Here is a 62,798-nt window from a genome sequence, read left to right as displayed (position 1 = left end):
TGAAAGAATCAGGTATGCTGGTTCTCCTACTTATGTCACAAATGTATGGAAATCCATTTGCCCTCCAAAAACAGAAATGACTTTATGGCTAGCCTTAAATGAAGGCCTTTGCACAAGAGCGTTCCTGGTGAAGAGGCATGTTCTAAGCCCTCAGGAGGACAAGTGTCCTTTTTGTGAGCAACATTCAGAATCTGTATCCCACATCCTCTTGCATTGCCAAGTGGTTTGGAAACTATGGAACAAAATTGTAGATTGGAGAGGTTTGAGTTGGGTAATGCCTTATGGCCTTGACGACCTTCAATGTCAATGGCTGGGTCTTTTGCAGGGCAATCACTGTAAGTTTGAAAGAACTGTTTGGGGGGGCTTTATGTTTAACATTGTCTGGACTATATGGAATGCTAGGAACAACTTGATATTTGAGGATCAAAAGCCAATATGGGAAGATATCCTATGGCTTTTGTTTTACTTTGCTGCAGGATGGATCAGGAATCTCAACTCTTTGTTTTGGTATACTGGTGCCGATCTATACAGGAATCATGAATGCATTTCGGCATGGTCTGCTTAATTTCTGATTTAGTGTGGGTTTGTTTTTGCTTGGACTAATAGTAGGGTTATAGGTTTTCTTGTATTCATTTATTGTATGTAGGTGGATGCCTAGGCTACAATCTATGTAGCTAAAGCTATAGCCCTGCTCGCACTGTTTATTCTTTCTTTTTTATATTATATCTATTCTCGATTTCAACAAAAAAAAGATAAGAAATACATATATAATTTGGCATCAGATACTGTTTTACAATTATGAAAATACTAACATAATGTACATTACAAACTGGTATACCAACATAATGTTTTTGTCAGTATATTTTAGTGACGATGGAAAATGTTTCCCTTCTCCCTGTCACTATTCATAGTGTACATTACACATGGGTATACTGACAAAATGTGTCTGTCATTATATTCTAGTGACGATAAGAACTCTAATATGCTGATAATTACTGCTCCTGGTAATTGTTGACTCTTTTACTCTTTTTCCAACGGAATTACTAACGGACTGAAAAAGTCATTGGAAATATTTTAGAAAGGTTTCTACGAATTTTCGTACAAGTTGGAAATTTTAATTTGACATTACAAACAGAATCATTGTTGGAAATATTAAAAATATTAATATTTAATAATTTGCTGATAATTTCGTTGGTAAATCTAAATTAAAAAGACCAAAATCAGAACAAATAGGACATCATCTTTTTCTCTCTTCTTCCCAGCTAACAATTCTCTTCTCTCTCTCGTTCTTAACTGAAATCAAGCATAATCTTCTCTTCTCATCCTCATGTATGTTGTCTTTCTTTATTTTTCTTATTTTTTTTGGGTTTATTAACAATTTATTTTATTTTCTTTTGTTTTTGTTTTTTAATTCTTAGCTGGAATTAATTATGCCATTAAGGGAAGAATTTTTTCATTTATTTTTCTTCTTTTGTGTGTGTGTGTGATTTTTTGTTTTTTTGCATTATTTTAGTTTTTTCGCCATTATTCTTGTTCAATTTTGTGTTCTTAATAATGTTTTGAATTAATACCTTTGTTGAATTAATTTAGTTGTTATTGAAATAATTTTTGCATTATTTTGTTGAATTTTAATAATTTTATGAATTAATACCTAGGTTACATAACTTCCCAGCAAGGCAGAGAAAATTGCAACAAAAAGTGAAAAGAAACGAAATATGATTGTAATAAAGCATATCTTACTTCAAAATAATGTATCCCAGAAGACTAATATCACAATGGTTTCCTCTCCATTTTTTTTTTTATTTCCATCTGTACTCGTCTATTATTTCCTAAGCATGTAATTTAACTTCTTAAGAAATCATCTATTATTTGAAAATATTAAACAACTATTTCAACTTAAAAATTTAAATTTATTTTTATACTTTGTTTTATATTTTTTGAACATATAAAAATTTAAATTATTAGGTGAAACTTCTAGATCATTTTTATTCTATTCTCTCACAAAACTCAGACAGCGTCCTCTGCTTTATTTATTTATTTTTCCATATTGATGAATTAGTATAAATAGGCTTACAAGCCTAGCTAGTAAATGGAACTAGCCAAAATAGTTACTTCTATCAACAACCATTTTCAATAAACAACAGTCATACAAGATGAATTCCTCTGATCAACAAATGAATAGCATCACTTACATGGAACCAAAATTGTACAAAGCTGCAGCAAAAGGCAACATCAACCCATTTAATGATCGTCTTACAACTTCTCTCAATGAGCTATTGACTCCAAAAAAGAACACAATTCTTCATGTGTACTTAGAAAACCAACGTAGAGGATCGAAATCCACTGATTTTGTTGGCCAAATTATTGATAAGTGTCCACAACTGCTATTGCAAGCCAATACTAAAGGCGAAACTCCACTACATTTTGCGGCAAGATATGGGCATTCCAATGCAGTGAAAGTCCTGATTGACCGCGCAAAAAAGCTAGCTATAGATCCTGAGAACGGGCCAGCAGAAGAAAAGAATATGTTGAGGATGACGAATGAAGAGCAAGATACAGCGTTGCATGTGGCAGCTCGAAATATCCAAGCCCAAGTGGTGGAAATATTGACAAAAGAGGACCCTGAGTTTTCATATTCCGCCAATGTTCATGGAGAAACTCCACTTTATATTGCTGCCAATATGAGGTTTGTGAACATTTTGTTTAGTCTCAAATATTTTTTTTTTGTAGTCTCAAACAGATTAATCAGTTTTTTACTAATCGAATTCATTAATCTAGAATACTATCATTTTAAGATTATATAAATGTAATTGTTGATTAATTTTAATTTGTTCAGCTTTATAATGTTTAAGTAAATCTGTTTTTAAAATTATAAAAAAAGATATTAGAAAAGCAATGCTTCTATAATAATAGGATTTTACCTGCTTATTTTTTTTATGCTATACATGTTCTTGAATCGAGACATATTAATTCAATATGAATAAGTTCACTTATCTCCCTAATTGTTTTTTAAGAACAATAAAAAAAAGCAAAATTTAATTGTTTTTAATTCTCTTTTATAAAGCAAACTTCCCAGCAAGGCAAGAGAGATTTGAAGAAAAAAAAAAGATGAAAAGGAAAAGAAATTTGATAATGTTAGCATTTTTTTTTATCTCTTATAAAAGAGAATATTGATACTTTAATAAAAAAATCTTGAGTATTTATTGGACTTAAAATGTCAATAAAAATCACATATATCTAATTATGATTATATTGCTGCCAATGTAAGGTTTAATTGGAGGTTTAAAAGACATGAAGAAAATAGAAAAAAAGTGATCGACGAAATCTTGAGTAATTGCAAGTCAGTGGAATATTGTGGTTCTCATGGCAGAACCGCACTACACGCGGCAGCCATGCATGGTGATCATGGTAAGATTTTATTCTGAACTGTAAAGCTTTGAATTCATAAATTATTATCGGAAACCATAACTGTGAGAAGTGAGTTCTTATCTTAAATTATTTAAATTGTTTCTGAATTTTTATTCAATACAAACAAATCCTGATGTAACTTATAATTTTTAAGTAGTCCCTACATAATTTAAGGTGTACAAAAAAAAAAAAAAACTAAATTCGTTTTTAATTCAAGAAAAAACCCTTATCTGTTTAGTACTCAATATATTGTGTTTTTTAGATTTTAGTTTCTTGTTGTTTATTAAAGTCATTTATTTTGAGTTTCTTAAAAAATCTTATTTTAACCTTTAGGATAATGTTCTTTTATTAGAGGTTTCATTGTATGTTTGTTAAATTAAAGGTTAAATTGTATTTATTAAAAAAAATTAAAGGCTCATAATAATATTGAACTTTATTTGACATGTTGTTTATAGTTTTTCTTAAATGAAGTTGGAGTTGTTGACATTTCCATATTATTATTTTAAATATGACCAAATAATAAGAAACAAAAAAAGAAAGTGATGCATAAAAAATATTGAATAGCGACTATAAGAACCAAAGAACGTAGAAAGCAAGAAAGGGCATTTATAATATTATTCACATATTACCTAATATGTACGATATTTTTTTTTATGGTTTATTGCAGAGACAACAAGAAAGATATTAAAAAGAGAAAAGAGCTTGGCGAGAAGAACCGACGATGACGGGTGGTCACCACTTCACTACGCTGCCTTTTCCCCTTTATTGAATGGTTTTCTAACAGTAAGAGTATTACTAAAACATGATGCGTCCGCAGCCTACATTGTTGATTCAGAGAAGAGAACTGCCCTTCACATGGCCGTCGTTCGAGGCAATCTGCTAGCAATGGGAGTGATTATGATCATGTGCCCAGCTTCTTGTGAACTAGTGGATACCAGAGGTTGGAATGCCCTTCACTATGCTGCCACAACTATAGAAGGACTGGTAGCTATCTATTTCTCTCGATGGATTCCTAAATTTGACAAACTTATATACGAGAAGGATAACGATGGAAACACACCATTGCATCTATTTGCTGCTTTCGGCAATTTTCCCCAGAGGTATTTGAGTAGTGATTGGAGACATGCGTACAGGAACATGTGTGGCCTTAACAAGCAAAACCTCAGCGTTGATGACATCTTGGTAGGAAATTTTCCTGAAAAAAAGGTAATTCCCTCGATTTGATTTCTAGCTAGTCGCACTCGTACACGCGAAAGAGTCTTTGCATTTTGTTTTGGCAAGATTAAGTGTAACGCTAACTTGCCAAAACAAAATTAAATTTAAATTGTCATATAGGAATGATTTAATATTTTTTTCATATATATCAAAGGATGCATCAAGAGAATTTATAATATTCATTCAATCTTCTTAAAAAAAAAATACTTCAACTGTAACAATAAATACGTATGCACCATTAATAAAGCACATCAATCAAACATAAATTCACTTGGTTTTTCTCCCTTTTTTTTTAAATAAAATAAAAATAGAATAGAATCCTTTTGGCAATATAACAAAATTATACCTTCAACTTCAACAAAAAAAAAAATTTAATTGATTAACACTATTTGCTTTGTCCCCTAAACTGATGTTGGTTTCTTTGTTTCCTTTTGTTTTAATGTTGGTTGATATACCATGGTATTAGATGTTTTTTTCTTATTTTTTTTTAAATATATTAATTTTTTTTTAACATTAGTACATCTAAAAAAAAATAAAATTAATTTGATGTTTTTTTCAAATCAAAAATACTTTTAAATCATACCTAAAAACAATTTAAAACTTAAAAACAAAACAGCTCTCGTAGCAACAAAAGCAATATATATTGTTGGTAGCTAAAAGCAACAAAATTACTTGATTTCAAAGTCGCTGGTTATGATAGCAAACAAAGGTTGAGAGTCGAAAAGAAAGATTCGTTTAATTTCATAGCCGAAACTTGTTGCAGAAAGAGTTTTTGGAATCATTGAAAGATGTACGGAGTGGACCGCTTCAACGGCCCATAACTATGATGAAAACAGACTACCTCTCTATTACTGAGAGAGGAATAGATGCTCATATAGTTGTAGCGGCACTCGTAGCAACAGTAACATTTGCAGCTGCTTTCACCGTGCCTGGTGGTTACAAGAACGAACAAGGCACTGCAGTTCTTGTTAAAAATGCTGCTTTTGCAGTCTTTGTTATATCAGATGCAATAGCAATGGTTCTCTCAATTTCTGCTCTCTTCATGCACTTTTATTGGGCACTGCTTGGAACAAGAGGTCAAGTGGAAGAGGATATAAAAGAAAACTTCTCTGAATGGACATCTACTTTAACCATATGTGCCATCCCAGCAATGGTCATCGCATTCATCGCAGGAAGTTATGCAGTGCTATCTACATCATCATGGCTTGCAATCACGACTTGTGTCATTGGTGTAGCCTTCATCTTCTTTGCGTTCGAGGCAAAGGTGGTTAATTTACGCTCCCTTTTGAAATACTGAAAATAAACACTTCACAGCAGAATTTAAAAGAGTCTGATATTGAAGAAGATTGATTCTCATTTAGCTCGTGTTATAAACTATCTTCTCGTCATCTTATGGTTAATATACGCTCCCTTTTGAAATACTGAAAATAAACACTTCACAGCAGACTTTTAAAAGAGTCTGATATTGAAGAAGATTGATTCTCATTTAGCTCGTGTTATAAACTATCTTCTCGTCATCTTATGGTTAATTTACGCTCCCTTTTGAAATACTGAAAATAAACACTTCACAGCAGACTTTAAAAGAGTCTGATATTGAAGAAGATTGATTCTCATTTAGCTCGTGTTATAAACTATATTTTCGTCATCTTCTTGATGGCATCAGCTGTAACGATAGTTTTATTTATCCAGATATTTCACCTTGCTTTTCACGAGTACAATGATCGAAAAATTCAATTTTGGCACTTGGAAAATGCTAACACCTTCAATATAGAGATCATAGAATGAAGGCTAACAAGTTCAACATAATAAAAAAAAAGGAGGAAAATGGGTATATAAAACAGCAGAACATAAACATTTTGAGAAATTAATGTACTGCTATTATTTAACTCCGATCCGGTGGGTTATGAAGGAGATGAAGCTGATGACAACAGAGTTGTTCAGACCCTAATCCCGCTGACAAGGAGTAAAGAGTGTAGTTAAGACTCAATTTGAACAACAGAGATAAAAGAAATTCAATTTGTTTATTTTTTCCATGATTAATGAGCTATAGAAAACGCTAAGCTAGTTTCGGTGTAGTCGATAATTTTGATTGTCTTGTTTTATGTTTGGTATGTTTTGGATTAAATAATATGTTTTATTTTATATTTAATTAACACTGAACAAGAGTGGATCAATCCATTTTAAAAAAGATAAAAGAATTGATCCGATTTAATCTAATTAAAAATCTAAGTTGATTTGAAATAAAAGATAGATAAAAAACTTAAGATTTTTTTAAGGTGAAAATAAGATTATTGTGGTTTTTTTATTTATTTAGATTAACTGGTGTTAACCATTTTGACTCATAACTAAACCTTGACCCAAATAAACTTGTGGATCTGATTTTCAAACAATTATTATAAAGAAGAAAGTGACCCAAACCAACCTTCCAGCCACCCTCACCTCGTCAAAGAACCATCTCAACCCAATAGCTTAAGTTTTTAGGTGAGGTCCTAGGATATGATTTATATTATTCTCTAACATACCCCCTCAAGTGAAAGCCATTTGGGCTTGAAACTTGCACAGGCCCACATTACCTTGTGCTTAATTTTTTTTATCAAATAAATGGGGATAGTGAGATTCGAACTCGTGACCGCTTGGTCATCAAGGCTCTGATACCATGTCAAAGAATCATCTCAACCCAATAGCTTAAACTTTTAGGTGAAGTCCTAGGATATAATTTATATTATTCTCTAACAACCTCCATCTTGGACCCAACAGAGCCGCCAGCCACTTGTAAAGGAGAAGAAGAAAGTGAAACCAAAGGAAACGAAAAAGCAGATCAGATCCTCTCGCTGCAGAAGATCTTTCATCGCCCAAGTAAGCCAAAAGTCAACAGTAAGGCAAAAGTGAAGGAAAGTAAGCAGCTCACACAACATCATCGACGATCTTAACAGGAGGACAGAGAATAGGACAGAGAACTGCAGCCAGATCGTCAAGAGCCAGCCGATCTCTCCCCTTTCCTCCACTGGAGCTATTGCTTGGATGAAGAGCGGAGCTCATGAATAGTATCGACCATGAAGAATGAAACCGGGTTGCAGCAAACAAAGCAAATGGTGAAGACCGGTTAGCTCTGGCCGGACGATTTCTTCTCCCTCCTCGTTTCCTCAAGATGCATAAAGGTCTCCGTCAGTGACAAAGCTGGCACAAGAAAGGCAGCAAAGAGAAGATCTATCCGATCCCCTCATTTTTCACATTACCGGCGACAACCAGAAATTCCAGCACTGTTCCGAGTCCATTTTGAAGCTGCTATAGTCACTTCTGTCTATCATCCTCTCCCCTGCAATGATGCTCCCATCCAAAACACTCCATTTTTTGTCTATCATCTCCTCTCCTGCAACCCAGGTCTTAGCAACCTCTTTCAAACCCCCCTCTTACAATCCAACCCCACAAATGCCTGCCAATGTCCCTCTTAAACATACAAAACACCCCCCTCTTCACCCTATCACCATGAACTTTTTGCAACTTATGTGTTACATAAACAACAGCCAAAACAACAAACACTTACCTAACACAACTTCCATTCCCTTTGTTTTTACTAAGTTTTATTTTGAATGTTTCCCGTCTTGGATTGATTACCAAGATCTCAAAAAAGCTTTTTAAAAAATTAGTCTTGTCACTAATCTCTTTATTTATAGGAAAAAAACAAAAATAAGAAGACTAGAAGATACAGAACTTTATGACAGATTGAACCTTATATGGTTCGACTCTTTCAAAATTCATGCAAACTTAGCAAGATTTCAAACACCTACAGATTCTAGGGAAAAGACAACCCTCACCACAAAGCCAGAAACCAAAATCTTGCCCAAACTAGCCCTCAGAGACAACAGGACCTTTGTTGAAGCTCTTTTAATCCAACAACCATCAAAGAAGACTGTGGTGTATGAGTATACACAAGATGACAAGGAATGGCTATTGAGAAGTTTAGTCGGTTTTATAGCCACAGAAGTGGACTATGCACAACTGGAGCATATGGTTTTAAAAACTGTTAAGAAGGCAATTGGATTTCGCTTCCTGGGGGCAAGCCAAACAGTTATCACCTTTACAAACAAAGAGACCATGGAGAAAGAATTAATAAACAGTTGCTCTGCTTTGGCAAACTACTTCTCTAGTATCAAACCATGGAAGAGGGAAGTAAAAGCAGTAGACAGATTTGCTTGGGTGTCTATTCTGGGACTTCCTCTGATTGGATGGAACCGCAAATGTATTGAATTCATGGTAGAAGATGTAGGCAAGATGATTGGTTACGACATTACAAGTGTGAGTCAAGGTTCACTTATGGGAGTCAAGGTGTTTCTGAGCACAACCTCTCTCACGACTTTAAACACGCAGCTTTCACAGATTCTAGACGGAGAGGAATTTGATATATCAGTCATGGAAATGAAGCCAGGTTTTAGCCCCATGCTTACCAAAATTAAATACTCAATGGATACATCAGGCACTGAAGAATCAGATGAAGAGACAAAGCAGTAAATTTATACCTCCAAAAGAGTTTTTGCCGGCCAGTATAAATGAACCAGAAGCTGACTGGACCTCACCAGTGCAACAAGACAAGGACATGCAAAATGACTCCTCTCTCATTCTCTGCACAAGGTACACTAAATTACCCAGCAACCTAGACCAATCTGACACAACATACAAAACCTTCTGTCTTTTTCCTGAAACTAAGGAAACACACAAGCTACAGATAAAAAACCAGCAAATGCACACTGCCTCTTACCAATCTTCCTCTATAGAGTCATGCTATGACACCATTAAAGAAAAAATACAAGTGGCAAAAACCAACTACAACAACCCAGATGACTCGGCAATACCCTTTTCAAGAGTGGGCCTCGATAAAAAACAAGCACGAACTAAAGCCTCCTCAGCCCAGGTTATAAGGCCTACCCTAAAACTAACGAGACACATGATACTAGCCCAAAATCAGAGCTAGAATACACATCAGCAATCTTTCTCTGCATTCATACGTGACTTGGCAAAAGCACAAGAAGTAGTGGAAATGGAGTTGGAAGGAAAAATAAAAGATAAGAAGCTTAGAAGAACCAGAGGGCTTGCACCTAAATCTTCATTCAGCAAAAGGAAGAATGTGATGAAAGTTAGATCGTTTGCAGCTCATATTTCTGATGGAGCACTCAACCTTCTTGCAATGAAGGTAACCAGCACCTAAAATAACACACCTCTACAAGACACCATATCATCCCCTATTATCGAGTCATCCGGTGTTGGAAAGAACCATAACTATGCCTTCATGGATGATGAAACCAATGGCAAGCATCTCCATCTACCACCCCTGTTGAACCCTCAAAGCAGCCCACAAACCTCTGCAGACGCGACCAATGAAAGCGCAAACGGGAATAGCCATAAAATAAGAAAACTGAAGTTGCTGCAAGCCAGTGGTAGTGTTGCTAACACTATGGAGGATTGTGATTCTTCAGAATCCTTAAACTCAGGAATCCAACAAGGAAATATTCGGTTTCAAATCACCTGTATGAAGCATCCAGACAATGGGTTTGACAGTGAAAAGGAGACTCAAGAAATGATACAAGATGTTGTGGCTCTAGGTCTGGGAAACCTGCAAGAACTAAAAGGGTACGAAGAAGGAATAATGAGAAACATTGACAGAGAAGTAGATGAGTGGACTTCAGTTAACCAGTTGTAAGTTTTCTACCCTGCTAAGTCTAGTCTGCCTTGGTTTTTATTCTTGTTATGAATATCTTTGCTTGGAACAGCTGTGGTTTAGGTATGGCACACAAATGAAATTCCATCCGGAATAGGCTTATAAAAAATAATGTTGGTATCTATTTCCTTTTAGAAACCAAGAAAAATAATTGTTGTGACTCCTTCATTAGAAATCTGTGGAATATTGCAACTATCAAATGGACTTTTCTAGAATCTGTAGGGAAATCAGGAGGGATTATAGCAATGTGGGATAACTCTGTCTTTAAAGTTAACTCTATAGAATTTAGGGGGCAGTGGATCAGTATATGTGGCACGCATATTCCCTTTTCTTTTAATTGTATGATAGTTGGTGTCTAGCTGCATCTTCAGTGAAAGAACGTGCTGATCTATGGGAAGAAATCATCACTCTTAAGTTTGCTTTTGAACTACCACTGGTGGTGATAGGCGATTTCAACGAAACTCTACTCCCTAATGAGAGAAGTAGTGGTAACCTCAATCTATCAGGTTCAACTTCATTTCGCAGATTCATATCCGACTGTGAACTGGTTGAATACAATATGCATGGGCACTGGTTCACTTGGTTTAGGGGTGGGTCTATGAGCCGCATTGACAGAGCTTTTGCTTCCCCGGAATTTCAGTTGCAGTTCCCGTCTCTATCTCTTTGCCGCTACCCTAGAAGGATGTCAGATCATTGTTAGCTGCTCCTCCAAAGACCTGAGGTAGACTGGGGGTGGAAGCCGTTCCGTTTCATAAACTGCTAGCTCTTGCACCCTTCTTTCTTAACAGATTTTAAGGCCCTCTGATCTGATAGCTGTAAGGAGTTTCCAGGTGAGTTTAGTCTGATTAAGAAGCTGGGGATCATGGGAAAAAAGCTGAGACAATGGAATAAATCCACTTTCGGGGATCAGAATCTAAAACTTGCAGACATCCAGAACTCCATTACAACACTTGAAAACAAAAGCGAAGTGCGTCCCTTATCTGAGACCGAAAAAACAAAGCTCTAGGGGCTGAACTCTGATTTATGGGAGGTTAACAGAAGGGTTGAAGATATCTGGAGACAAAAATCTAGTCAAAACTGGTGTAAAATGGGGGATAAGAACACTCGTTTTTTTCACATATCAGTAAGTCTAAGGAAAGGCTGCAATTACATTAGTAAGATTGATCATAATGGTAGTCACCTAGTCTCCCCAAATGATATAAAAGAAGGCGCTGTCAACTTCTTCTCATCCTTGTTTCGGAAACCAACGTGTAAAATAATTGAAATGGGAGGCTCGGGGTTCTCCAAAATTTCAGAAGCAAAGTCTATTTGGCTAGAAAGACCACCTTCAATGGAAGAAGTTAAGCAAGTTGTGTGGGATTGTGATGATTCTAAAGCCCCTGGCCCCGATGGTTTCACCTTCTCCTTCTATAAAAAGGTATGAAATATCATCAGCTCAGAGGTTTTTATGTTGGTTAAAAGTGTTTTCAAAATTGGTAAACTTCCAAAGGGTATCAGCTCTTCTTTTGTCACTCTGATTCCAAAATCAAAGGGGCCAAGCAGATTCTCACATTTTCGTCCGATAAGCTTGATTCACGGGTTATATAAAATAGTGGCAAAACTACTGTCCACTAGGCTTAGACGTGTCTTGACAGATGTAATCAGTGTTGTTGTAACCCAATTTTGGATTCACCAAGATTTTCTTAAATGTTATTTTATTTCTAGTATTATTTATAAAAATCCAAAAAAATTAAGAAAAAGTTTAAAATTCAAAAAAAATATTTTGCTCGAGTCAACCGCATCTTTCCATAAGAACCGATTCCACCGGATTAATACAGGTCAAACCATGTCGACCAGGGTAAAAATGATTTTTCGGGCTGTTTCGGGTCAAAACCGTTATTTTCGACCAAAATCGAGTTCACCGGGTCAATACGGGTCAAACCATGTCGACCAGGGTAAAAAATGAGTTTTCGGGCCGTTTCGGGTCAAAACCATCATTTTCGATCAACACCGAGTCCACCGGGTCAATACGGCTCCAACCATGTCGACCGGGATGAAAAATGAGTTTTAGGCTATTTTGGGTCAAAACTGTTATTTTTGGTCAAAACCCGGTCCACCGGGTTGATACCCATTGAAAGTTTTTTTTATGTTTCAACATAATTTTTTGGTAATTAAAATTAATTTTTTGCGGTTGAAACGGGGTTTTTCTAATACTGATTTGAATTTTTAATTTTACCTATATAAATATTTTATGTTTGTTAAATTAAAGGTTAAATTGTATTTATTACTTACATAATTCTTTGGAAGATACAAGGTAAAGAAAATACATATTAAGAAGACAATGAATTTCCTAGTCTATTTAATTAAGGACTTATTTGCATGATTATATATAAGATTTTAGGACCAAAATGTTCTTATATACGTTTGTATGTAAGGAATCTATATGACATGTATGTGTGGGCGAATCATTTCCATATTATTATTGAACATAAAAAAAAAACACAAATGAATTATTAGATTAGTAAGACTACTGGATTCTACGTTAAAATGATAATTTAAAGGCTCATAATAATATTGAACTTTATTCTTGTTGTTTATAGTTTTCTTAAAAACTTTGGTCATCTAGTTTAAATGAGGTTGGAGTTGTGGACATTTCCATATTATTATTTTAAATATGACCAAATAATAATAACCAATAAAAAATATGATGCATAAACAATATTGAATAGCGACTATAAGAACTCAAGAACGTAGAAAGCAAGAAAGGGCATTTATAATACAATTAAAGAGAGAAAAATGCCAAATTAAATATTAACTTATCACTAAATTAGTAGCGTAGATTACGCATTAACCATAATATTATTCATATATTACCTAATATGTACCATATTTTTTTTTATGGTTTATTGCAGAGACAGCAAGAAAGATATTAAAAAGCGACGCGAGTTTGACGAGAAGAACCGACGATGACGGGTGGTCACCACTTCACTACGCTGCCTTTTTCCCTAATTTATTGTCAGGTTCTCTAACAGTAAAAGTATTACTAGAACATGATGTGTCCGCAGCCTACATTGTTGATTCAGAGAAGAGAACAGCCCTTCACTTGGCCGTCGTTCGAGGCAATGTGGCAGCAGTGGGAGCGATTATGAAGACTTGTCCAGCTTGTTGTGAACTAGTGGATAGTGGAGGTCGGAATGTCCTTCACTATGCTGCCATAACTCTAAGAGGAGCACTTTCAGCTATGTCTTTCCCTCGATTGATTCCTAAATTTGACAAGCTTATATACGAGAAGGATAACAATGGAAACACACCATTGCATCTATTTGCTGCTTTCGGCAGTTATCCCCAGAAGTTACTGTTGGAAATTATATTAATAGTGTTTTGATGTAAATAGGAAAGCTATATATTTTGTGATAAGTAGGAAAGATACGTAAGAATATTTTGTATCAATCTACATTTAGTTAGTTGTCATTCCTTATTAGTCTTTGACTCATAAGGAAACTCTAATGTATTCTGTATATATATATATTGAACTTAATCAATACAGAAATCATTCCGCTTGAATACTCTTTACTTATATGGTATCAGAGCTTGCTACGACCTTACCCTAATTTTTTTCCCTTCTTCAACGCATCTGTTTGTTGCGTCTTTGCCTTGCCTCCTTTTTTCTTCTCCCTTAAATCATGGCTGCTAATGACATTGATTTTTTTGAGTTCTGGCGATTCATCCTCTGTTCCCAGCACCCTTGGTTCTCCATTATTCCTCCACCATTCAGATCACCCTGGTTTGCTTCTTGTCTCAAAGCGATTGAATGGCGACAATTATAATTCTTGCACCGTGCCATGAAAATTTCTCTTAGTGCCAAGAATAAGACAGGTTTTTATTACTGGTAAAATAAAAGAACCCATGAGGCTTCAAATCCTGAAGAACATGCTCTTTGGCAGCGCTGCAACGATATGGTGCTTTCTTGGATTCTAAATTCTCTTGAGCCAGAATTAGCTGATTCTGTTCTTTCATGCAACACTCCTTATGCCATCTGGGAAGATCTTCGTGAAAGATTTTCTTTAGGGAATGCTCCCCGTATTTTTCAAGTTCAGCGAGACATCTACAGGATTGAGCAAGGTCAGATGTCAGTTGCAGCATATTACACAAAATTGAAGGGTTTATGGGACGAGCTTGTATCTTTCAAATCAGAAACATGTACCTGTGGTGCGCAGACTGATCAGACCAAACTTATTCAGTTCCTCATGGGACTCAACGAGTCATATTCAGGTGCAAGGGGTCAGATTTTACTGATGAACCCTTTACCATCGGTTCGTCAAGCTTATGCCTCCGTTGTACAGGAAGAAAAACAACGAGAGTTGGGGGCTGCTGTCATCACACCATCAAATACAGCAGCCATGGCTGTACGTGGCAATTACAACATGTCTAAGGGTCGGCAAAACAATCTTGTTCCCGGTTATCAATCAAATAATTCACGTAATAAAGAGCCTTTTCAGTGCACTTACTGTGGTGATATGTATCACAGGAAAGCAACCTGTTACAAATTAATTGGCTACCCTCCTGGTCATCCGAAAAGTAAAGAAAAGGCTTCACATCAGCGCCAAGGCTACAACAGACACTCTGCATCTGGAAACCCCTCTGCAAATCAAGTGGATTTTAATCCCACTTTTCAGGAACTCCAGGCATCTCTGCCCAACTTGACTGAGGATCAATATGATCAGATACTCAGTGCCTTGACCACCAAGCCTGTCACTACACAGGCTAATGTTGCTGCTGCCTCAGCCTTCCAACATACATCAGGTTTATTACCGGTTGCTCACAATCGCTGGATACTTGACAGTGGGGCAACCCATCATATTACTTCTTCTCCTACATCATTAAAGCATGTCGACAAGAATTTGTCTTTGGCACCTGTTTCCTTACCTAGTGGAGACGTGGCAAACATTACTGTGACTGGCTCAATTCAATTCAACAATTCTTTTCAATTGAATAATGTCCTCTGTGTGCCAAGCTTTAAAGTTGATCTTATGTCTGTTGGCAAGACAACCGATGATTTAAATTGCTCAGTGACTTTTTTTCCATCTTGGTGTATTTTGCAGGACTTGGCTACGAGGACAATGATTGGTGTGGGTAAGCGACGTAATGACCTGTATTACCTTGTGGCGTTGGCTTCAACTCCTCCTTCTACCCGTTTTGCTTGCAATTTAATCATCTCATCCGATCTTTGGCATCGCCGATTGGGACACCCTTCTTCTAATCGTTTACAATTTTTAGCCAATAATTCACTCAAATTCAATTTTGATTCCAGTCATAAATGTGACGTTTGTCCATTGGCAAAACAAACTCGTCACCCTTTTCCTTCTAGTTCAATTTCAACTTCGAAGTGTTTTTCTCTTATTCATTGTGATATTTGGGGTCGTTATAAAACCCCTTCTATTTCTGGTGCCTTTTACTTCTTGACCATTGTGGACGATTTTTCTCGTTTTACATGGGTTTTTTTAATGCGTAACAAGAGTGAGACACAAACTCTACTTCGTCAGTTTTTTCATCATGTTCACACTCAATTCAATACAAAGGTTCAAAAACTCCGTTCTGATAATGGGGCTGAATTTCTTTCATTAAAAAATTTTTTCCTTGAGGAAGGCGTTCTTTTTCAACACTCTTGTGTATACACACCTCAACAAAATGGTGTCGTTGAGCGCAAACATAGACACATCCTTGAAACTGCTCCCGCTCTCCGTTTTCAATCTCATTTGCCAATTAAATTTTGGGGAGAATGCATTCTTACTGCCGTCCATATTATTAATCGCCTTCCTACTCCATTGCTTCATAACAAAACACCTTTCGAAATTCTTTACAACAAACTTCCTGATTATTCTCGCATGCGAGTTTTTGGATGTATTGTCTTTGCAACCATAGTCAATCCATCCTCAAAATTTTCTGCTCGTGCCACAAAATGCATTTTTTTGGGTTATCCTATGGGACAAAAGGCTTACAAACTTTACGATATTGCAACTCAGAAAATTTTCACCAATCGGGATGTGGTATTTCTTGAGGACACTTTTCATCATCCATCACAAGTCACTACTACAGCACACAATCCACCAGCCTTGCCTATTCCTGTCCCTATTATGTCTGATCCTTCTTCCCATCTTCCTTCCTCATCGGTCACCATTGATCCCTTTGATTCTCCCATATCCTCTTCACCCGCACCAACTGACTCAGTACCCTCCCTTCCTGAGCCACTTTCCTCCACTCCATTAAATCCACCAGCTGCACAGCAAACCCCTGTTCAGCCGGCTGACTCTGCCCTTCCTGAACCTACTCTAGTTCAGGTTGATCAACCACTTCGTCGTTCTCAACGTCCTCGAGAAGTCAATGTTCGCCTCAAGGATTATGTTTGCTCGCAGGTGATTCTGCCTCCACATCAATTGTCCTTGGCCTCGTCTGCACCTCCACCAGGTACGAAATATCCTCTCTGTCATTTTATTTCATATGATCGATATTCTCCATCACATCTCTGTTATATTGCAAATGTTAGTCGTGATGAGGAACCTTCTTCGTATGACCTTGCTGTGACTGACCCTAAGTGGCAGGAAGCTATGAACTCTGAGCTTCAAGCTCTCATTGACAATCAGACATGGAGCCTCGTTCCTTTGCCTCCCGGCAAACGTCCGATCAGTTGTAAGTGGGTGTATCGCATCAAACGCAAGGCTGACGGGTCTGTTGAGCGCTATAAAGCCCGCTTGGTCGCTCGGGGTTTCACACAAACTGCTGGAATTGATTATCATGACACTTTTTCCCCCACTGCAAAAATGGTAACTGTCCGCTGCATCCTTGCTATTGCTGCTAGTCTGAACTGGCCTTTACATCAACTAGACGTCAACAATGCATTCTTAAATGGTGATTTATTGGAAGAGATATATATGTCTCCTCCTCCTGGTCTTCGGCGACAGGGGGAGCATATTGTATGTCGCCTCCACAAGTCCCTATACGGCCTTAAGCAGGCGTCCCGACAGTGGTTCTCTAAGTTTACAGAAGTCATTCTTGCTGCTGGTTTTCTACAGTCAAAAGCCGACTATTCCTTGTTCATCAAAAGAGATGGCACATCTCTTACCATCCTATTGATCTATGTGGATGATATTTTGATAACCGGGAACAACATTGAATCCATCAAAGGTTTGAAGCAGTTTCTTCATACTCGTTTCCGCATCAAAGACCTTGGTGATCTGAAATTCTTCTTAGGCATTGAAATAGCCCGTTCCAAGCAAGGCATCTACATTTCCCAGCGCAAATATGCCTTGGAAATTATCAAAGACAGTGGATACTTGGGTGCCAAACCAGTTGAATTTCCTATGGAAGAATGCAGACTTTCAAATACAGGAGAATTGCTCAAAGATCCTTGTATATACCAGCGTCTAGTTGGTCGATTAATTTACTTAACCATCACCAGACCTGATATCACATATTCAGTTCACATTCTCAGCCGATTCATGCATGAACCACGTCAACCTCACATGGCTGCTGCTCTTCGAGTTGTCCGTTATTTGAAATCAGCTCCTGGTCAAGGTTTGCTTCTTCATTCAAATAACTCATTACACTTAAGGGCATTTTGTGACTCTGACTGGGCGGGTTGTCCTGTCACTCGTCGCTCTACCACTGGTTATTGTGTATTCCTTGGAAATTCTTTAATTTCATGGAGAACAAAAAGGCAAAAGACAGTTTCCTTATCAAGTGCGGAAGCTGAATACAGAGCGATGACAGGTACATGTTGTGAGCTTACTTGGTTGAGACATTTATTAACAGATTTACATATGCCAGTTTCAGATCCTGTTACCCTTCATTGTGATAATCAAGCTGCCTTACACATTGCAAAAAATCCTGTGTTTCATGAGAGAACTCGGCATATTGAAATGGATTGCCACTTTATTCGGGACAAAATTTTACAAGGCGAAATTGCTACTCGATACGTAATTTCTTCACAACAATTAGCTGATGTATTTACGAAAGCTTTGGGAAAAGAGAAATTCAAACAGCTCATGTGCAAGTTGGGAGTCATTGACATTCACACTCCAACTTGAGGGGGAGTGTTGGAAATTATATTAATAGTGTTTTGATGTAAATAGGAAAGCTATATATTTTGTGATAAGTAGGAAAGATACGTAAGAATATTTTGTATCAATCTACATTTAGTTAGTTGTCATTCCTTATTAGTCTTTGACTCATAAGGAAACTCTAATGTATTCTGTATATATATATTGAACTTAATCAATACAGAAAATCATTCCGCTTGAATACCTCTTTACTTATAGTTACTGAGTAGTGATTGGAGACATGCGGACAAGAAGATGTGTGGCCTTAACAAGCAAAACCTCAGCGTTGATGACATCTTGGTAGGAAATTTTCCTGAAGAAAAGGTAATTCCCTCGATTTGATTTTTTAACGAGTCGCACGCGAAAGAGTCTTTGCATTTGAAAAAGCTCGCTAACTTACCAAAAAAAATTAAATTTAAATTGTCAGAGGAATGAAGTAAGATTATTTTCATAACTATCAAAGGACGCATCAAGAGAATTTATAATATTCATTCAATCTTGTTAAAGAAAAAAAAAACTTCAACTCTAACAATAAATACGTATGCACCTTTAATAAATCACATCAATCAAACATAAATTCACTTCGTTATTCTCCATTTTTTTAAAAATAAAATAAAAATAGAATAGAAATCCTTTTGTCAATATAACAAAATTATACCTTCAACTTCAACACTTATAATTGATTAACACTATTTGCTTTGTCCCTAGACTGATTTTGGTTTCTTTATTTGTTTGTTTTAAGATGTGTTTGATATTATGGTATAAAATATTTTTTAAAAAATAGTTTTTTTTTTGAAAAATATATTAAAATAATTTTTTAATTTTTAACATTAAAAAAAATACTAAAAAGTTTAATTTGATTTTTTTTTCCGAGCCAGACACTTTTAAATTGCACCTAAAAAACAATATAAAACTAAAAAACAAACAGCCCTCTCGTAGCAACAAGAGCAATATATATATTGCTGCTAGCTAAAAGAAACAAAATTACTTGATTTCAAACTCGCTGGTTATGATAGCAAACAAAGGTTGAGAGTCTACAGATGATATAGGAAAAGAAAGATTCGTTTAATTTCATTGCCGAAACTTATTGCAGAAAGAGATTTTGAAATCACTGAAAGTTGTACGGAGTGGACCGCTTCAACGGCCCATAGCTATGCTGAAACTAGACGACCTCTCTCTTACTGAGAGAGGAATGGACGCTCTTATAGTTGTAGCGGCACTCGTAGCAACAGTAACATTTGCAGCTGCTTTCACCATGCCTGGCGGTTACAAGAACGAACAAGGCACTGCAGTTCTTCTTAAAAATGCTGCTTTTGTAGTCTTCGTTATATCAGATGCAATAGCAATGGTTCTCTCAACTTCTGCTCTCTTCATTCACTTTTATTGGGCACTGCTTGGAAAAAGAGGTCAAGTGGAAGAGGATATAAAAGAAACCTTCTCTGATTTGACATCTGCTTTAACCATATGGGCCATCCCAGCAATGCTCATCGCATTCATCGCAGGAAGTTATGCAGTGCTAGCTCCATCATTATGGCTTGCAATCACGACTTGTTTCATTGGTGTATCCTTCATCTTCTTTGCGTCCAAGGTATTCAAAGTTATAGCACGCAACATTTTAAAATAGTGAAAATAAACACTTCACAGCAGACTTTAAAAGAGTCTGATATTGAAGAATATTGATTCTCATTTAGCTCGTGTTATAAACTATCTTCTCGTCATCTTCTTGATGGCATCAGCTGTAATTAATGTTGGTTTTATTTATCAAGATATTTTACCTTGCTTTTCACGAGTACAATGATCGAAAAATTCAATTTTGGCACTTGGGAAATGCTAACACCTTCAATATAAAGATCATAGAATGACGGCTCACAAGTTCACCATTAATTCTAGATGAATAGTAACTGAGCCATAATTTTCGAAGGACTTGAATTTCTAATATGTTAGAATTTCCATTAATTGCTGAATGGTCATTTGGACTTCAATTTCTACACATTGCAACTTCATTCACAAGAACGACAAAAAAGCACATAAACATTTTGAGAAATTAATAAATGATGTAACGCTATTATTTAACTCCGATCTGGTAGGTTATGAAGGAGATGTTATGAAGGAGATGAAGCTGATGACAACACACAATGTTGAGTTTTTCAGACCCTAATTCCACTTACAAGGTGTAAAAAAGTGTAGTTAAAACTCAATTTGAACAACAAAGATAAAAAAAATATATATATATATTTTTATGTTTAGTTTGTTTTAGACTAAATAATTTTGTTTTATTTTTGTGTTTATTAAAAATTAGACAAGAAATGAGTAAAAACAAATTAGAGAACTTGATTCAATCAAAAATTAAAATTAACTTAAAATCAAGTCAATCCGAGATAAAACACGATTAAAAAAATTTTAATTTTTTTTTTATAACAAGATTGGTTTAATTTATTTTTATTTTATATCAATTTAAATTTACCATCTTGTCTCATGACTAGGCTTTGTCTCAATTCCTAGATTAGATTTTAAAACAATTATAATAATTTTATTCATGTATTAATTAAATTAATCCTAGTTAATCTTCCTAACACATCTCGCCTTAGGTCATCACTTATATTAAGTTTTATATTAAGTTTTAAGTTATGAAAATAATTATTTTTATTTTTATATTAACCCAAATTAATGATTAACATGATTTATGACTCAAACTTTGCCTTGAGTGAATTATTATTTAAATTTAAAAATTATGATAATAATTATTTTTAATTTTTATTAACACAGATAACCTAATTTTTTTTTTTTTTTTGGTAGAAAATTTAACGATGTTGTTCTACTCCTTTTAATAAACAAATATTTCTTCACTGGAATGGCCTTGATAGAACAAAAAATAAAATACTCCAAAAAACTTCACAAAAAGATTATACCGTCCAATCCATTTTTTACAGCATATCAAACACTACATAAATTTTAAAATCAAATTACCTCAGTTAAATCCATTAATATCATCGTAATGTAGCTTCCACCAAGTAGGTTCTCCCTGATAAACAGGGGCATGGCTCCACTACACCTTCAACAAATGGGATTATATCATCATAGGCAATCTTACATTACAATTTTACTCAAACCAAAAATTACCATAGCCAACTCTCAAAAACCTTAAACCTCCTACATATTACTTAACATTAAAAATAGATATACAAGGAATTCATGAATGGATGCAATGTAATAAGCTATTCAAACTATTTTGTATCTATAAATTAAATGGATCAGAGTTATAACAGCTCTATCAATCAAGAATTTTCAGTAGCAGAACTGGCATTAAAGCTGTATATTAATCATCATTGCCAAAAATTTATGGAAAAAAGCATAACTTTAATCACAGAGCAAACAGAACCTAAGATCGATCAATAAAACGAAAACTTGATGAATCCAATCAAAACTTGATTTATCTCTTTGCTTCATTGATTTCTCTCAGAATAGCGATAAATCCAATCTAATAATCGCCAACAAATTCAATAACATAAAACAATCAAAACTTGATGAATTTGGAGGGATTTTTTTGAGGCAAAACCATTGACACAAAGGGCATAAGCCCCACGTGAACACCACCAAAAAAGACTCAATCCTTGCCCCAGTGACTAGCTTAATTTCCACCATAGTTCTCAAAAAAACAAGCTAGGGGTACAGAGAGGCAGCAAAAAAACACATACCCAGATGAAAAAAATGAGAAATTTTTAAAAAATGAGAGATGTAGTCGTTGATTTGACACAGATAAGCCATGGAAAAAGGTACAAGAGGCTAAGCTGCAACACTGAACGGCAGGATTTTTTAGCACGAGCATTGGAGCTTTCTACTTCAGTGAATGGTAACAAGTGATGCCTAGGAGGCATCATTCATAGAGAATTTTGTTAAAAGATAAGGTTTTGAAAGGATTTGCGATGAAAACAGGGTTTTTGGAGGTGTGGAGCCTGCTAATGGAGAGAAACAAAGTTGTCAATAAGTTATATAGAGGCTGTAAAGAGCTATAAAACCCTAGTTTTGTTATCTGATGAGGTATTTTGTGTTTTTTGGGTTACGAGGCTGCGCTTGTTTTTTCACATGTTTTTGTATTTACAATAAAACAAATATAATAAGATATTATATTTGATAGTATGATTCCATTAAAAAATTAAATTTGGAAAAAGTTTGTGTATAGTTTTTACATATTTTTTAATTTAGTTTTGTAAAATTTTATTTATTTTTTCATTTCAAGAGCTTTTAAAAAATTAAATTTTCTTTTATTATTTTTACTTCAAATTGATATATTTTATGATATTTTTTAAATCATTTTAATACGCTCTAATTTGTTTCGGGAGTTCAAGGTATTGATATTTGGAATTTATTTTTTATTTTTTATCTTTAATTACTGGATAATTTTCACAAACATAAATTTCAATTTTTTGGTCTAAAAAATCAATAACAAAATAATCCTTCTTTTCATTCTTCCAAAAATAGGTTTATTAGGTTTAGGGCTGGATTTGGGGTCATCCATTTCAAAACCAAAATATCATGAAAAATAATATAAATTATTATATATTTTATCTATGTTGAAAAAATATTTTAGCTCATTTTTAAATTTTTTGATATAATTATTTTTGGTTTTAGTGGTTATTGTTAAGATTTCTCTTGGGTATTAAAGGTAAAATAATTTTTGGACTAGATTTTATATATTATAACTAAATTTATTTTCAATTAGATTTTAAATAAATCATTTATATCGAAATCGATGTATATCGTAAAAAAATAATATAAAGAATCTTTGATATTTTTAATTTTTTTATATAGTTTATTGCCTCTGTTTCTTTAAATAATTTGTTTTTATTATTGTTGACACCTTTCTTTTCTTATTTTACTATTGTTATTCCGGCTACAGTTACTAACAATAACATTAAGAATTAAGAGAAAATCATGTACTTGCACTGTTAATGTAAATAACACAAGCAGGTCCTTTTTTTTTCTTTTCTTTTTTAATTTAAATTTCATTACTCAATAATACCTTTTGAATTATTCTTTATAATTTATTTTGGTTTGTTTTTTATAAGATTATTATATTTTTAAACAAATAAATTGTTATTTGATTGGTTCTTAATTTTATAACCATTTAATTTTATTATCATAAAATTAAGTAAAATTTAGTATCAAAAAACAAAATTATTAAATTTAGTGAAGTTTATAACTCGGGTTGCGAATTTAGTGGGTTAAGCCGCAACGCTTAAAATATTGTTGTCTCAATATTAAAAAAATATATCAAATTGAATTTTTTTTAAAACCAATCCATATTTTTACCGGTTATTTCATAGTCTTTAGATTCATCAAGTAGATTAGATCACATTGAGGCAAAAAAAAAAATATAAATAACAAAGTTATTATACCTGAGGAGTCCATAACTTGGATAGCGAGTTTTAAGGGTTAAACTAAAAAAGCTCGGGTCGGTTTAATATGTTATATTTTAATATTTAAAAAATAAAAATTATTTTAAATATTTTTTAAAGTTAAATTATATTTTTACCGGTTATCTAAGTTACTTTTAAATCGACAACTTTTAACTAAATTATAACTTGATCCATCCTTTATAGAAGTACACAGACATCTTAGGACTCCTCCAAAGTTTAGTCACAAAAAAAAAAAAAAATTCAAATTAAGAATAAATTGTATTCCATTGTCCGCAGGAGTATAAATTACGAACGACTAAATAAAAAAAAAATCTCATTTTTCTTGTTTTATTTTATATCCTTGGTTTTAAAATACTTTCAAATCCAATTCAAGGAACAAAAGAAAATAAATGAAAAGATACATTCATCTAGGTGCTTGCAACAACTTGTCCGAATAAATTAATGAAACAAAAATTCTTCAAAAAGAAACAGAAAATTAATAAATGTCTTCTCAAACTAAATGTTTACTTATAAATGTAAAGTAAATAAAACAATAAATCAATAATTGAATAAAGGGTTATTACATAATATTTGTCCAGCTTGATTGTCATTCCAAGTAAAGTCTGCTTTAGATGCCACCTTGTTTTGGTTTACCTCCTTTATACCATCAGCACTCTAGGGTGCTTGATCTAACTTTAAAAGTTATTCCTTTGGACTTAATTTCGTCATATGTATTCTATTTCTTATCATAATCTAATTTTTAAATAAATAATAAAAAAATATATATAGTTGAAAATGAGGGTAAGACAACACAAAATTCAAAGTTCATGGATGAAATTATCAAATTTGAGAGTTAATTGGTCAGAAATTAAAGAATTAATAAGTTTGAGAATTTAATTAAAATTTTAATTAGTTTAATTAATGAAATCAAGAGTTTAATTGAAGAATAAATAAGTTTGCAGACTTAATTAAACTTTGATTTGATAAATTAAATAAATTCAGGGATTTAATTAAAATTAATCCAAGGGGTAAAATTAAAATTTGTTGATTAAGGGACCCGATTGATACATTTCAAAACATCAGGGACAAAACTACAATTTGTCATTTTCCAAGCCAAATGACGCCGTTTTGAATCTTACTGTTCATCATCTGTTTGCCGAAGACCAGTTCAACAGGGCAAATCCAGCAATCACGGCCACTATACCCACGATCTCTCGCCTCCACGATGCCCGCCATTGCTGGAGGCAGGGACACAAGACCTTCTCTGGCTTTATAAAAGCCAGAGAAAGGCCTCGGAGAGGGGACCGAAAGGAAAAACAGGGAGCACGAACGAAAACAGAGAGGGGACTAAAAACAGAGAAACAGTAAGAGAGCAAAAGGACAGCATTCCCAGCTTTGTCTTCGCTCTCAAAACGCATGTGAAGTGCAGAGAAACTGCAAGCGTTGGTCAGCCTAATTATTCGTCTCCAGCTACATACTCCAAACCATCAGGGGAAAGGAGACGACGAGCAGGGAGACTGGGAGAAAGTGGGCTGAAGACACAAACCAGAGAAAATAAAACAAAAGGGGACGCTCTCGACTTCTTCGGTGGCAGCTCTAAAAGTTCCATTTTCAGCAGCCACTGCTGTTATGGCTTGAGAAGGAACAAACAAACACTGAGGGGCTGACTGAAGGAGGCTTCAACAGAGAAGAAAAAAAAACAGGGGAGACTGGAAAAGGGAACGAACCAGGCGACTGAGAGAAAACTGAAAGAATTCGGGGAGGAGAGAAAAGCAGAGAACCAAGGGAGATCCAGAGAACAAAAGCAAGCCTAAAATAGTGAGAAGGGCGACCAGACAAGAAGAGACAGAAGGGGAGAATAGCATCGGCCCGCCAGGACACTTCGTCTCCAGCCTTCGGCAACCAGGTAAGTTCCTTCATTTCCTTCTCTGTTGCAATTATAATTACATAGGTACTGTACATATACAAATTTAATTCACTACTTACTGTTCAACCGACATGTAATTCACTGGTTTGTGCCGGGTCACTTGACAGCGACCAGGATAGACCTAGCTCCAAAAAAATAAATAAATAAATAAATAAATGTGTGTATGCATAAATAAATAAAATAATGATTTAAATTTATTTTTATTTTATTGTATTTTTATTTTATTTAGATACATAAAAAATATGTGTATGCGTAAAAGTAAATTTATTTTATTGGTTTATTCATCGATATCATAGTCAGGAATAAAAAAATATATTTATTTAAATTTATTTTGTTTTTATAACTATGTAATATTTACCAATGTCAGGTTGGAAGTATCTATAGTTGAATATTCACTAGCGCCAAAGTCAGGAATATTACACACAATCATAGCATAAACCAACGAAATATTAGCAATTTATGACGAAATTAGAAATGTAGCCTGCCTCAGGCAAGACGCTTAAGGGGTAATAATATCTTCTCTTTTGCGTAACTAGTCTCGTGCCATAGAATCTCTGTTGACCAGTTAGGGTTCCTAGTAACCATAATATTAGGTGGTGACTCCTTAAACAAAATCATTCCCCGTCAAATAATAGAATGCCAGAAATCTATTCTTTTCCATGAAAATTTTTAAGACCGCCGCGATGTCCAGATACGACATAGCTAATCATAAATTAAGTAAATCTGGAATGCCAACTTTGTCTTATGTTGTTGTATTATTGGAAAAAATCATATTTGAATGGTTTGCAATTTAACCTAATAACAATCTATCTTGAAGAACTAAAGTTATATACAATGATTATTCACAATTTATGTCTATAAAGAGATACGAACGAGTAGTATAAAATTACAACGAACTTGATTAATCATTCAAAGAATTTATACGTGCCATCAAGAACTTAGTATGAGAATTACTCAACCATACAAAAGATAGCAAGAATGTTGATTTTTTTATATATATTAAAAATATTCTTTCACCCTTAAAAAAAAAGTCTTTACAAAAGAGTTTATATATTAGAAAGAATTATAAGTTTAATAGGATATTCCTTATGAATATGGATAAATCTAACAAATATTAATAATAATTCAATGACTCTAAATTTAAATAAATCGACCTAATATATCTAAAAGACATAATATTAACTAAAATAAACCTTGAATGTTTGCATCCCCTTACAGTTTTCTAGATTCAATTCTTTAATTGTAGGGTAATTCAATGTCAAATTCCAGGGAGGCTCTAACATGAACCCTTTCAATTTTAAAACTGTAATACTTTGGCTGGATAATACTTTCTTTGGAAAATTATAATGTGCCTTGAATTTGAATTTCTCTTTTCGAAAAATATTTATCTCTAATCCCTCCACCTTATTCTGTATTGCATAAAATTCGGATTTTTCTTTTCCAACAACATCAAGCTCCAACTCCTTCACCTTATTTTCTATTGCATAACTAATTGCATTATTAATACCATTATTTGTATCCTCACAACTAACCTCTAAACTAAAAGAAAACAACATAAGGTTTTATTATAGATCAACGTCAACTAGTTTAACTTTCTCGGGACAATTTCAATTGTTAATTTTGTTCTGGTTGACATTTTATTTTGTCAATTAAAACAGTATGTTTTGGTTTCAGTGTACTATTTTGACGTATATATCCATTGATATAATGAAAAAATGGGCTTAGAAACATTTTAATATTTACCATCTTCTCATGTTCAATGCATGTGATTCAAGAAGTGATATTAAGCTTTAAGATTAGGCATTGATACCAAATCACTTCTTAAGAAAACCCATGATGAGTTTAGAAAAATAATTAGAAAGGCCCAATAGGTTTATTGTCATGAAATTTAAAATATAGAAATGACTTATCTTAGATAAAATGTTTTAGGGTGATGTGTTTTTTTTTTTTTTTTAATATAATCATCATCTTATCTAAATTAGATGGTAACTTCTTATCTATTTTTACAATTCTAATTTTTACCACAATGTTAGGTGCAAAAAAACAATGACTTCATTGGGGATGATTTTGACCATTATCGCTAAGCTTCATGTATTTAATTTTATGATGAATGTATCTTTCCTAATTAATTTTGTTTACTTTATTTTTGTCTGGTTTTGTTTTTTTTATTCTTTTATATTTCCTTATTCTTTTATGCATGTTTTTTTTTTTTTATATATTAGATATGGACTTATATATGTACACACACTACATAAACTTTTATTTGCATACACAATGCTTAACGCTAGGATTGAGGAATTAGCAATGTCTCGATAGTTATTGACTTGAACAACAATTGTAAAACCACTAAATTCTCATGAAAAGTCTACTTTGTGGAGACAAATGAGTCCATAGAGTTTTGCCTTGATCCATTATTTTCTACAATGTAGGCCTTGGTTCAGCCTATTAAAGCCCATTAATTGAACAGCGGGATCCTTCTGAAACCAATTAGATATTAAATTTATATTCATGTAATGACTAGAATCTTTTAATAGATTGTCTTCTTGTATTATCACAATGAGAAGTCTTATAAAGATAAACTTTCATGAGAAAATGGATGACAAGATAGTAACAAGTCACAAATATTAAATATACCACACAAAAATTCTAACATGAGTTTGAAACCTTGCAGCAAATTAAGGGGACTTTTTTACTAAAAAAAAACTTGATACCGAGCTCCCGGACTTGAAAAATATAACTTGTCTTGCCAATAGAACTCACAGACTCAAATATTGGAAGAAGTTGAGTAATTAAGAACTACATATTTTAAATGAGAGGTATAAGAATTTGATTGCAACGTTGAATATATTTTTGCAAAAAATAGCTATAAAGGTGCTCGTACATTTTTAGGACCCCTTTTTATAGATTTTTTTTGTTTTTTTTTTTTTTTTGTTTTGTGGAGAAATGGATATCATACCAACTATTGAAGAATATGGCAAATGCCCAAATGCCCAAATCTACACGCGCGCGCGCGCATATATATATAAAATTTATTTTCACAATTGGTAAGATGGGAATATTGCATGACAACTTGTAAAAGCTTATAAATGCTAGAAACATGACAAGCAAAGATGGGAATAGGGCTGCCCTTGAAAAGCCTGGGAAAATATGCTTAACCAGAAAATAAAAGACCCAAGTAGTTGTTTTAACAGAATCAGGATATTGGCTCTGGTATCTTTGGGCTAATATTATTTCTCTTTGTTGGTGGTCTGATTAGTTTAGAGGCGGCAAATGTGCTTCTAGAAATGGAAAGAAATTAGGTCAATTCAAAAGTCACGGTGATAATAGAAACTATTTTTTCACTTAATCAGTACTGTCGAAGAACGAATAAAGGTGAGATGTTGTGTTCACTTGCTATACATGTAGATAGTCAACCATATGATAACTGCCAAAAAAGTTTTATGGTAAGTTTGGTGGGTTGATCAAAAGCCATTAAAGGAGTTTGTGGAAAAAAATAGCAACCTATAATGAGGAAAAATTTATGATTGAGTTGTTTTATAAGTTACCAGCAGTAGTTGGAAAACAATTTTGATGGGAATTAAACCGTCCATGGGTCCTCTAATAGGTATCGCTGGTATATTAATTAGTACTTATGCACCCTCCATGATGGCGAGACAATTTAAGTATATGCAATGTATCCCAATAACAATGATGTGAATAGCTTAATGCATGTCCTTGAACCAAATCAGTCTCTTATAAATCTCATTTCCTTAAATACACAAAAAAAAAAAAAACTTTTTTGGTCGTTGAGCTCCCATTGTTGCTCCTAATGGTTATGAAGATTGTGTTCTCCCATGAATTCTCCACTTTCTATGGTAAAGTGTAAGAGTTAGGCTTAAAGCAACGACTTGAGGTATACTTGTATGGTAACACGATAACTATTTTTTATAAGGCTAAATAGTTATTAGTTTCTTACGAATCTCATTTCCTCATTAAGTATTGAGAATCCAAAAAAGAAAAAACTAATTTGATCCAATGTTATGTGTTGGGTTGTCCAAGTTATTGTTAAGATAGGATCATGCTGAATGGAAGTTGTTAAATGTTAACAAGAGACTCATAACAGTTGAATTTCATATGTGAGTAAGGAGTTTTATAGCAAATTTTGATATGATTATATAAATGATGAATTTATATTTCAATAGCCTGGATTTATGATTTAAAGAAAGCATCCATCAACGTGTATAAATCCTTACGTGCATCTCATGTGAAGACAAAGGTGATCTCAAGTGCAGATTCTCCCTAATACATATATACGAAGTACAGCTTCTTAAAGACAATCAGACCAGAGATGAGTTTTGTTGGTTGTAATATTGGATTTTGGAACCGAACTATGTAGAGATGGCCAAAGACTGGCTTCCTGAGAAGTTTGAAACGGAAATGGGGCTGATGAAGTTCTTGATGAAGAATACACCTATTTCTTGGAGGAAATAATCATGTACATCAACACTAGGGAGAATTTTGAAGAGAAAAAAAAAGAATAAATATTTATATCTTCGAAAACATGTTCAAGTGCCCTTCTGCCGCACAGAATTCTGATCCTGACGCCAGAATCGTTTCGGTTTATGAATTAGTTTTGCTTATTTTTTTTTGGTTGCAAAGTTTTCGATGAAAACTGAAATACATGATTTCTGATTGTATATATGGTTTCCGTATATTTAGACAAATATCAGAAGGCTAATTATTTTGTGATACTAATTTCTTTATTTTCAATTTTTTTTTTGTAATTAGGTTTTGTGTTTTCGATTCATAAATGTTTTTCTACAACTTCGATGTGCTTGTATTACCATGCATGGTTTTTTAAGAAAAACAGGGAAAACTAAAATAAAAATATATATTAACTTGTAAATTTTCACTACATATATTCTTGTTAGTACTCACAAAATTAAATAGATTCAATTAGAGGAAATTCGAGCATATAATTTATATTGTTTTTTTTAACTAATTACTCGTATAACAATCAAACACTAATTCGAATTAAAATAAAATAAAATCAGTGACATTACTTCTTCATGAGAGAATGAAAAGAACAGGATCCGATGGAATCGCTATGTATCATGTGAAGTTTTTACAATTTCCACCACCGGTTCCAACGGTCAAGTGACATGAGTTAATCATACTCTTTTAAGCATATTAATTGTAAACTTGCTTTGCACTTCTATATTATGTAATTATTTATTTTTGTAATATTTATTAATACCAGGCTGCAAAGTCAATGCTCAGAGAGGAGAATGATTAACTACGTGCACGCCCTTGCATTATGAATTTGTCTAAGACGACGTCCTCTTTAACATGGTAGAGTTTAATTTTCTTAGATAATTAATTAATAAATTAATCAATTCTCTTTGGTCTTTCCTTGAAGATCCGTCATCCCATTTGCAAAATAATTATATGAAAAGAAAGTCGGTCCAATATTAAATTATATAATAAGTTACAAGTCCAATCATTCCCATTATTTTATCAAAATTACATGTTCTATTTATAGAGAGCATATAGCACCTTGTTTGACATATTCATACTATCAAACACTTCAACTCAATAGTTCTTCTCCACAATCAAATTCAGGCTTCAGCAACAGAAGTTATAATGGCGGTAAGCATGTATACATATAGTGGATGAAATTAACCGTAGGTTAATTAATAAGAGTCTTCTATTAATTACTATTTTCTCGTATCATATTACAACTGAAAGGAAAGAATGGCACAGTTGTATTGAAAATTTTCGTTGTAATTTACTCAGTCGATCATAGAAATGAGAGTGCATATGGATTGTGCTGGATGCGAGAGCAAGGTGAAAAATGCTCTGGAAAAAGTCAAAGGTAAGAAATCACCTCCAATAAAAACTTTATGCATGCGACAATTTTCATCTTAATCATCCCTTTTTTTTTTCATAAATTATTTTCACTGTTCCTCTCTTTTTAAGGTTTTCTTTGGCCATATTTTCTTGGACTATATCTTAAACTTTTGTATTTGAACTTATACACACACAGGCGTAGATGACATAGATATAGATATGGGGTTGCAAAAGGTGACGGTCACAGGATGGGCTGACCAAAAGAAGGTTCTAAAGATAGTTCGTAAGACAGGAAGAAGGGTTGAGCTCTGGCAATTACCTTACAATCCACATGATCATAGCTATTCTGACCATTACTATAACCAACACCAAGTTAACGGTCCACTTACTTACCATGCTCCTCAACCTTCCTCTTCTTACAATTACTACAAACATGGATATGATAGCAACGATCATGGTTATTATCATCATCCAGTGCATTCCTCCATCTTTAACCACCAGACAGGAGCAGTTTTCAGCGATGAAAACCCTCATGGTTGTTCTATAATGTGAACAACGTAGTATATATTATTCTTACTATATATATACTTATACTGCTTTGTTTTACATGTACTGATTTCCTTTTCACTTTATGTTTTGTTAAACCTTGTTCACATGAAGCTTTAAAATATAGACAAGAAATGCCTTTTTTTCCTTATCATTTTGCAACTTATAAATTATTTTATTCCGATTTGTGCCCTAGGCATGGTATTGTCTGCTGAGAAAACCGAGCTCCATTGATATTTTCTTTTTGCTAAATCACCACCGATTGCAATTAAAATTTTGATCAACATTAATATCATTCGGATAGGATTAGGATGTACTCCTCCACAAACTCTAATAAATCTTTTCCAAAGAAGAGATGCCTTGGAATGTTTTAGAAAAGGGGATAATATTCTCATATGCGCCCCTAACGTATTCGCTATTACCCTTTCTGAGTTGTGTCTCTAAACTACATAATTAAGAAATTTGGTTTAGAATGTATCTAGGAATTATCAATCTGATCCTTTCATCCTCCAATATACTTTGGTGTCATCTTCAGGTGTGGACTCAGATGAGAAATTAAACTCTTAAGCAAATTTTTTATTGACAAATCCAATTGATAATTCTTGGGCCAGTTCGTTGAAAGTTATAGCCGGGTTGGGGATCGAATTTGGAAAACAATTAGAGATAAAGGACTAATATTATGTTACCCAAGAACCCCATAAAAATTAGGGAGTCACCACTCAACATATACGATACCAGGAATCCTCTCATCTGATTGAGATGAGTTTTAACTAGGATTCAGCCTAGTGTGGATATAACTTAACTCGCTTTTATTTTTTAGTATATAAATGAGTGTATGTGCGTCCAATTAATACCCAATTGTTTTTATTTTTAATTTCCTAAATATTCTAAGAATTTTTGTGACTTATAGTTTTCAATTTTTTATTTCCTTAATATTGTGGAAAAAAATTATTTCATTTATCATTTAATCTTTGTAAAGGGATGGTGATATGTATTTACAGGCCAGGTTTTGGTATTATGTATATTTGAATTCAAACCCAAAATATTATAAAGTCAAAACTTGACGGGTGTAAATTTTGAATACCAAAATCTAATTCTTTCAGGTTTTAGTTATCGATTCAGATAATCATTACCTAATTCATACAATAAGGTTTGTGAAAACTTAAAGTTTTAATAATGTATATAAGAATTTATCACATACAGACTATTTGGATAATTTAACATATACTTTTATAAATTAGTATTGAGATAGCAATAGATTTAAGAAGATGCATAGCCATGTTATGCTTAGAGTACATAGTGGCTTTAAATGGAAATAACAAGAGATTTGATGGTTGGTGGAGATTAAATTTTTTTAAAGATTCTACAAGTTTTATTTTTGGGAAGCCACTATGTCATTCATTGGACTATTTGATTTTCAAAAATTAGTCCTAAAAGTTGCTACTTAGTCTAATTTTGTTGTTTTTTTCTAGATTGTTTTTGGATTTATTATTTTATTTAAGATGTTATGTTAGTTTTCTTTATGATTTTGAATTCTAAATTCTTTTTATAGAGATAGGATTTTCTATTTATTTAAACATCTTGTAAACATTTTAAGGAGAAACTTAATATATACTTAATTTTTAAAGAATAAAAACGTGAATTTAAAATTCAAATCTACAATTCATTTTCTTATCAAATTCTTGAAGTGGTGGGGGTAATGACTGCCTCGTATTATACAGCATAAGTGGATCAGAAAGGGACTCAGATAAGTGTTTTTTTTTTTTTTTTTTTTTCAAAATTGATGTCTTTTTCGGAACACCTATCTCCAAAACCCATGTTTGCAAACATGTATGCTAAGTGTCAAAAGATGAAATCTATGTGCGATAGGATTAGCAATTTACCTGATGCACTCCTCCTTACCCATACTCTTTTCTGAGATGCCAAGGAGTTTTGATTGGACACATTGTTCACTCTTTATTTCAAATCAGTTCAATTTTTCTAATTTCTATTTTTTTTCTTTATTTTTTATCCAATAAACTTTATTTCTATTAGAAAATATTTGTTTTTCTAATTAAAAAAATTAACATTAAAAGAAAATTTTAACTAAAAATATATTTTTTTTCCCAAGAATTCAAATAACTATCTTTATCAATGAATATTCATTTTTATTTTCATATAATTAAATAAAAAACAAAAAGCAACCATGTTATTATATTAAATATTTACATTTACATTTATGTTTTTTATTTTTTACAAAAAAAAAAACCCCAACTGTTTTAGCCTTTAATTAGATTAACCATTTGATTTATTAATTTTTTTTTGAAAGAAGATGTTATTATTAAGTAAGGCATAATTGTGTAATGCAATCATTACACATAGAAAAAGTTTGTTGAATTAGCTAGCGAACCTACATATCATAATCCCTAGATCATTAAAATCGTTCCACCATTTGTTCCCTGTATAGGAGCCAAAACAATGCCCCAAACACCATAATCTGCATTTGTTTAAACAAAGTACCGATAAATTATCTATGAGGGTCATAGCCAAGCCACAAAATCAGATATTCTGTTCACTCCTTGTTTAGCGAGATGATATGCCATGTGATTGCTTTCCCGGTAAGAATGAGTGTAGGTGATTGAATCAAAACATGAAGCTAGCCTCTGAGCTGAAGAGAAGAGATTATGATGAATCCAAGGCCTATTATAAGAATTATTCATCCAGCTAATGACATTGGCAGAATCAGATTCGATAATAATATGTTTATGATGTAAGAAGCAGTTAGAGGCTGATAATTTGATAGCTTTGACTACTGCTCTCAGCTCAGCTACATTAGAGTCCAAGATCCCAATCGGCATAGAAAAAATACCTAAAAGTATTCCATGATGATTCCGCAAAACACCACCTATTCCGGAGGGGCTAGGTTTTCCGATAGAGGATCCATCAACATTCCATTTGAATCTATTTGTCATAGGGGGAGACCACATAATACCAATCCTCAACTTTTGAGAATTAGTCCACTGAACCAGACCTTCAGCAGATTGTAGCAAATCTGAGAAGGAGTAGGGAAAATCCGGTTCTATAGCCTTTAACCATAAGAAAAGCCGAGTAACAATAAGGAAGAACAAAGTATCATAACCTGGGATCTTCTACTTAAATATCACATCATTGCGAAGAAGCCACATAGACCATGTCGCAGAAAAGAACAACATCACCCATACTTTTTTCTGAAATTTGCCATAAACCAAAGAGTCCCACTGAGAGAAGAGATTTGCCAAGTTCCTTGGACAACACCAAGCTAAGCCCCACCAATGGATGATTTTAGACCAAATGAGCCAGTGCTTGTAGTAATGAATAAAAAGGTGGTCGACCATTTCTTCCTCAACTAGGCACATCAGACAGTTTGCAGCTGAGATATCCAGTATGTCTCTTTTAACTAACATGCTGCGGGTGTTGATTTTGTTGATGATGGCCATCCAGCAAAAAACCTCTACTTTAGGTGGGACGAGACCTCTCCAAATCCCCCTAAAGGAGAAGACAATGTTCAATGGAGAACTAGGAGTTAAAAGCCCACAGAGAGATTTAACCGAGTATCTTCCTGTGTTATTGGCTTTCTAGAAAAGCCTATCCTCTGCTTCTTTGTCCAGTTGCATTCTTGACAGAATAGCGTACATTTGAGCAAGAAGTCTAGTATTTCGGCCTCTCAAATCTCTGATCCAGGAGAAAACCCAGCACCATGCATGACCATCCCGCATTCCCATCTTTTCTAGGCTGGCGTCTTTATCGTTGGACAACTAAAATAGTGTAGGGAACTTCTCTGCCAAACTGCCATTGTCTGTCCAGTCATCAAGCCAAAACTTAATCCTTTTCCCATTGCCAACTAGCATCACAGTGTTATTAGTCACAATATTCCGCAATCTAGTATCTTTGCCACAGTAATTAACAAGCCGAGACCATGTGCTTCCAGCACCTGTGATATGATCCTGCGGTATAAGACTGTGGTATTTAGGATTGTAAATGCTTGTAATCACATCCTTCCATATGCTCGACTCCTCAGAGCCATACCTCCATAGCCATTTGAATAATAGAGCTTTATTTTTGTTTTGCAGAGATCCAATGCCAAGTCCACCAGCACTCTTTGGCATCGACACAGTTGGCCAGCCAACATTGCATATAGACTTGCCTTCCTCTTTTTCGGACCACAAAAAGTATCTGAACTTCTTTTCAATTGCTGTTGATACCGCCACAGGCATAGGGAACAAAGAGAGAAAGTAAATTGGCAAGTTGCTAAGAACCGATTTAATTAAGCATAACCTCCCCCCTATCGATAAGAGCTTTCCTTTCCATGCAGCCAGCCTAGAGCTGATATTTTGAATGATAGGATTCCATATCACAAGTCTGCAAGAATTTGCACCAATGGGGAGGCCAAGATATTTGAAAAGGAGGTGCCCTTGCTTACATCTTAGTGTCTGTGCAATGTAGTCACACACGTGATCTTCTATACCCACACCAAAGATACTGCTTTTGGAAAAGTTAACTTTCAAGCCCGACATGAGCTTAAAGCACAATAGTATGCGCTTAACATTCTGCATGCTTTCTAAGAAGGCTGAACTAAAAATGAGTGTGTCGTCTGCAAATTGTAGATGAGATAAATGAAAACCAGCCTGCCCGATGCTCACTCCCTAAATCAGCCCCAGATCACACCCTCTCTCTGTAGCATGCAGCTCAGCCCCTGCACCGCAATGTTGAAGAGAAAAGGAGAAAGAGGGTCTCCTTGACGTAGCCCTTTTTCTAAACTGAATTCCTTCGTGGGGGAGCCGTTTACCAGCACAGACATCTTGGCTATTGATAGACATTGCATAATCCAGCCTCGCCATCGACTTCCAAAACCCATACTAGCCATGACTTCATTCACATAGTCCCATAACACTGAATCAAATGCTTTGTGGAAGTCTAGTTTAAAGAGATATCCTTTGCCCTTTTTCTTCTTCATGAAGTTAATTGCCTCGTTGGCAATCAACACACTATCCAGAATTTTCCTTCCTTTGATGAAAGCATTTTGGTGGTCACTGATGACTTCAGGCAGAACTCGTTTCACTCTGGATGCTAGCAGTTTTGAGATAATTTTGTTGAGGCTGCCTACCAAGCTGATAGGCCTAAAATCCTGCAGCTTATTGGCTCCTTTTACCTTTGGGATAAGGGTGACAAAAAAGTTGTTGATGCCTGGAGGAAGATTATTAGTCCGGTAGAATTCATCCACCATTTGAACAATGTCCCCGCTAATGATGTTCCAAGCTTTCTTGATGAAGAAGAAGTTGATACCATCGGGACCTGGTGCTTTGTTTCCTTCACAATCCCACACAACAGTTTTGACCTCATCGACAGAGAATGGCAGTTCTAAAGCGGTCGAGGACGAGGGCTGAAGCTTTAGGAAATTCAGATTATTGCAGGAGGCTCTAGGTCTATCTGTAAAAGAGTACAGCTTGCTGAAGAAATTGAATACAACCATCTTCACATCACCGGGTTTCGTCAAAGTCGCTCCTTCAACATCCAGAGAAAAGATCTTATTCTTTTTCTAGCGTGTTGTAGCCGATAAATGGAAGAAGCGGGTGTTCCTATCTCCAAGTTTGCACCACTGCACTCTTGACTTTTGATGCCATGCAGACTCTTGCATTCTGTATAACGTTCTAAGACTGGCAGAGATTATGTTGCTTCGGAATAATTCATCAGCTGATAAGTCTCTACTCTCTCTTTGAGAATCTAGGACGTCTGCTTCAATTTCTAGAGCTGAGATCTTGCTGGAAGTGTTGCCCACAACATCTCTACTCCATTTCTTACATCTATCTTTTAATAACTTTAAGGCTACAGCCATACTTCGTTTGCCAGAGCTTGTATTTGAGGCTGTATTCCAGTAGAGCTAAACCATCTTCACAAAGTCAGAGTTTAGCCAGCAGCAATTCATCATCCGAACAGGCTTTGGTCCCCAGTTTGTAGAGTCTACCAGCATATGTAATGGTTTGTGATCTGAAAAATTCTTCGGGAGTCCATACAGAGTAGATGATAGAAGATGTTGCAGCCAATCGCTCGTCACAAACATTCTATCAATACGACTCGCAGGATTTCCTCTAGACCACGTAAACTTCTTCCCATTTAAGGGGAGTTCAACCAGACCACAGCTGTCAACACACATCTTGAAACTTAGTATGGAGGATGAGATTTTAGAGCTACCTTTCCTATCTGATGGGGAGAGAGTTTCATTAAAGTCCCCTGCAAGACACCATGGTTTGCTAACCATGATTTATTAATTCAAATATTTTTATTTCATTTTTTTTAAAATACAAACACCATCATTTCAATTTTGAATTTAAAAATTTTATGCTATCAAAACACAACTCCACAGATTCATAGCTTCTTGTTTTTTTTGTTTTACATTACAACTTAGGTTGGAATGTTACCCGTAACTAGTTGGTATCTAATGTCTTGAACTATTTCCTCATGAATTTGTATCTCAAGAGCAGTCTGGTTAGTCAGGTACATGCACTTCATTTAAAGAATATGCCAAAGAAGAACGAAACTTGGCATATTCCACTTTTCAGAATAAGCTGTGCTTAAGAGTTGTTCTTTAAAATATTTTTTTATTTAAAAATATATTAAAATAATTTATTTTTTATTTTTAAAATTTTATTTTTAATATATGATTTAAAATCATAAAAAATATTAGAAAAAATTTAATAAAACTTTTTAAATATAAAAACAAACACTTTAGAAGTACAATCTTATTTAATAAACAAACCATCAAAGCAAATTGTACTTGGAAAATAAATTTATCTGTCCCTAAATTTTAGTCATTAATAGGAAAATGAAAATAAATAAATAGTATCAGTTTTTAACCACTTCACTTGTGATGCACAATTGCACATCCATTACAATAATAATAAAAAATTGACAACTGATTTGGCAACCAACCACATGATTTCTGATTTTTCAAAAACAATAAGAATGTTTTAAAAAATACATCTGAATTTTGTCTGATAGAAAATTTAGAATTGATTGTTTCACTAGGATGTCTTATCTTTCACATCATTGCGAATGAACCTAAACACTAAAAGCACCAGGAAGAAGAAGCTCAGACCAATGAGACAAGTGCCGATGGCAAGCCCCAAGGAAGGTTCTAGAACCGCGTATGTGCCCGTGACGAATGCGATAATCATTGTACTCATGCCAATCATGGTCAACCACATGGTAACCTCAAATAATTTCATAGCGGCTTCCTCACTTATATCTTTACTCTTAACCAATTCTAAACCATGAATCAGCGAAATTAAAAAGTGGATAAAGACAGCTAAAATGGAGAGCACCATTGATATTGTATCTGAGATGACAAATACTATAAAAGCAGCTTTTTTAGCTAGAATTGCTGTGCCTCGGTCGCTCTTGTAACCGCCAGGTAGGGTGAATGCTGCTGCAAATGTTACTGTTGCTATCAGTGCCGCAACTACTAGATGAGACTCTCTTGCTTTACTCAAAGCTTCCTCTTCCTCTTTGTTTTCCTCATCATTGTTTTTCTCTTTCTCTTCCTTTATCTGTTTCTCTTTCAAAACAAAGGGACCGCGACCAATCGGTCCACTGCCAACATCTTCAAGGGATTCTAGGATCTCTTTCTGCAAAAATATATATTTTGAGTAAAATATGTTAAGATATTAAAAGAGGTTTTAAAAGTAATTTTTTATTACTTTCTAGATTATTTTTTTCAGTGAAATTTTTTTTTATATTATCTTGTATTTAAATTTTATTAATTAAAATAAAAATAGTGAGATTTGAATTTATAATTGTTTGATCAATAAGATTGTAATACTATTTTAAAAAAACTAACTCAATCTAAGAATTTAAACAAATAATCCATCATTTTTAGCTATTTAACATATATCATATATCATATATCAACTTCCGAGCCTTTGTTTCAACAACTAGTTTGTTTGCAATCAAATCCTTTTTGTTGCTGTATATAAGCAGCTAACAAAAACTAATTTGGTTGAAATTAAACCGCATGCTTTACATTAGCCCAATTATCCCCAAAAAGAAAACTAAGATGTGGACTTAATTTTATATACCATTAATTCTACATCATTTCATTCTAAAATTAATTTCCTAGGAGGACTTAATTGCTTGTAAGATTATGCTAAGCTGTTAAAGAGGTTTTAAAAATAATTAATTTCCAAGAAGGAGTAATCCAATAAATTATTGGTTATTGTTACTCTCCTTAATTGTTTTTAAGATTATATTAAGATTCTATTAGATTTTTAAAATTTTAATTAATTGTATTTTTTTTTCATTCATTTGTACTACTTTTGTTTTTTTTATTGAATAATATATGTTTTTATAAAACAGTTACATGCGATTTATATGCATAGTCTTTTATTGTAGATGAAAAACTTAACAAAATCAATAAAATGACTTCATTTCAAATAAATAAATAAAAGAATATTAAGTTATTCAGATTACTTTATTTTTATATTTAGTACTGCGATATAATAGAATGAAACTGAACAAAAGTTATGTGGACCTATTTGGTGGACATGATTAAGATGCGGAGCTAAGAGAATCTTAGATGCAAAGTAAAACCAGTTTGTTGTGATTTAATTGATTCATTAATGGATATATATTGTGAATCACAACAGTTAATTCATAGAGGATTGATTACCTGTATCTCTCTAAAATTTCCTCTATAAATGTCGTCTACCCTTAGCTTTCGCTTATTAAGACCACATCTCTCTCTTTCAGGGTAAAAATATTGATATAAAACAAGTCTCCATTCCTCCTGCTGTTGCGCTAAAGCAGCAATTAGATGGAAGGGCGTGTTTCCTTTCTCATCCTTCTTCGTTCCAAGTCTTGCAAGTAATGGAATCTCCAGACATTGCTCGAACACTTTGCTATCTTTACTGGCCACAGCATAGTGAAGGGCATTCCAACCTCTGTTATCAACTAGCTCACAACAAGCTGGGCATCCAGAAACAATCTCTTTCATTACGTCTACACGTCCTCGAATGGCAGCAATGTGAAGTGTTGTTCTCTTCTTCTCTGTTTCAACAATGTAGGCCGCGGACGCATCAGTTTCTAGTAATACTTCCACTATACGAGCAGACTGGTCATAATAGGCAGCGTAGTGAAGTGGTGACCAGCCGTTCTCATCGGTTGTTTTCGTCAACGTTTTTTCTTTCTCTAACAATTCTCTTGTTGTCACTGAAACCAACAAAACAAGGAATAAAAGTTATCCTTCATGAACAACAGTGATTTCACTTATGCCCCGTTTAATAATTTCTTTTAGAAAATTGATTTCTAGAAAATAAATTATTTTTTAATGTTTTGTAGCATCATGAAAAATATATTGGAAAATACTTTTCAGTATTTTGCTATGTCATAAAAAATAAACCGGAAAAAAAATATAATTTCATAAATGATTTCAAATAAAATAAATAACAATCAAGATAATGAAGATCAAATCTAACTGATAAAAAAGTTGAAAAATAATAAAATTAAAAAAATTATAATTTCATAAATTATTTCAAATAAAATAAATAACAATAAAAAAAAATAAGGACTAAATCTTATAGATAAAAAAAAATCAATTAATGATAAGAGAAAAAAAAATAACAATGATAAAAATAAGAATCAAAGTTGATATAAAAATCAAATTAAATCAAATTCTAAGGGATGAAATTTGAAAAAAAAATATTCAAAATAAAATATATAGCAATCAAAAGTTTGAGGATCAAATTTGATGTAATCAGTAAATAACATGATATTTCTAAATTTTTTCACAACTTCTAAAAAGTATTTCTCACCTAAAATAAAAGGAAATCATTTTTTTAGAAATTAAGTTAAATTTTTCTTTAATTGAAAAGTGTTTTTTGTCGATCAATATTTTTAATGATAAATAAATACAAAAATATTTAAAAAATCACTTTTCATTAAACAAATATATGTAACCATATATCCAATACTTAAACTCACAAAGTTTTTCTTTTTTATTTTAAAAAAAGCTAATTATGAAGCAAACACGGATATATAAAATCAAATATACGTGGCTTATAAATTATTGTTTACAATATTTATATATAAATTATTTAATTGTCCAGACTTGAGCGCAAAATCCTACCAGCATCTGCCATCATGATTGCCGCATGTAGAGCAGTTCTACCATTAGGGCCGCCATAGTCCACTGAAATGCAATTAGTTAGGATTTCATCGATCACCTTTTCTCGTTCTCGACCCCTTCTGGAAGCAGCTGCAATATAAAGTGGAGTTTCTCCATGAACATTGGCGGAATATGAAAACTCAGGGTCCTCTTTTGTCAATATTTCCACCACATGGCTCTGGTTAGTTCGAGCTGCCTCGTGCAACGCTGTATCTTGCTCTTCATTGGTCATCCCCAACATCTTTTTTTCATCTGTTAATCCGCTCTCTGGATCTGCAGGTAGAGCTTTTGCGCGGTCAATGAGGACTCTTACCACGTTGGAAAGACCATATCTTGCTGCCAAATGGAGGGGGGTTTCTCCTTTCTTATTGGCTTGGAATAACAGAGGTGGACACATTTCAAGAATTTTATCAACAAAATCAGTGGATTCGAACATAAATTGCTCCCTACTTTGGTTTCCTAAGTAGACAAGAAGAATGGTGTTCTCGTCTGGAGTCAATAACTGATCAAGGCGGGTTTGATAATTCTCAAAGGGATCGATATTGCCTTCCTCCGCAGCTTTGTACAAGACAGGATCCATATAGGGATCGATGCTATTCATTTTCTCAGAAGAATCCATTTTGTAGCTTAGAGAACTGACTAAATGAAATGTAAGCAAATAAAGGGGAGGAGAAATCACTGTGGCTCAAAGGTAAGAGGTTACACTCCTCAACTGATCACAAGCTGCTGATTTATTTGGTCTGTTGCTTCTCTGGAGATGGACATGATATTTATTGAGGTTGGATTTTTAAATGTTATTTATTTGAAAATATATTAAAAAAATAATTATTTATTTTTTAAAATTATTTTTATATCATTACATTAAAATTATTTAAAAATACAAAAAAAAATTAATTTATAATAAAAAAAATTCAAAAACATTTTTACGTTTTGAGCCAGAAGATACAAATTCAAAGACAAAGGTGATACAAGAAACAGAATCAAATTTGGCCCAACGCCAAGAGAAAGGAAATATCAACCAGCCCTTCTTGCTAGTCTACACCGTCACCACCTTAGTTATACCAAGGTCGTCTATTTTCTTGTAGTTGGTATTTTGTTTTTTAACAATGTATTTTAATTTTGAAGTGTTTTCGACTTTCGAGGTTGTTACTATTACAAGTTACTATCCGGTAAGTTGCTGCATTGATTAGCTACTAGATAAAATTGCATGAGACTTGGTGAATGTTTGATATCTATGGTAATTTTTAAAATGTTTTTTTAATATATTAAAATAATATTTTTTTATTTTTTTTATTTTTTTATTTTTAAAATTAATATATCAAAACCATTAAAAAACATTAAAATACATATGAATTTAATTTATTTTTTAAAAAATACTTTTTAAAAAAATATATAAAACCAAAAGGAATCTATTTTCTATTGTTAGAGAATATAATTTAATTTCAAACTGGAAAAAATAAAAATTAAAAAAAAAAAACATGTTTCACGCATCTGACTTGAAGATAAGGAGATTGTGGTCTAGCTCTAACCATAAAAAAAACGAGTGGAGACAGAAAAGAAGCAAGTGGAGCAGAGAAATACAAGCAAGTGGACAATCATTTTGAGTGTCTTTATGTTCAAGAGCAGCTGCAATACACGAAGAAGGCCAAGCTACTTCAAAAATTGAACTTTCCACGAAGGTGTCAGTCAAATTTAAATTTTAGACTTTGGATCCGAGGCAAGAATTAAAGGAACGGTTGGTATGCATCAGTGTCATAAATAGGGTTAACATTAATAGTTTCTTAGTTATTTGGAGATTTTTATTTATTTGATGCTCATAATAGTTTCTTTTTAATTGTTGATCTTATAATTGTTTTTTTTAATTAAAACTCTAGGAATTTGTTTAACATTTGAACATAATTGTTACGTTATTAAACTGATTTTCATATCACACACAATAAGTCACTTTAATATTATGCATCTAGTTGTCACATTTTTTTCTCTAATTTATATGTATCATAAATTTTTATTGCCAATTTTAAGAATTTCAATACAGGTTAAAATTTTCTAGCAGGCATCTCGAATTTTTCACGTTGGCTTCCTCGGCACAGGCTAAGCATTCTTGGATCCGAGTTTGAGGCCTATCGCCCCCTCCTGTAAATAAATTGGTGTCGACTTTCTTTTTTAACAAAACAAAAACTCTGACGTGAATCCCCGCTCCCGGGAAGGATTGCCACAACGCCGCACTCTATCGAGGGTGCGACAAGAACTTCGAGTCTTCATAAACCTACCCATCAAGTATAGGTGCTCAACAATATTATTTTAGTTATAAAATAATAATTTCATACTTTCCCATTTCATAAAAAAAATAAAAATACAACATATTGATCTTGATCCATTATATGCATCAAAAGATAAAAAAAACTCTAGTTTCATGAAAAAATATGAAAAATACATGTAAAGTATGCACAATACTTTAACTCTTTTGATAAAATTACTCTATAGCAAATCTTAGACATATGCATAACTATCTCCATCAATCCTTCTTTGGCTCTTGCTCGCATGCTTTTTGAGAATATATATATATATATATATATATATATATGTATATATATATATATATATATATATATATATATATAATATATATGTATATGCTCTCCTACAACTTGCAAGATATTTTATTGGTCTACTTGGATATGGTATCACAATATTGATCTTGGCTTTATATTTGATCTTTATAATTTGTATATTCTTCATCATTATCATTCACAAAGCATATATTTAAAGATTCAACAAATAAATTGTAAACACATGTGAACTTATCGCCACTTAGGCTCTAGTAAGTGGATTCTATAAATATTCATTATGGGAATCCTTATATAATTTTTATGACAAAACTTTTGTCAATAAAAATCATGTAATAAAAAATTATATTTGGGTGGAGAAAACAAGTGCGACCAGATAAGAATATCCTTATTTCTAGAGGATAGAATCTCCGTAATGTCACCAATCTTCTACTAGGACATTAAAGAAAAGTTAATAAGGGATTCATTTATGATTTCTTAACATGCATCATTCACCAGTATGCATACATAGATGTTGGATTCCATCTAGGGAAGAGATTTTGGACGATGTCCATCTTTCATGAAGAGTGGTATTAACATAAAGAACATTAACAAATTTTGTCATGACATTAAAGAATATCATGCTCTAAAAAGAGAGATAAAAAGATTGATATCCCAGGAATATCTCCAATAATTTATTAAGAATAAGATGTAATTTAAACAAATAGAAAAAAAAATCTCCATAACAAATTATGAATTTGTAAGAAAAATATTGCCACTAATATCTCCACTAAAAATCATCTAATGACTTAATTTTCTATGAAAATTTTTTTTTTTTCTCCATAAGATAAGTTCAGAGACTACACCCAGTCTCCATATATATATATAAAAGAAAGCCAAAGCTACTCTTAGCCATTGAAAGCTTTAGCCTTGCAAGATATCAGTTCTATGCCACACAAAGCTGGAGCCAAGTTATGCAAGAGATACAACTAAAATAGTCTCTTCCATTCTACACACAAAAACTCTGCACACTCTGCACTTATACTTCCTAATTTTAGTATCAAAGAGTTTTTTTAAAACCTTTAATTTTTTTAGTTTTATGGGTTTTTTAAAAAGCTTTTTATAGATCTAGTTATTTTGAGCCCAAGTTAATTAACAATGCATGCAAGGAGAAAAGTGAATCCACTAAAGTTATCGAAAGCAAAATACTCTAATTCAACTACTAATCAATATATCATCTGCATGCAACAATTATATATTTATTGAACTATGCTGGATTGGTTTTTTTTTTTTTGTGAATCATCACACACATAATATATAAAAGCTTTTCCTGTAGCCATTGATTAACTTTTAGCGTCAAATACATGCATGGACAAAAGATCTGAAATTCTTTGAACAGAAAAGCTGGAATTTATGCAGTGACAGTGATAGAAAAGCAAGCAATTATGCACAATTATCCTATTTGCAGTCAGTGCATCTAATTCCGACTTGCTTTTTTTATTTTATTTTTATCCTTAATCAATTATTCATTTTAACATTTTTTTTTTTTTAATTTCATTCTCTTCACATAATTTTAACATGATAGTTGGGTTTGATTTGCATGCGGTGCTGTATTCATGATATAAAAAAGCTATCATGGCATTAAATTATTGATCATCAATTTATAAAACTTAATTTAATTTTATCAATTCAAAAAATATATATACAGCACTTACCGAGTTTAACACAAACAAAAAAAACCTTTTTTTTCTTTTTTTATTGGTTATGAAGCATGGAAAATTATAGTTTATTCCCAAAGTTTTTTTTTGCACTTTTAGTTCCTATATATGCTTTCTAGGTTTCACGTTAGGTTTCGATAATTATTATAATTTGAAAGGAAAGAGAAGGTTAAAAAAAAGAGTAAATATAAAATATGTGACCATCCATATTTTAACACTAAAAAAAAATGGTTATAAAATATAAAATCAAAGTGTTTTAGTTTTTAAATATTTTTATCTTTTCTAGCTATATTTAAAATAAAATAAAAAATGAGTCTTGAATGCTACATGGTATATGGTCCCAGAATGAGACCGTGCAAAGATTTCTTGGTCCCATAAATATTTCTGATCGGTTAACTTTACCAGTGATTTAGCATTTGATTGGCTGGCTGCTTTTGAATTTTCTTCCCGGCCTTTAGCTAATAATTTCTGGAACTGATTTGACTTTTTATCTTGTCTCGTACGTAGCCTTTGTCAGCGTGTTCACACGGTGGAAAGTATGAATGCACTTGGACAAAAATAAGAGCGACAGACGAAGAACAGAAGTCTGGTCCTTTTCTTTTTCCTATCACTGGTCTCGGTGCTGTCCCGTCCGTCCCCTCTGCTTTTTTGTCCACAAAGCCCAAGTTCAACTTGTTTCGCATTGCTCAAGACCTCATCATCCGCGGAAAAGAAGACTAGGGTGATTTAGGTGGTGTTTGGCAATGTGGCTGCGGGTGAGGTTCACCCGCAGCCACACATTTTAACGTTTGGTAAAGGAAACAAACATGATTTTAGATGGTAGGGTCCACTGATTTTTGCTGCGTAGCCGCAGAATTTGAGAAGCAGCATTTTGCTGCTTCTCGTGTCTCGTGGCTACTTTTAGGAACAGTGGAGCATGGCTCCACTGTTGAAACAGTGGAGCCATGCTCCACTGTTTAAATACTTTGCAACAGGTTAGATGCCCGACAGCTTCAACAATTCTTTGAAAGGAGGCAGCCTTCTCTGTTAGCATCGAGTACACTCCAATGTTTGTTTTTTTTTTAAAAAAAAAAAAAAAAAAAAACTAGCGAGAAAAGTTTAGATTTAAAAAAAAAAAAAAACAATAAGAAAAGTTTAGTTTTTTTCCCCCGAAAAACCAGTGCAGTTAATCGTGAACAATATTTTTTTAAAAAAAAAATTAGTTTAAGGTGAATTAATTTACTCGTATTGTAATCTTAATTTTATTCCTGATAATATTTTACCTAATTTTATTGCAAGCTCAAAAAATCATATGGAACTGTAGTTGTTATCGAATGACTTTTGTACGTAATGAAATTGTAATTTTTTTTTAAAAAAAATGTGTTTTACTCAAAAAACTAGTATTTAATACTATTTAACAACACTACATAAATTAGAACGATATCGCATGATGACGTAGCATTTGTGAAATTTGATCGCAATTCCAATAATAAAGGTATCACAATCTTTATTATTTAATAACACTACATAAATTAAAAAATTTAGCTTTTGTATGTAATTACATTGCACATAGTTTAATGGAATAATAAAAAATATTTGATATCAATATTATTTATTTCATGATATAATAACAGTAGTTAAATCTACAATATTTAAATTAAAAATAATTAATATATATATATATATATTATTTTATAACCTCAATTTGAAAAGCATTTTTTTAACCAAACACATAAAAACTACTTTTTGTTCAACCTCAATTTCAACCACAGTTTTAACCAAACATATATTTTTTCAAACCAACCTCAACTAAAAACACTTTTTATAAAAACAATTTTTTTAAAACCACAACCACAACAGCAACCGCAAATACCAAACACACCTTAGCTAATAATTTCCGGACTGATTTGATTTTTTTATGTTGTCTCGTAGCCTTTGTCAACATGTTCACACGGTGGAAAGTATGAATATATTAGAGGTGACGTTGAGTTTTTACTGTAGTTGTTTTTTAAATTATTTTTATTTTAAAAAAATATTAAAATAATATTTTTTTAATTTTTAAAAAATTATTTTTTACATCAGTAAATTAAAATATCTGAAAATATTTTAAAAATAATATTTTAAAATTAAAAAATTAAAAAAATTAAATTTTTTTTAAAATATAAAAACAAACAGTATTTTAAATAAAAATAATATCACAGACAAAGAACACAAGTCTGGTCCTTTTCTTTTTCATTTCACTGTTGTTCCGTCCCCTCTGCATTTTTGTCCACATAGCCCAATTTTAACGTGTCACCCACGGAAAAGAAAACAAGCCTAATTTTAATTTTTTTTGAAATTATGGGTTGTGATGCGTTTGTAAACGGTACTTTATTATCCCGTCCCCTTTTCGGTATGCAAAACTGTCTTAGTTTTTCTTTGGGAGTGGGGGGATTGATTTGGAGTTTAATCGGATTTTAATTCGAAATTAAATTAGTTAAGGAATTGATCGTTTAACTTTTTAAAAAATTATTTAAACTAAGAATCAAATCTTGATAGCTTTTCTGTTTTAAATAAAAAATGCTTTGTCAACACACTATATTAACACATTTTATAGAAATTGATTTTAATATTATTTAATTTCACCGCTACTGTATAATATAATGAAAGACTAAGGTGAAATTCTTACCAGTGGTGATCAGTTTTTTGATTGATTAGGTTTTTGGTTAAAAAAAAAACCAAATAGTTTTTAAAAAAATATCACAACTGAACTGTTTGGTTTTTTTAATAAAAACTGGTAAAACCTGTTTTTTTTTTTTGAGTTTTTATGGGAATTTACTAAATTTTCATAGGTTTTTTTTCAAACTTTTTTTTAAAGTTTTATGGGTATTCTTAAACTTTTATATATCTAGCTATTTTTAGCCCAGGTTAATTAACAATGCATGCAAGGAGAAAAGTATAAACAAAAACTTTAAAAAATAAAAATATATATTTTAGAAAAAATTATTTTCTAGCAAGTATTAGAAAAAAATAATAGCAAAGACAAAGAACACAAGTCTAGTTATCTTTTTCCTTTCACTGCTGTCCCGTCCCCTCCGCATGTTTTTTCCATAGAGCCCAAGTTTAACGTGTCATCCGCGGAAAAAAGACTTCGGGTAGAATTTGAGTTTTTTTTAAGAAAAAAAAATAATATATTTTTTTATATTTTTATAAAAATATTATATTAATATATTAAAAAAAAAAACATTTTGAATGCTCAAGCAATAGTCACTGTCCCGTCCCCGCTGCAGTATTCTCCATGGAACCCAAGTTTAATTCTGATGCAATCCTGTCTCAGTTTGTTTGAGGAGTTGATCGTTTAACTTAAAAAAAAAAATATTTAAACTAAGAATCAAATCTTGATAGCTTCTGTTTTAAATAAAAATGCTTTGTCAAGACACTATATTAACACATTTGATAGAAATTGACTTTAATATTATATACTTATATCTATATATATTGTTTAAACCAAGAAAACATGCTTAAATTACGGCGACTTGGGATACGTAAAGGAATCTTTTACTATTTCTGAAAAGTTGTGTAAAAATTTATTTTTTAAATTAAGTGTTTTAGGGATTGATAACTGGAACTAGTAGTGTTTATTAATCCAAGAGCTGAAATTCTACTTTTCACTTTTTGATGGGTATTATGGTTCGGCCAATGCCAGCCAAAACCCTAAAAAAACTACATGTGTGCCCCGCTCTCACGCTGGGGCCTAGGAGCCTGGGGATTTTTATCAAAATCTTTAAATATTTAGATAATTCATATAGCATTACAATACTTAAAAGGAAACGTATTGTAATTATAGCAAAAGTTGAATGGTATGGAGAAATTATTATATATTAAAAAGATATTTTATTATGAATTGTAATAATATTTTATTTTTAAATTTTTTTTTGTTTGTGTTTTTTTTTTCTTAACAACTAAACTATTTAATTGTCTTTTTTATTATTATTATTTATCAAATTAGATATAACCGCTATACCAATTCTCTTAGATCTGGTTTGGCTATATCTAAGTATTTTAGATTTTGCATGACAATTAAATCGAAGGCTCTTGGACCACTAAATCGGTCATTAAATCCAAGAGCTTATAAAAAATATTTTAAAAAATAATAATTAAGATTTAAGTTTAAAATATTTTAATGATAATTTAAATAAAAAAAAGAGTGCTCTCTTCCACCTTTCCTTTCTTTCACATCTTGATTCGGACTTTATAGTGGTCCATGGTCGGCTATTTCCCCTTGACCTCGCTGTCCATGGCCACTTCTTCTATCGTACCATTTCTTTTTAGCGGTCTTGTCTTAGAGAAAAAAATGTCATGGCCATGCACAAGATATATCAGTCAAGTTTTGTCCTTGATATGCGACTCGCTCGAGTATATATTTATCTGCCTTCTTTTTCTATATCGTAAAAAGGAAACCTTTCACTAAAAGAGCTTTAAGTTATGATAGTTTGGTTTTTTTTTTTTAACAAAAATTAGCAAAACTTGTTTTGCTTTTTTCGAGTTTTTATGGGATTTTACTGACTTTTCCTAGGTTTTTTTTAAACTTTTTTTTTTAGTTTTATGGGTTTTTAAAAAACTTTTTATATATCTAGTTATTTTGAGACAAGTTAATTAACAATGCATGCAAGGAGAAAAGTGAATCCACTAAAGTTATCAAAAGCACCGTACTCTAATTCAACTACCAATCAATATATCATATGGATTCAACAATTATTTATTGAACTATGCTGGATTGGGTTTAATTTTTTGGTGAATCATGACATCATAATATATATAAGCTTTTCCTGTTGCCATTGATTAACTTTTAGCGTCAAATACATGGACAAAAGATCTGAAATTCTTTGAACAGAAAGGTTGGAATTTATGCAGTGACAGTGATACAAAATCAAGCTATTATGCACAATTATCCTATATGCAGTCAGTGCATCTAATTCCGACTTTCTTTTTTTATTTTATTTTTTTATCCTTAATCAATTATTCATTTTAACATTATTATTTTTTTCTTAATTTCATTCTCTTCACATAATTTTAACATGATAGTTGGGTTTTGATTTGCATGTGCTGCTGTATTCATGATATAAAAAAAAACTATCATGGCATTAAATTATGGATCATCAATTTTATAAAACTTAATTTAATTTTAACAATTCAAAAAAAATATATACAATATTATAGTCCCTATATATGTTTAACACAAACAAAAAAAACCTTTTTTTCTTTTTTATTGTCTATGAAGCATGCAAAATTATAGTTTATTTCCAAAGTTTTTTTTTCACTTTTAGTCCCTATATATGTTTTCTAGGGTTTCATGTTAGGGTTTTAATAGTTAATATTATTTGAAAGGAAAGAGAAAATTATCAAAAAAAATTATTTGACCATTCATATTTTAACACTAAAAAAATGATTTTATTATTTATCATGTTAGCTTCTGTTCATAACTGCTAATAAAAATAATGATTATTTACGACCACTATTTTTATTAATGGTTATAAAATATTAAATCAAATGTTTTATGTTTTAAATATTTTTATCTTTTCTAGCTATATTTCAAAAAACATTACGACCAAAAAAAATTTGACTCTTGAATGCTACGTGGTATGGTCCCATAATTAGACCGTGCAAAGATTCCTTGGTCCCACAAATATTTCTGATCGGTTAACTTTACCAGTGATTTGGCATTTGCTTGGCTGGCAGCTGCTTTTGAATTTTTTTCCACTGCCTTTAGCAAATAATTTCTGGACTGATTTAATTTTTTATCTTGTCTCGTACGTAGCCTTTGCCAGCATGTTCACAAGATATCAGTTCCAAGCCACACAAAGCTAGAGCCAAGTTATACACGAGATAATTCCTGGAAATACAACTAAAATAGTCTCTTCCATTCTACACACAAAAACTCTGCACACTCTGCACTCTTATAATCACTAATTTTAGTATCAAAGAGTTTTTTTTTATTGTTTACAAGGGTTTTATTTTGTAAAAAAGCTCATGAACCTGCCAAGCCCAACCACACCATCAACCCACACTATCAACCTAGGACGGCCATGAAAAACCTAATTTTTATGTAAATGTTTTCGTAATTTCATTACTTATGCTGTTAGTGTTAAGCAAATGGTATGGAAACCATATGCCTGTAATCTTCTAAAAGTATTCGTTTTAAACAAGTATTCTCGCACTTTGAATGCAAAGATATTTACCGGTAGCTAGTAGTGGGCTAACTTGCTAATACCAATATCACCATTAAAAGAAAGAGGGCTCTCTTCCACCTTTCCTTTCTTTCACATCTTGATTCGAACTTTATAGTGGTCTATGGCCGGCCATTTTCCCTTGACCTCGCTGTCCATGATCACTTCTTTTATCGTACCATTTTTTTTTAGCGGTCTTGTCTTAGAGAAAAAATGTCACGGCCATGCACAGGATCAGTCAAGTTTTGTCCTTGATATGTGACTCACTCAAGTATATATTTATCTGCCTTCTTTTTCTATATTGTAAAAAGGAAACTTTTCACTAAAAGAGCCTTATGTTATGATAGTTTGGTTTTTTTTAACAAAAACTAGCAAAATTTGTTTTGCTTTTTTTGAGTTTTTATGGGATTTTACTGACTTTTCCTAGGTTTTTTTTAAACCTTTAATTTTTTTAGTTTTATAGGTTTTTTAAAAAGCTTTTTATATATCTAGTTATTTTGAGCCCAAGTTAATTAACAATGCATGCAAGGAGAAAAAGTGAATCCACTAAAGTTGTCGAAAGCAAAATACTCTAATTCAACTACCAATCAATATATCATCTGCATGCAACCATTATTGATTGAACTATGCTGGGTTGGTTTTTTTTTTTTTTTTGTGAATCATCACACAAATAATATATAAAAGCTTTTCCTGTAGCCATTGATTAACTTTTAGCGTCAAATACATGCATGGACAAAAGATCTGAAATTCTTTGAACAGAAAAGCTGGAATTTATGCAGTGGCAGTTATAGAAAAGCAAGCAATTATGCACAATTATCCTATTTGCAATCAGTGCATCTAATTCCGACTTGCTTTTTTTATTTTTTATTTTATCCTTAATCAATTATTCATTTTACTATTATTATTTTTCAATTTCATTCTCTTCACATAATTTTAGCATGACAGTTGGGCTTGGTTTGCATGTGGTGCTGTATTCATGATATAAAAAAAAAACTATCATGGCATTAAATTGATCATCAATTTTATAAAAATTAATTTAATTTTATCAATTCAAAAAAATATATACAGTAGTGACAGAGTTTTAACACAAACAAAAAACCCTTTTTTTCTTTTTTTATTGTTTAAGAAGCATGGAAAACTATAGTTTATTCCCAAAGTTTTTTTTTTTTCACTTTTAGTCCCTATATATGTTTTCTAGGGTTTCATGTTAGGGTTTCAATAGTTATTATAATTTGAAAGGAAGGAGAAAGTTACCAAAAAAAAAGTAAATATAAAATATTTGACCATTCATATTTTAACACTAAAAAAATGATTTTATTATTTATCATGTTAGCTTGTCTTCATAACTGCTAATAAAAATAATGATTATTTACAACCACTATTCTATTAATGGTTATAAAATATTAAATAAAAAGTGTTTTATGTTTTAAATATTTTTATTTTTTATAGCTATATTTCAAAAAAAAATTACGACAAAAAAAATAATTAAACTCTTGAATGCTACATGGTATATGGTCCCAGAATGAGACCGTGCAAAGATTTCTTGGTCCCATAAATATTTCTGATCGGTTAACTTTACTAGTGATTTAGCATTTGCTTGGCCTTTAGCAAATAATTTCAGGACTGATTTGATTTTTTATCTTGTCTGGTAGCCTTTATCACGGTGGAAAGTATGAAATATGAATGCACTTAGACAAAAATAAGAGCAAAGACAGGACACAAGTCTGGTCCTCATCTTTTTCCTTTCACTGGTTTCGGTGCTGTCCCGTCCCCTCTGCTTTTTTGTCCACAGGGCCCAAGTTCAACGTGTTTCGCATTGCTCAAGACCTCGTCATCCGCGCAAAAGAAGACTCTAGGGTAGAATTTTTGTTTTTTATTTTTAAATTATTATTTTTTTTAATATATTATATTAAAAATAAAATTTAAAAAATAAAAAATAAATATATTTCATAAAAAACATGCAATCCTGTCTCTTTTTTTTTCTTTTATTTGGGGGGTGGGGGGATTTTTTTTTAGGGTTATAAAACAGATTGATTTAGAGTTTAATTTGAAATTAAATTAGTTAAGGAGTTGATCAGTTTAACTTTTTTTTATAAAATTATTTAAATTAAGAATCAAATCTTGATAGCTTCTGTTTTAAATAACACATTTGATAGAAATTGATTTTAATATTATATATTTATATTTATATATATATATATTGTTTAAACTACGGCGACTTAGGATAAGTAAAGGAATTTTTGTAATATTTATTAAATATAAAGGGGATTTTTATCAAATATTTAAACATTTAGATAATTCATATAATATTACAATACTTAAATGGAAGGTATTGCAATTTTGCTATTTTATATCATTTTAACATCAATTTGTTTTTTTGTTGAAGTCCATTTGAAAGGAAAGATTGGATGGAATTAGAAATCAAGCCCCGTTTGTTTGCTGGAAAGTAGTTTCCTTATAGAAAGTGAATTCCGGGAAAGTAAAATTCCAGGAAAGTGAATTATTTTTCGATGTTTTGGTAGTGTAATGAAAAATAAATTGAAAAACATTTTCCAGTATTTAGTTATATCATGGAAAATGAGCAAGAAAATAACTTATTACTATTTTATTTTTTTCAAGTTTATTAAAATAATAAGGAACAAATATTACAAATTAAAAAGTTGACTGAGAATGAAATTGAATTTTTTTTTTTCATAAATCATCTCAAATAAAATAAATAATAATCAAAATAATAGAAATGAAATCTAAAACATAAAAAATAAAAAGATGAAGAAATTAAAATAATAATAATTATCATTTCATAAATTATTTCAAATAAAATAAGTAACAATCAAAAGAATAAGGACCAAATTTGAAAGATAAAAAATTTCAATAAAAAAATGATAAGGAAAAAGCAAATAACAATTATAAAAATGAGGATCAAAGTTAATATAAAAATTAAATTTTAAGAGATGAAATTGAAAAATAAATATTGAAAACAAAATGTATATAGCAATCAAAAGTTTGAGGACCAAATTTGATATAATCAGCAAATAATATGACATTTCTTAATTTTTCACAACTTCCGTAAAATATTTTCTGCCCAAATTTTCCAGGAAAATACTTTCCTGAAAACCAAGCCAAATTTTCTTTTGATCGAAAAGTATTTTTCGTTAACCAACTTTTCTAATGACAAACAAACACAAGAAAGTTTGGAAAATAGTTTTCTAAAAATTACTTTCTAGAAAACAAATATGGGCGAAGTTAAAAAGAGAAATTAACTTCGTTTCGGACCTTAGGACTCGATCCATAATCCTGACTTTAGACCAATAAAGCCCACGTTCCGGCCATGTTGTTGCAAGGCCCATTATGCCTAGAAATTATTCCCATGATGTAAAAAACGTTGTTCGTGTTAAGAAAAACAATCTTTCTATATTTGCGCGCTACGGAAAGCAAAGATAACAAGGTGTAGGGGTGGATATGCCAAGACCCAGCAGTGGGATTTGGATCATTACACAATATGCATTGCATATAGTGTGTTTGTATAATTAACATATACCAATGTATATACATATAAATGGTTTATTATTTTTTTATATAAAAAACGATTTCAACCAATAAAATTGGTTAAATTTTGAATGAATATCAATAATTATTATATATAATAAGATTTTAATTTATAAGCATTTGATAAACATGTATTAAATAACCATATAAGAGTGTGTTTGAGAATGATGTAGCAGTTACTTTTTAAAGTGTTTTTCATTTCAAAAACATATTAAAATAATATGTTTTTATTTTAAAACAAATATTTTTGACATCAATACATCAAAATGTTCTGAAATATCAAAAACATATTAATTTAAAGCAAAATAAATAAATAAATATTTTAAAATTTTTCAAAAACACTTTCAAATTGCAATGCCACACATACTATTAAATCAATCCAACAAAATAGTATAAAAATAGTGTTATATATTTATATCAATTCAATAACATTTGATAACCTGATTCCATGCACATATGTAGACCAAGGTTGTTAAAATCGCGATTTTAGAACGAAACGGAAAGCCCTTCACAAAATCGGATCGTAAAAAACGGATCGTAAAATCGTAAAATCGTAAGGAATTTTGAAATACATTAAAAAAAAATTCATGTTTCAAATAAAATTCATACATAGTTCAAGCACATTAAAAAACATGTTTCAAATAAAACTTCATATATATTTCAAGCCTTCAAATAAAAATTCATATATAGTTTCAAGCATCTTAAAATACAGGATTCAAATAAAAGTCATATATATAATGTAAAATAACTTTTCATTAACTAATAATCAACAAACTTAAAACAAACAATCTGCTGGTGTGTCATGTAAACTAAAAACCAGTTTCATTTCCTTCATCTTCCTCATCATTCCTTAAGCATTCATCACAATAAAAAAATATATATTGATATAAAAAATTAAAAAAAATAAATTCAGCATTATTATAGTATATATTTTTAAATAAATATTAATTTTTAAAAGCAACATACACCACAATAATATATATACACTACATGTTACTTCATTTATAAGTCCGCAAAACAGTTAGTTACATGTTAGAAAAAGTAATTTGATATTATTATATGAAAATAAAAAAACATTAAAAAATAATTTAAAACAAAAATAATATTTTTTTATAAAAAACATTTTCTAACCAAGAAAAAAAACCTCTTGAAGAAAATACTTTACTTGTACAAAATGTTTGCCATAATTTTAGTGAGATCCACGAAAATGAATCCCACCTACTGAAAAACCTAAAAAGAGAAACCAATCACAAAAATCAAGGCTAATTGGGGGGCGGGGCTGTGCCAGCAACAATTATACTGGGGGGAGCAAATAAGCAATTATAATATTGGGGGGCCGGAGCAATTATATTGGGGGAGGGAAAAAATTATATTGAAATCGTAAAATCGGTTCTGATATCGCGATTTTGCGCGATATCATCCGATTTTTGCGATTTTACCCGATTTCAACATGATTTTACCCATTTTTGATTTTTTCAATCAATTCAACTTGTAATGCATGTTTTGACTCGTAAAATCGTACGATTTTAGGAGTCAAAACGCGATTTTGACAACCTTGTGGGGGAGGGCAAAAATTATATTGAAATCGTAAAATCGGTTCTGATATCGCGATTTTACGCGATATCATCCGATTTTTGCGATTTTACCCGATTTCAACCTGATTTTACCCATTTTTGATTTTTTCAACCGATTCAACCCGTAATGCATGTTTTGACTCGTAAAATCGTACGATTTTACGAGTCAAAACGCGATTTTGACAACCTTGATGTAGAAAGTTTGATCCGAAGAATGATCTAATATATACTGCAGGTACAAGCAATTATACTCGAGATTGGTTTTTTGCTCAGGTTCCCGGGTAATATACTCTTCTTTCTATCGTTTCCTGTCATGAATTAGTTTTGATTATTATTTTTTTTTGGGTGCAAAGTTTTCGATGAAAACTGAAATACATGAAAGATTGTATATATGGTTTCCGTATATTTAGACACATATTAGGAGGCTAATTATTTTGTGATACTAATTTCTTTATTTTCCTTTTTTTTTTGTAATTAGGTTTTGTTTTTTCGATTCATAAATGTTTTTCTACAACTTGAATGCGCTTGTATTACCATGCATTATTAATTTGTTACCCAAATTTGGAAAACAATTAGAGACAGCGGAGTAATATTATGTTATCCAAAAAACTCATAAAAATTAGAGATGAAAATGTCATCACTCAACAGATACCAGAAATCCTCCCGTCTGATGGAGATGGGTTTTAACTCAGTTTAACTAGGATCCAACCTAGTATGAATATAACTTCACTCGCTTTTATTTTTTAGCATACAAATGAGTGTGTGGTTTTGGCCCAATTAATACCCAATTGGTTTTTTTTTATTTCCTAAATATTCTAAGAATTTTTGTGACTTATAGTTTTCAATTTTTTTTATTTCCTTAATATTATGAAAAAATATATGTTTTTTTTTTAAATTAATTTTCAAATTTCTTTAAGCTTTTCAAACATTTTTCATAAATAAAAAGTTTCCAAATTATTTCATCCGGTTATTGAATCTTTACAAAGGAATGATAATAGGGTATTCACAATTTAGGTTTTGGTATTATATATACTTGAATTCAAACCCAAAACATTATTAATATCTGACTCAAAACTTGACTGAGTGTAAATTTTGAATACCAAAATCTAATCCAATTAATCAGGTTTTAGTTATCGATTTAGATACCTATATATTACCTAACTGATACAGTTAAATTTGTGAAAACTAAATATTTTGATCATCTACATGGAAATTTATAACAAACAAAACTATTTGAATGACTTAACATATGTTTTTATAAACTAGTTTTGAGATAGGACTAAGTCTAAAAAGATACATTGTCATGCTATATTAGAGTAGTGGCTTTAAACGAAAATAACGAGATATTTGATGGTTGGTTAAAATTAAATTTTTACAAGAAATTTTAAAAGTTAATTTTTTGGGAAGCCTATCCGTTATTTATTAGACCGCTAGATCTTTCAAAATTAGGTCTAAAGGTTGCTATTTAAACTAATTTTGTTGTTTTTTTTATAGTTATTTTATTTATTATTTTATTTCAAATTTCATATTAATTTTTTTATACTTTTGAATTCTAAATTCTTTTATATATATATATATATATATATATATATATATATATATAGAGAGAGAGAGAGAGAGAGAGAGAAGAGAGAGAGAGAGAGAGAGAGAGAGAGAGATAGGGTTTTCTGGTTTATTTAAACATCTTATAAATATTTTAAAAAGATTTTTAAGATATATATTTAATTTTCAGAGAATAAAAACATGAATTTAAAATTCAAATCTAGAATTCATTTTCTTATCAAAATTCTATTATCAAATTCTTGATTGAAGTGGTGCGGGTAATGACTGCTTCATATTATGCCAGCATAAGTGGATCAGAAAGGGACTTAGATAAGTGTTTTGAATACCATGTTACTAGGTTAAATATTTACACTTGCATTTATTTTTTGTTTTTTCACAAAAAAAAAAAAAAAACCCAACTGTTTTAGCCTTTAATTAGATTAACCATTCTTTATGTGATTTATTAATTCACATATTTTTAATTCGTTTTTTTTTTTCAAAAATGCGAACATCATCATTTCAATTTTAAAAACTTTTATGCTATCAAAACACAAGTCCACATCTTTATATCTTAAGAGTAGTCTGGTTTGTCAGGTGGATGAGATTCTTCCAACCATTCATGCATTTCATGGAACAAGCTGGCTAGCTGGCACAGCAGCCAATGAAAAATGAAACTTGTAATGTATTTATTTGCTAGAATGTAATTTTTGAAAAAAAATAAATTTCTAGAAAGGGAATTAATTTTTTACATTTAGTATTACAAGAAATAAATAGAAAAACACTTTCCAGTGTTTGGTTATGTTTTGAAAAATAAGCCGGAAAATAGTTTATTAATGTTTTTTTTTCAAGTTTATTAAAATAATAAGGAACAAATCTTACAAATTAAAAAGTTTAATGAGAATGAAATTAAAAAAAATATAATTTTATAAATTATCTCAAATAAAATAAATAATAATCAAAATAATAAAAATCAAATCTAACACATAAAAAAAAATTAAAAGATGATGAAATTAAAATAATAATAACAATTTCATAAATTATTTTAAATAAAATAAGTAAAAATAAAAAGAATAAGGACCAAATTTGATAAATAAAAAATTTCAATTAAAAAAATGATAAGATAAAAATCAAATAACAAATATAAAAATAATGATCAAAGTTAATATAAAAATAAAATTAAATCAAATTTTAAGGGATGAAATTGAAAAACAAAATATTCAAACAAAAGTATATAGCAATTCAAAAGTTTGAGGACCAAATTTGATATAATCATCAAATAATATGATATTTCTAAATTTTTCACAACTTCTGAAAAGTGTTTTCTGCTCAAAATAAAAGGAAAACACTTTCCTGAAAATCAACCAAATTTTGCTTTAACTGGAAAGTGTTTTTTATTGACCAACTTTTTTAATGGTAAACAAATATAGAAATGTTTGAAAAGTGATTTCCCGAAAATCACTTTCCGAATAAACAAACACCCTCTTAGTTGTCCCCACTAAGTAGTTGTGTCACTAAATTTTAGTCATGAATAAGAAAAAGAAAATAAATAAATAAACAAAAAATAGTGTCAGAGTTTTTGACTACTTAACTTGTGATGCGTATCCATTACAAAATAAAATATAAAAAATTAACTACTAATTTGGCAACCAAACATATGATTTGTGAACATATGACATCACAAATGTTTTACAAAAACAATAAGAATTTTAAAAAATACATCAGAGTTTATTTGATAGAAAATTTAGAATGGATTGTTTTCACTAGTAAAATCCATTATCTTAAATCCTTGTAAATGATCCTAAATACTAAATACACAAAGAAAAAAAAGAAGCTCAAACCAATAAGACAAATGCTGATGGCAAACCCTAATAAAGGTTCTAGAACTGCGTATGTGCTCGTAATTAATGCGATAATCATGGTCCCCATGCCAATCATGGTCAACCACGTGGCAAACTCGGATAATTTTAGTGTGGTTTCCTCACTTATATCTTTATTATTAATCCATTCCAAACCTTGAATCAACGAAATAAAAAAGTGGATAAAAACAACAAAAATAAAAAGCAAAAACAGCCTGTAACAAATGTGATAACCATTGTACCCATGGCAATCATGGTCAACAACGTGACCCACAAAAATAATCTTGTAATGGCTTCCTAATTTATCAACTTATATATTTATCCAATTTCCAAACCTTGAATCAAAGCCGTCAAAAAAATGGATAAAGACAAAAAAAAAAAATGGAGAGCACCGCTGATATTGCATCTGATATGAATGAAAAATACTATGAAATCAACTTTCAACATCAATGGTCATATCTCTTTATTAGGAAAACCAGTTTGCTGTGATTTTAATTACATTCAGAACCCAAATTGGAAATCGAAAAAATTGATTCATTATACACACAACATTAATTATCACAACAGTTAATTTCATAGAGGATTGATTACCTGTATCTCTCCAAAATTTAGTCAATATTTTGGTCAATATTAATGCAGCAATATAAAGTGGAGTTTCTCCATGAATATTGGCGGAATATGAAAACTCAGGGTCCTCTTTTGTCAATATTTTCACCACTTGGGCTTGGATACTTCGAGCTGCCACATGCAACGCTGTATCTTGCTCTTTGTCATAACTCATATTTTTACCATTTTAGTTTTATTTTTTTTTATTATTTTATTTATTGAAAAGGATAAAAATTTTTGATGAAAAAATAATAATGACGATGAAAAACAAGTAAAATGAAATAAATGAAGAATGAATTAAATTTTGGGTTAAGGGCAACATGATTGGAAGTTTTGCGGTTTAATTAAACTTTGGAATTAATCTAATTAAGCTTGGAATTAATTTAATTCATCCAATCAAGGGTTTTAATTGGAAAATTAATAAGTTTTGAGACTTAATTAAGCTTTTGAATTAATTTAATTCATCCAATCAAGAATTTAATTGGAGAATTGATAAGTTTTGAGACTTAATTAAGCTTAGAATTGATTTAATTAATCCAATTAAGGGTTTAATTGGAGAATTGATAAGTTTTGAGACTTAATTGGACTTGGATTTAATTAAATTAATGAAATCAGGGACTTAATTGAAGAAATATTAACGTTTGGGGCCCAAATTGTGTAATTAAAATCCAAGGATTACATTGAAAAAGGCGCTCAAATGCAGGGAGCCAATTACAGTTTAGACCAGGGGCTTAATTATAAGAAGTTTGAAACTGCATGGGCTAAAACGTAAAATGGCCTTTTTATCTCCAAACGACGTCGTTTTGAAGACGTTGTCGGCTGTTCATCTTCTTCCTTTAAGCTAGTGGCCGTTGCCGCAGTAAAGGAGGCCGAACGTTGCAGCAGTAATGGCCGTCCGTTGGCTTCAGTTATGGCCGCCTTAATGGTGGTCGACCCTCAGCC

At 31.9% G+C, this 62,798-nt stretch overlaps 4 protein-coding genes and 5 non-coding genes across 9 annotated transcripts; 3 read left to right on the top strand and 6 right to left on the bottom strand.

Moving 5' to 3' along the window:
- The first annotated feature begins 2,107 nt into the window (after positions 1-2,107).
- Positions 2,108-13,700, top strand: LOC118036728 (uncharacterized). Its single transcript, XM_035042524.2, has 3 exons — positions 2,108-2,686; positions 3,269-3,408; positions 13,228-13,700. The coding sequence occupies exons 1-3, from the start codon at positions 2,154-2,156 to the stop codon at positions 13,698-13,700; spliced, it is 1,146 nt and encodes a 381-aa protein (XP_034898415.1). The 5' UTR covers positions 2,108-2,153.
- On the top strand, positions 4,082-6,040 carry LOC140955092 (protein ACCELERATED CELL DEATH 6-like). Its single transcript, XM_073406696.1, has 2 exons — positions 4,082-4,614; positions 5,387-6,040. The coding sequence occupies exons 1-2, from the start codon at positions 4,264-4,266 to the stop codon at positions 5,918-5,920; spliced, it is 885 nt and encodes a 294-aa protein (XP_073262797.1). The 5' UTR covers positions 4,082-4,263; the 3' UTR covers positions 5,921-6,040.
- Positions 6,489-6,585, bottom strand: LOC118036754 (small nucleolar RNA snoR97). Its single transcript, XR_004685439.1, has one exon. It is a non-coding gene; the product is annotated as a small nucleolar RNA snoR97 (small nucleolar RNA).
- Positions 13,701-14,271: 571 nt separating the features above from the next.
- Positions 14,272-32,115, top strand: LOC118036746 (retrovirus-related Pol polyprotein from transposon RE2). The gene is made up of 6 exons (XM_035042543.2): positions 14,272-18,082; positions 18,146-18,288; positions 18,631-18,735; positions 19,505-19,999; positions 31,510-31,588; positions 31,760-32,115. The coding sequence occupies exons 1-6, from the start codon at positions 14,272-14,274 to the stop codon at positions 32,113-32,115; spliced, it is 4,989 nt and encodes a 1,662-aa protein (XP_034898434.2).
- On the bottom strand, positions 20,464-20,583 carry LOC118036753 (small nucleolar RNA snoR97). The gene has a single exon (XR_004685438.1). It is a non-coding gene; the product is annotated as a small nucleolar RNA snoR97 (small nucleolar RNA).
- Positions 21,377-21,494, bottom strand: LOC118036751 (small nucleolar RNA Z278). The gene has a single exon (XR_004685436.1). It is a non-coding gene; the product is annotated as a small nucleolar RNA Z278 (small nucleolar RNA).
- Positions 21,656-21,746, bottom strand: LOC118036748 (small nucleolar RNA Z223). Its single transcript, XR_004685433.1, has one exon. It is a non-coding gene; the product is annotated as a small nucleolar RNA Z223 (small nucleolar RNA).
- On the bottom strand, positions 22,143-22,293 carry LOC118036749 (small nucleolar RNA snoR134). Its single transcript, XR_004685434.1, has one exon. It is a non-coding gene; the product is annotated as a small nucleolar RNA snoR134 (small nucleolar RNA).
- A 6,825-nt stretch (positions 32,116-38,940) lies between the features above and the next one.
- LOC118036744 (protein ACCELERATED CELL DEATH 6) lies at positions 38,941-43,091 on the bottom strand. Its single transcript, XM_035042542.2, has 3 exons — positions 42,245-43,091; positions 40,790-41,328; positions 38,941-39,749 (listed from the first exon to the last, which is right to left on the bottom strand). The coding sequence occupies exons 1-3, from the start codon at positions 42,900-42,902 to the stop codon at positions 39,147-39,149; spliced, it is 1,800 nt and encodes a 599-aa protein (XP_034898433.1). The 5' UTR covers positions 42,903-43,091; the 3' UTR covers positions 38,941-39,146.
- Between the last annotated feature and the right edge of the window lie 19,707 nt (positions 43,092-62,798).

The sequence above is a fragment of the Populus alba genome, chromosome 19, assembly GCF_005239225.2.
Source record: "Populus alba chromosome 19, ASM523922v2, whole genome shotgun sequence".
Classification (NCBI taxonomy): Eukaryota; Viridiplantae; Streptophyta; class Magnoliopsida; order Malpighiales; family Salicaceae; genus Populus; species Populus alba.
Note: the sequence above shows the minus strand (reverse complement) of the source record. Positions and strands in the feature narration are given on the sequence as shown.

Coding starts and splice junctions, on each gene's coding strand:
- LOC118036746 (XM_035042543.2), top strand. CDS start 14,272: ATGGTGCTTTCTTGGATTCTAAATTCTCTTGAGCCAGAATTAGCTGAT. Junction 18,083..18,145: donor TGAATACAGAGCGATGACAG/GTACATGTTGTG, acceptor TGCCAGTTTCAG/ATCCTGTTACCCTTCATTGT. Junction 31,589..31,759: donor TGCTCTGGAAAAAGTCAAAG/GTAAGAAATCAC, acceptor ATACACACACAG/GCGTAGATGACATAGATATA.
- LOC118036744 (XM_035042542.2), bottom strand. CDS start 42,902: ATGGATTCTTCTGAGAAAATGAATAGCATCGATCCCTATATGGATCCT. Junction 41,329..42,244: donor AATCATGATGGCAGATGCTG/GTAGGATTTTGC, acceptor TGTTGGTTTCAG/TGACAACAAGAGAATTGTTA. Junction 39,750..40,789: donor GAAATTTTAGAGAGATACAG/GTAATCAATCCT, acceptor ATATTTTTGCAG/AAAGAGATCCTAGAATCCCT.
- LOC118036728 (XM_035042524.2), top strand. CDS start 2,154: ATGAATTCCTCTGATCAACAAATGAATAGCATCACTTACATGGAACCA. Junction 2,687..3,268: donor TATATTGCTGCCAATATGAG/GTTTGTGAACAT, acceptor TGCCAATGTAAG/GTTTAATTGGAGGTTTAAAA. Junction 3,409..13,227: donor AGCCATGCATGGTGATCATG/GTAAGATTTTAT, acceptor GGTTTATTGCAG/AGACAGCAAGAAAGATATTA.
- LOC140955092 (XM_073406696.1), top strand. CDS start 4,264: ATGGCCGTCGTTCGAGGCAATCTGCTAGCAATGGGAGTGATTATGATC. Junction 4,615..5,386: donor GAAATTTTCCTGAAAAAAAG/GTAATTCCCTCG, acceptor AACTTGTTGCAG/AAAGAGTTTTTGGAATCATT.